The sequence below is a fragment of the Perna viridis genome, chromosome 5 (genome assembly GCF_037379345.1).
Source record: "Perna viridis isolate PV_CMFRI_1.1 ecotype Kerala chromosome 5, ASM3737934v1, whole genome shotgun sequence".
Classification (NCBI taxonomy): domain Eukaryota; kingdom Metazoa; phylum Mollusca; class Bivalvia; order Mytilida; family Mytilidae; genus Perna; species Perna viridis.
The window spans coordinates 42929533-42995584 of NC_142449.1; the positions used below are offsets into that span (position 1 = coordinate 42929533).

The following is a 66052-nucleotide window of genomic DNA, read 5'->3' on the forward strand; positions in this document are numbered from 1 at the left end:
ATTAAAACAGTTAAAATGCCGCATTAAATGTCCTGAATTAAATATAAAATATAAATGAGTACTCAAGGTAACCAAGATTCTAGACGAAGCCAAAAGAACGTAATTCAAGGACAAAGACCAGACATGGAAAACAGACAACTGTAACACAACAAAGAAAAAAATAACCAAAATAATACATACAAAGTAAAAAAAGTAAATGAGAAACTCTTGACTTCACTAATAACGTGGAGCATGGACCAGGTGCACCGGTAGGGTAAGCATCGTCTGCTTTTCTAGAAAGAATAATCAAGGGAACCAAGGTTATAGCGGTAATCAAAAGAATGTAATCCAGGGACAAAGACCAGACATGGAAAACAAACATACACAACAAAGAACATAAAGTAACTAAAATCATACATACAAAGTAAGAAAAGTAAATGAGCAACTCGGACTCCACTAAAAACTGGGAGCATGGACCATGTGCACCGGTAGAAACACAGAAAAAGTCCAATCCAGGATAGACGAAAGAGGAAAGGAAAACTATGACATTTTGAACAAATCGGTTCTCAGGGTGCAGATGGACGCACTGTAATGATCCACAAGTTTATGATGATTACCAGAAAACTTCTATTGTGATGACTTCAATCTTGAAGCAACATAACCCTGTTTCAGAAGCCTAAATGTAAGAAATCTAGTGAAGGTAAAAAGGTTCAGGAAAAATATTAAGGTGACTACCCACTCCCTCTTCTTACAACACTTGTACTTAATTACAATACTATAACCCAAGCCTATGGTAAATGATGGTAAACACAGCTCTATGAATACAATGGTTCCAACTATAACAGATTTAAATACATTCTCTGGAAGAATCTTATACTGTACACAAAGGGAGGAAACCCTAGTCAGAATTAGCGTTTTTTTAATTTCTTTCCAACTGAATTAACTGGAATGCCCCTGATCATGAAATTGACACTAGTAAGGTTAAACTTCCTTATTTCAAATCCATATTTAACTAAACCTTTGGCAAGCTGAGGTACTAAAGCTGGAGTGCCGGATATACATACAGGATAAGGAAATGTTGCAACCTGAACGAAAATAAATTTGCATGCGACATTAGAAACATCTTGTGTAACTTTCAATACGAACTATATAGCAATTGCATAGATTTTAACTAACACACAGATTTTTTTTCATTTAGAAACTGGAACAACCAGTATCTGCATTCTACACCTTTTATCTTTTGCAAAAAAATTTAAACATTGCGTGTACTGATATATCTACATGATAGACATCCGTGTGAGACCTAACAAGAGGCTCCCAGGAGCCTGAATCGCTCACCTTGTTGAATTTTGCCTTTCAAGGGCAATAAATTAAACAAGTTGTCAAACAATTTTGACTCAAGAAAACTTTGATAAGACTTATAAGGATCATTTCAGTAAATGAAAGTCTAAATCTATCATAGTTCTTAAGACATTGGCTGAAAACTATCATTTTCCCCTGTCAAGCGCAATAATAAGAAGGCGTCTGACAAATTTTATGCCTGAAGACTTTTGTAGTCCTAAAATAAGGATCATTTCAGCTATTGAAAGATTTGGCTAAACCTAACCGTTTTGGAGATATATGCGAAAAATTACTGTATGACCCTTATGTTCTATTTTTAGTAACGGCGGCCATGTTTTTCGACGGATCAAAAATCCCCAAACAGTTCTATGCAAGATACCCCAAGAAACATTCATACTAAGTTCGGTTCCAATTGGTCAAGTAGTGTCAGAGAAGAAGATTTTTGAAAGAAATAACATTAAAAATAGCAAAAAAAGTCGAAAAAGGGCAATAACTCCAACGTGGCTGAACAGATTAAAATGAAAATTTAACCGCAGATAGATCTCATTATGCTGAATACTTTTTCCTGATCGGGATTGGGCTTAACCTAACCGTTTTGGAGAAATATGCGAAAAAACTACTGTCTGACCCCTATGTTCTATTTTTAAAAACGGCGGCCATGTTTTTCGAAGGATCAAAAATCCCCAAATCAGTTCTATGCAGGATTCCCCAAGGAACATTCATATTAAGTTTGGTTCCAATTGGTCAAGTAGTTTCGTAGAAGAAGAGTTTTGAAAAATGAAAAATTGTTAACGACGCCGGACGACGACGACGGACGCCAAGTGATGGCAAAAAGGCCAGGTGAGCTAAAAAGGTGGTTCATGACATTAAAATCCTTCAAGTTACTTACATGTACTTCTAACAACATTTTATCATAATAATGCTGTTTCCTGTCATGGATCAGTTAAAAATTTAAACATATCCTGCATGTCAGATATAAACATTCCCAATAAAACAATCAATTCAAATAACACCTTCATTCATTTTAACATGAGCAATTGAATTTACCACTGGTTCTGGAAGATTTTCTAAAACTAGACACTTTTTATCAATTTGAATTTTACTGCCAATTTTACTTGGTTTACTTCCTGTTGCTTGCACAATTATATATTACTATACCACCTTATGCTGCAGATAGGTGCCATAGAACAATCATTTCTAGCTTGATTACGAGATCGAACTGTGTCTCTACTATGTCATACTATACTTATGTAATCTGTGTGATTTTACTTGTACAACATTAAAAGATGACATGATCGGTTAGCATTGAACTTTCTGCAATATAACTGAGAAGGTTGCCAGTTGTTTTATCTTGTTCCTAATCTGGTAGCCTTGTCAATATCATAAGCAACCTGAAGATCGCTAGGACTTTGAACTTGTGGAACGAAAACATTACACTCACGTCTTGGTTACCAGTTGTTTTGATTGACAAATTATTGGGTCACCACAATTACGAATGAGTAATCAAGGGAACTAAGATTTTTGTGGAAGTCACTCAATTTAGAGCATATTGCAACCCTGTATGTGTTTGTACCATTTTACGGATTTTGAAAGAGTCATAAACTATTTGACAATTAGCAACTTTGAAGACTTCAATCTTTGATTAAATCATAAAATATTAATGATGAGAGATTTTGACTGATAAGTTAATATGGAACATGCTTAACACATTTAATTCTTCTTGGCACCATACTGCAAGAACTAAATTCTGTTCATTACAAGGACAAAAAGGAGTCCATCAATTTTCAGTTGATTTAAAGACTAGATCTGAATTTATTTGCAGAAATAATAAAATATTATTAAACTGAATATTTGCAAGAAACATATTTACTTATTATAAAATAGTTATTGAATGATATACATGTATGGACTATATTTTCCTGTAGAGTTCAGAAATAGAAGGGAAGCGGCAACATAAGGTAATTAGATCCTGAAGGATAAAAACAAAATAAAAAATGATTAAATTGGCAAATGATATTGAGCATAAACTAACACGCCTTTTTATTTCGATAAACCTTGTTCATAAAGATGCAAAGTAAGACCTACATATTTTTAACATTTTATAATTAGTACACATATGATAAAATAAAAAAAATATAACATTTTCTAGGCCAAAATTGGAAATATGCTTGCTTCCCCTCCCCGACTGGGCTTTCCAGAGTGTGGGTAGGTACATATTGTAGGTAGGGAATTTTTTTCTAGGTGAGAATTTGTAGGGTAATTTTGCAGTACATGTATGCATTCACACCATTCAAGTTGTTGCTACATTTCAAAGTGTATATGCACTCAAAATAATATATGTAATAGGGTATGTAAGACTCGTCATGTGACTCCATGGTTTCATGAGAATAGGTCCTTGTCTATCATTCAAATGCATGGAGATTCATCATAAACATATCATTTGGTTCAATATTAAAAGCAAAATAACTTTTTACGTAAAAATACTGATAAAAATTGGCAAATATCTAGATATACAGAATAAAATTGTATTAAAACCTATGATTTTTTAATACACTTGTGTATGGAGTGTTCATATCACAACTCATTCGTTATGCCAGAGCTTGTCGAAACTACGCAGACTTTTTGTATCTCGCTAGACCTCTAACAAATAGGCTTCTAGAACAGGGTTATGTTGCTACAAGATTGAAGTCATCACTACAGACGTTTTATGGTCGTCATCATGAAATCGTAGATCGTTATGGTGTATCCATCAGTGCTATGAAAACTGATTTATTCAACGGGTCATAATTTTCCTTTCCTCGTTTGTGTACACCGGACTTGACTTTTTATGAGCAAATCGGCGGATGCTTCTAGAAAAACAAAGGACGCTTACCCTACCGGTGCACCTGGTCCATGCTCCCAGTTTTTAGTGGAGTCCGAGTTGCTCATTTGCTTTTGTTACTTTGTATGTATGATTTTAGTTACTTTATGTTCTTTGTTGTGTATGTCTGTTTTCCATGTCTGGTCTTCGTCCCTGGATTACATTCCTTTGATTACCGCTATAACCTTGGTTCCCTTGAGTACTCTTTCAACAAAAGGTCGGCATTCCAATGGGAATAAATTGTGCTCCTCTACTTGCTGACCTTTTCCTTCACTCTTATGAGGCTGACTTAATAGCTGATCTTATCCAAAAGAAAGAATATCGTTTAGCTAGATCCTTGAATCTCAGTTTCCACTATACAAATCACGTATTATCTTTAAACAATCATAATTTTGGGGATTTGATACATCGCATCTACCCCAAAGAACTGGAGATACAGGATACTACAGACACTGAAGTCAGCCTCATATCTTGACCTACACTAAGAAATGGACGGTAAAGGAAAACTATTGACCAAACTTTCGGACAAACGTGATGACTTTTCATTCAGAATTGTCAAATTTCCTTTCATCCTTTCAGCACCTGCGTATGGAGTGTTCATATCACCATGCATACGTTATGCCAGAGCTTGCCGAAACTATGCAGACTTTTTGTATCACACTAGAATTCTAATAAATAGGCTTCTAGAACAGGGTTATGTTGCTACAAGATTGAAGACATCACTACAGAAGTTTTATGGTCGTCATCATGAACTAGTGGATCGTTATGGTGTATCCATCTGCGCTATGAAAACTGATTTGTTCAACGTGTCGGTTTTCCTTTCCTCTTTCGACTACCCCGGACTTGACTTTTTATGAGTAACTCGGTAAGTGTTCCTAGAAAAGCAGAGGGCGTTTACCCTGTCGGTGGACCTAGTCCATGCTCCCAGTTTTTAGTGGAGTCAGAGTTGCACATTTGCTTTTGTTACTTTGTATGTATGATTTTAGTTACTTGATGTTCTTTGTTGTGTATGTCTGTTTTCAATGTCTAGTCTTCGTCCCTGGATTACATTCTATTGATTACCGCTATAACCTTGGTTCCCTTGATTACTCTTTTAAAGCTGCATTAGCTGTCATTTTCGTAATTTTTTGTTTCTGTTGAAATAAACCGTAACTTTGAATTATTTCTACCAAATTGTAGTTTTCCTGTATATTTTCATTTGATATCCACAAATAAAATGCTTTTAACACATGAAATAGGTGTACCGACGTACTCGAGCCGTAAAAGAAAAAAGTTTGAATATAAAGCAAGAAACCTTTTGAAATTTACGTATTGATATAATGTTGATCAAATATAGTCATTATGTATTTAAAAACTAATCAAGAAATAGATGAAATGAAATGAAAACAAGGCACGTGCTTACCTGTGTTTGTTATTGTTAAGTATTTTTAACCCAGGTAAATGTCATGTCGGCAATCTTCGGAAGTAATGGCGAAAAATAATTAGATCTAAGCTATCGATCTTTTCTGATTAAAAAAATGTTGTTTTCACAATATTCTGTAGGTATTATCGACATTTATTGCTACAATTGCATTACTACAAACGTATTTCATTGAATCAGCAAAATTCAGTAGAATCAAAACTGAACAAATTCGGCAGCTAATGCAGATTTAAGAAAAGCACAAAATATAAGGTTTTGCATTGTGATGCAGCGTTTCAATTTCCCAGAAGTAAACAATAAAATATAGATCGGTCTTTGGATTTCAATACGTTCTACATCAGAAATTCCAGAAGAGAAACTGAAATTAGAACGAGACTTACAAACCCTATTGGAACATTTTTTCTTACAAATGGCCTGACAGTGTGTAAGAGTATTAAAAAAAATATTTGAAGACCTGAACTAAAAGATGCATACTGAGGGTGTGTTTTAAAAAAAAAATGCCTGTTTTTGCATAGACCTCCTGGATTGCTTTGCTATCCACTAATATATAACTAAGCTGATACATCATGAAGACGAGGTGTTTAGAAGACAATTATGTTTTTTGACTTCAATTTTCATATGTTTTTAGATAACGTTTTTTTTAGCTAGTTTTATTTCTTTTCACTTTTAATTTTCATTGATAATTTTACATAGAAATCGAATTGTAACCTTGATCTAGTTAAGATAAGATAGTCGTTGTTTGTCTGGTCATCCAGTACTTGGAACTAATTAATTATTTTGATAGCGGTCAGCTGTTTAACATATTTAATGATCTGTATCAGACAGACAATGAGAAGGTAAAAGTTCAAATTGGTAATTTGGGGAGTTACATTTAGGTTAATTGGGTTTATTTGTTCAGATTCGGCACATAATTATGGTCAGTTAGAAATCAGAGTTCGATCGGTAAACATTGTATTCAAATATGTGAATGTATATATTATGTAAATAAACGTAGGATTAGAAAGATCGTTTTTAATCGAAATCATGGTCGTAGACAAAAGTTATAGTGCTCGTCGTCTAGCTTCCCAATTGCATGGTTGAACAAACAATAGTGAAATCGCTTCCACAGCGCAATCACTCTGCTCCATTTTCTGGTAGCAGAGCGTGGTTAATATGGACAAAACGGACTTATCGAAATCGTATCGAAATTATAATTCATAATCGGAATTAATATTGACATTTAGTGATCGTTAATCGAAAATGAGCAATTGGGAGTTAGATCTTAGAAACGAAAAAATGGAAGAGACAATGATCGAACAACAAAATGAAAAAATCGAGGATATTAAAAAGGACAAGGCAAAAGCTAAATCGGCCTTCACAAAATTGAGACATAACCTTCTCCAGTTAATCGATGAACCGGGCGAAATTCCAGATCGTGATATCATCAAAGAAATAAGACAAAAACTTACAGATGCAGAAGAAAATGCTATGAACATTATGGAATTATTATATGACGAATATAAGAAGAGAAACGAATTATTAAATTTACGGAAAACAGCTAATGAACTAGAACAAATGGAATCAGAATTTTCTGAAGCGATAAATGAATGTCAAAACTTTTTGATAAGTACAAAAGACGGTTCTAGTGTTTCATCGCGTGCATCGAACTATAGAGAAGAAATAGATAGACAAGATGTTCCAGTTACCGACGATACTGGCGATAGACGTGAAATTAAAGATGACATTGGACAATTAGCAGATCGGATTAATCGTGACATACCAGTTGAAGTTCAAAGTGACAATCGTATCGAAATCGGAAATGACATGTGGAAGCAGTTGAAACGAATTGCGATTCCAATATTTTCGGGTGACAAACGAAGTTATGAAGCATGGAGGGCCGCCTTCATGTCGTGTGTGGACAAAGCGCCGGCTACACCTGAATATAAACTTTTACAGTTAAGACAATACTTATCGGGAGAAGCATTAAAAGTGGTTGAAAATCTTGGATATTCGGAATCAGCGTACGTGGCTGCAAAAGACAGATTGGAGCGTAAATATGGAGGTAAACGACGACAGATCGCACGTTATATAGAAGAGTTAGAAACTTTCAAACCAATTCGAGTGGGAAATTCAAGAGACATTGACAAATTCGCAGATTTAATTGACGTAACTGTTGTGAATCTAAGGGATGCCGGTCGTAGTGAAGAACTTGGTAATGGATCGTTATACAATAAATTACAGCAAAAGTTACCCGAGTCTATGCTTGCGCAGTACCATAGATGGGTATTCGAGAAACGGAGACCGGAATCAGTCGAATCGTTGAGGGAGTGGATAATTCAGGAAGCGGAATTCCAAACTATTGCGAGCGAAACTGTCCGAGGATTAGACAACTTGAACAACAATGACGTCAGGCGTCCGAGACCGGGTACAAACAGAACTTTCGTCAGTAACACTGAAAACACAGATAGAAATGCTCGTAGACGACTATGTAAAGTATGTAATGAGCCGCATGGTGTGTGGAACTGCGAAATGTTCAAAAGAATGGATTTGCAAAAAAGGTGGAATGTTGCAAAGGAGCATAAACTTTGCTATCGTTGTTTAGGAGATAATCACCTCGGACAAAGGTGTCCAAGAAGTAGAAGGTGTGGAATCGATGGTTGTAGGGAGCTTCATAATAGAATGTTACATTATGAAAGGATTAACAATTTTAATCAACGCAGGCGAGTGGACAGTAACAATGTGCACAGACATTCAGAAATATTCAAAAGTGTTACAGAGCCGAACACTGAAGGGGAGCGTCAAAACAGAACGATGATCGCTAAAGACCGAGAAAAGGTAAATAATGTAATTTTAAGAATTGTACCAGTAATTGTCAGAACTGGTAATCGAAAGTTGAAAGTGAACGCACTACTCGATGATGCTAGTACAAAGACTTATATTAATTCGGATGTAGCCACAGAGTTAGGTCTCCATGGACAGTTACAAACTATGACAGTAAATGTTTTAAATGATGAATGTGAATCGTTTGAAACAATGCCAGTTGAGTTCGAAATTGAAAGTGTGAATGGCAGAACAAGAAATCGAATCGTAGCTTTCACGACAAACAAGGTGACCGGGAATATGAAACCCATAGATTGGCGACAGCACAGTTCTAAGTGGGAACATTTGAAAGGCATACAGTTTCCGGACATAGGTTCGAAGCCTAAAGTTGATATGTTAATTGGTTTAGATTATGCCGATTTACATTATTCGTACAAGGATATTCGTGGTAAACCAGGCGAGCCGATAGCAAGATTAACTCCCCTTGGATGGACGTGTATTGGGAATCCAGACACTGATGACAATCTGACACATTACAATTACACATACTTCGTCGGAAGTATCAATGAATCAAATGAATACGATTTATTGTTAAAGAAATTCTGGGACATTGAACACGTCAAACCTATCGATAAGAATGAGATGTTAAGTGCCGAAGATAAACAAGCTGTCAAAATCGTTGAACAATCAATGTGTTTCAAAGATGGTCGCTATGAAGTAGCCTTGCCTTGGAAGAGTGACCCTGCTAATTTACCGGACAATTATAATATGGCTTATCGCAGACTTGAGAATACTGAGAAGAGGTTAATTAAGGATGCGACTGTGAAGAACGATTACGTTAAAACTATTGAAAAGTATCTTGACAAAGGTTACGTCCGTAAAGTGCCAGCTGAAGAAGAGGTGCCGAAATCGGGAAAATGGTATTTACCGCACTTTCCAGTTGTAAGACCAGACAAGGAAACTACAAAGACAAGGATCGTATTCGACGCGTCTGCAAAGTGTGAAAATGCATCGTTAAATAGTGTCATTCATCAAGGTCCAAAATTACAGAGGGATTTATTTGATGTTCTATTGCGATTTAGAAAGAATCCAGTTGCGTTAGTTTGTGATATTGCTGAAATGTATCTGAGGATAAATATAGCTCCGGTTGATAGGCCATTTCACAGGTTTTTGTGGCGCTCAATGGAATTAAATCGAGAACCGGATGAATATGAATTCAATAGTGTTGTCTTCGGAGTTAATTCTTCGCCATTTCAGGCCCAATATGTTGTGCAGAAGCATGCCGAGTGCATGAAAGCGTCGCATCCGCGAGCTGCGGAAACAGTACTTCATTCGACTTACATGGATGATAGCATGGATTCAGTAATGAATGAACATGAGGGAATATTATTGTATAATCAATTGTCTGATTTATGGTGGAAAGCTGGAATGTACGCACGCAAATGGTTATCAAATTCAGAGGCAGTGTTAGATTTTATTCCGAAGGAAGATCGCGCGTCCGAAGTTAATCTTGATGATGGTAGTTTGCCTACTGTGAAAACCTTGGGAGTTATGTGGAAAGCGAATGTAGATTTATTCACATTCAAAGCGAATCCTCCAGGCGAGGACTTTGTGTACACAAAGCGAAATTTCTTGAGAAAAGTGGCTATGTTATTCGATCCTCTTGGATTTATTTCGCCGTATATAGTGAGAGCTAAAATGTTGCTTCAAGAAATGTGGTTAACTGGATATAATTGGGATAATTTACTAGATGAAAATTTAATATGTAAAGCAAAATCTTGGTTTAAAGAGCTAAATGATTTGAATCAAATCAAAGTTCAAAGGTGTTTACAAGTTGTGGATCAAAATGAGGAAATTATTCATACTAATATTCATACATTCGTTGATTCGTCTGAAGAAGGATATGGTGCCGTTTCGTATATGAGAATCGAGTATAAGAGTGGATTAATTTCGACAAGGATTATTGCATCGAAATCGAAGTTGCACCAATTATTGCAGTTAGTATTCCGAGATTAGAGTTGATGGCTGCTGTTTTAGGATTAAAACTTGCACTTTCCATTGCGGAGCCGCTTAGAATACCGACGGAACAACTTGTGTTTTGGTCAGATTCTATGGATGTTTTATGGTGGATACGTGGTCGAAGCAGAGACTTCAAGCCGTTTGTCGCGAACCGCATTGGAGAGATACACAGGGCTTCGAGTCCAACACAGTGGCGCTACGTACCAACGAAAGAAAACCCCGCGGATCTGGTATCGAGAGGCAGGACTGTTATTCAGCTGAAATCGGACATTATATGGTGGGAAGGTCCAGACTTTCTATCAAAACAAGAATGTGACTGGCCTGAATGTCGTATTAACAAAGGACTATCGTGCGAAAAAGAAGTTAAAAGCGCTAAATCGGGTGCTAAATTAGAGACTGCCAAGGACAGTGAAATATTTACAATGAAAATTGTGTCTGTATCGGAGAAGGATTGGCGTTTAAATCCAGAACATTATTCGAGCTGGTTGAGACTCGTTCGTGTTTGTTCATGGGTTAACAGATTCGTTGAAAATTGTAGACTTACGCGTGACTTGCGTAGAAAAGGTGGACTTAGTGTAGATGAAATCGAAGAGGCAGAGACTCAAATCGTGCGCGACGCGCAGAGGTGTGAATTTCTAGAGGATTATAATTCAATTATGAAAGAAAAACAGTTACCGTCGGGCAGTAAACTTCTAAGTTTAAAACCGAAAATCGATGAATATGGACTACTTAGATGTGACGGGCGTCTTGAACATGCAGATTTCTTGCCGTATGACACTAGGTATCCTATAATACTTCCGAGGAAAAATCGCGTGACAAGACTAATCGTGAAATACTACCACGACAAAGGTAGACATGTGTGCGGGACAAATCAAACATTATCCATGATGTCATCTAAATATTGGATTATATCCGCCAGAGAGGAAATACGCGAGTGTGAAAATGAGTGTTATACGTGTCGTAAGAGAAAGGCGAAAACAGCAGAGCAAGTAATGGCTCCTTTACCGGACATTCGTTTCAGAACGCCATTACATGCATTTGCGCGTATCGCAGTGGAATATGGTGGTCCATTTATAACAGTGCAGGGTCGAGGAAAGAGACGTGAAAAGAGATATTTGTGTTTATTTACGTGCTTGGCATCGAGAGCCGTGCACTTGGAAGTTGCTTTTGGACTAGATACTGACTCTTTTCTTAATGCGTTTTATAGAATGGCCAGTAGACGTGGAATGCCACAAGAAGTTGTTTCGGACAATGGAACAAACTTTATCGATGCAAACAAGGAATTACAGGAACTAGTTTCACTATTAGATAAAGACAAAATATGTGACAATACGTCGAATAGAGGTGTGAAGTGGCATTTCAATCCTCCTCTCGCGCCTCACTTTGGAGGCGTACATGAAACGATGATAAAAGCCGCAAAGAAAGCAATTTATTCCATATTAGGAAATGCGGACATTACTGACGAAGAGTTGTTAACTGCATTTATTGGTGCCGAAGCAGTCATTAATTCGCGTCCGCTTACATACCAGTCGGCAGATTCCAGAGATGACTTACCGTTAACGCCTAACCATTTCCTACATGGACAAATCGGAGGAGCGTTTGCACCAGAGACCGTTGATACAACTGACTTTAACCCACGTAAACGATGGCGTCGAATCCAGGAATTAGTTAGACATTTCTGGCAAAGATGGATTAAAGAGTGGCTACCAGGACTAAATAGAAGACATAAATGGACTGAAACTGAAAAGGACTTGAAACCCAATGACATTGTGCTTGTAATGAATCCCAATCTTCCACGAGGACATTGGCCGTTAGGCAGAATCATCGAGGTGTACTCAGGAAAGGACAATCATGTTCGAGTCGCCAAAATTAGACTTGGACAAACTGTTTTAGTACGACCAATTACCAAACTGTGCCCGTTGGAAGTTAATTGACTTAAATTTAACGTGCAATAACTATCAAGAAGCAGTGACTTTAATTTTCTCCGTTTACATGGACTATCGCTATAGTTATGAATTATAGACTATCGAATATTTTCATTTATTTCGTTTTATTTTTTTTTTTTGTTGTTGTTGTTGATTGGCTATGCTCAATCAAGAAGGGGAGAATGTTTAGAAGACAATTATGTTTTTTGACTTCAATTTTCATATGTTTTTAGATAACGTTTTTTTAGCTAGTTTTATTTCTTTTCACTTTTAATTTTCATTGATAATTTTACATAGAAATCGAATTGTAACCTTGATCTAGTTAAGATAAGATAGTCGTTGTTTGTCTGGTCATCCAGTACTTGGAACTAATTAATTATTTTGATAGCGGTCAGCTGTTTAACATATTTAATGATCTGTATCAGACAGACAATGAGAAGGTAAAAGTTCAAATTGGTAATTTGGGGAGTTACATTTAGGTTAATTGGGTTTATTTGTTCAGATTCGGCACATAATTATGGTCAGTTAGAAATCAGAGTTCGATCGGTAAACATTGTATTCAAATATGTGAATGTATATATTATGTAAATAAACGTAGGATTAGAAAGATCGTTTTTAATCGAAATCATGGTCGTAGACAAAAGTTATAGTGCTCGTCGTCTAGCTTCCCAATTGCATGGTTGAACAAACAATAGTGAAATCGCTTCCACTGCGCAATCACTCTGCTCCACGAGGTAATTACCGTTGGTTTACATGTAATACTCCATATTGTTTTGTTTCCGTTATAATCAGTAATCTTGGCATTTTGTGTCATATTCAGATAAAATACTGATGTTCAACACCAGGGGACATATACCGCTAACTGAAAAGGACCCGTTCCAATTTCAATACTAATTTATGTAGGCTAGTGAGTAATTTAAATAGCTCTTTAGGTATAAATCTACCCTGCATTTTACCAATGTTCCCTACTTAACTACTTCAGAACGCCTGTGTGATCTTTTGGACACTGCCTTTTAAATTTGAATAGCTGTCAATAGCTGTGTTTGGGTAGCTTGTACTCTATATACAAGTGATTTACTTGTTTCTGATTGGATAACATTGTTCACTTTACTTAAATTAGACCAAGCCTATTTTCAGTTTCAATTACTTAATGCTGAAACTTTTTTTAGACAGACTTTGATGCTCATACATTGTTAAACTAAGATTCGTTCTAGCTGAAGTAGTCTTAAGAGTTTTAAAGTTATGGTAACATTCAATACACTTTTGCAAAATGGTCATGTTTTCAGTTTTCAATATAAATGCATGCACTAGTCCCTCTAAGGACCTTCTCAATGTCAAACAGTTTAAATACGTCTTTTAGAAATGCTGTAAAGTGGTTGTAAATACTAGTATCATTTTTATTTTTTACTTTGGTTTACAGTGAATGTTTATATAAGGTGCCCTAAAATATAAACTTGATAATGTACCAGTATAAAAATTGAACAATGATTTAAATAGCCTCAATGCGTTGTATTTACTTGACCTTTAGAGGTTAAGCTCATCATAATTGACAGCTATTCAAACTTAAAAGACAGTGTCCAAAAGATCACACAGGTGTTCTGCCGTAGTTAAGTAGGACACATTGGTACAATGTAGGGCAGATTTCTACCTAGAGAGCTATAAAAACTACTTGGTACTTGGCAGCCTACCGAGATTTGTATTGAAATTGGAACTGGTTCTTTTCAACTAGCTGTAATACTAAGGTATTATCAGAGAATGTCAAAAATCAATATTCAATGCAAAAAATAAAACAAGAGGCACCCAGGAGTCTGAATCGCTCACCTGGTTCAATTTTGCCTTTCAAAGGCAATAAATTTAACAAGTAGTTGTCCAACAATTTTGACTCAAGACGTCTTTGGTAGGACTTATCATAAGATCTTTTCAACAATTGAAAGTTTTTTTAATCAACATACAATGTAGTTTTCAAGTTTTCAAGATATTGACTGAAAACTGTAAAAAAACTTTTATCCCAGAAGACTTTTGTAGTCCTAATATGGATCATTTCAGATGTATAAAGAATTTGGCGAAACCTAACCGTTTTGGAGATATATGCGAAAAACTACTGTCTGACCCCTGTTCTATTTTTAATAACGGCTGCCATGTTTTTGAAAGATCAAAAATCCCCACATCAGTTCTATGCAGGATACACTAAGAAACATTCATACCACGTTTGATTTCAATTGGTCAAGTAGTGAAAGAGGAGAAGATGTTTGAAAGAAATAACATTAAAAATTGCAAAAATCATTGAAAAGGGGGAATAACTACAACATGACTTAACCGATTAAAACCAAAATACGGCCAAAGATATATCTCACCATGCTGAACATTTTTAATAGGTCAGAATTTGACTGAACTTAACGGTTTTAGAGATATATGCGAAAAACTACTGTCTGACCCCTATGTTCTATTTTTAGTAACGGCGGCCTGTTTTGCAACAAATCAAAAATTCCCACACCGGTTCCATGCAGGATACCCCAAGGAACATTTATATGAAGTTTGGTTCTAATTAGTCAAGTAGTTTCAGAGGAGAAGAGTTTTGTATAATTGTTAACGACGTCGAGGACGGACGCCAAGTGATGGCAATAGCTCGCATGGCCTTTGGCCAGGTGAGCTAAAAAAGAATAAAATGTATAGAATATATTGCAAACAAAATATTATAAATGAAACATATGCCACTAAGGCTACAATGAGCAACAATACTCTCTCTGAGTGACCAGAATGGATGACTAGAATTAAACAAGTATATGTACATTTGTTCATGAATAAGATCCTCAAAGTCAAAATAAAAATTATCAAAGACGTATCACACACTTTGAACAAAACATGTGCTAAAATATCTATTTGACATACTTCATGTAAAGTAACATTTTGTCTCAGTTAACTGTTCACAGAATTTGTTAAAATTTTTAATTTTTGTGTTACCTGAGTTAAGTGATGAATATCAATCAGTGGTGCATGTTGCTCATTCCCTGAATATTGTTCATCATCATGGGAAACAAATTCCTTGTCTTCGAGTTTGAAGCATCAGGAACAGGGAAAACATTGTTTGAATCTACTGTGATGGTTAATTTCACATATTTCATCTTGGGGTTAAATTCTAACGTTGTGTTGAACGGCTTTTTTTTTTACTACTAAAAAGATCTTGGTTTCCTGTTGTTCGTAGTTCAGCATATAAGATGCATTGTTTAGGGCAGAGAGTCTATTTCAGCATTAATCAAGTCATCCCCAATTGTCTAATCTGTTATGTCACTTCTTGTCAATTTCAGGCTGTTCTTTAGAATCTTCTTCTTGATAATATTTTAATAAATTTGCATTGACAACACTGGCAAACACACAATTCCATTAATCGTGTGACCTGTCATTTTTCTTCTGAATCAGGTAAATGCTTCGATCTGTATAAAGATCTGTGCATAAAACTGTTTTGCTGATGAAGATTCTCAAGATCAAAATAGCAAAAAAAAACAAATTTGGAAAGCAACAGCCAATAATTTTTTTTCAGGAAGCAGTGGATTTAGGGAGTTGGTCTTTGGAGGAGAAACAAACAATATTTCATTTATTGGTAAAAATGTGTTTTTTTTTATTCTTGTGAAAATAGTAGCATACACAGTCAATTTCAAGGATAACATGATGGTAAATAAAACTGTAAGCATAACTTTGCATTTCCCATATAATTCATATTTCTTTCCCTAAATGTTAAAACTGAATGTTAATATTTAATACTGATTATAAGAGATATGACCTGTAAATCATTAGTTAAACAGCATCCAACTTCTAACACATAAATATACAAATTTTGTTTCATATCACCCTTTTCACAATTTTCATACATGCCCAAAATTAATTTGCAAATACAATCTAAAAAACTATTTAAAATGAGTATTTATTCCTACACTCTAAGTATGTTATACTCAAAGTAAACCAATTTCAGCTTAATTTCTAAAACACGAGACTTTTTATCAAATTGAATTTGCCTGATAACTTTGAAAGAAAGGTCTGTTAAATGGAACATGCTTAACATATTTAATACGCTCCATTAGGGAACATTAATTGTTGTACTATCAATTTGGTCCTGTATACAAATGGCCATTTATACCTAGTCATATCGAGTGAGGTATATATCCATCCTTTTAACTTACGTGAAAAGAGCCAGAAATTTACCTGGCCCAAAGCATCACGGCTTACTTAACATCTACATGTACAATGGGTCTCAACAGGACTTCTTGTTTCTTAGGTGTGTATCTATTGTTGTTTCATGGAAACTTTCCCTGTTCTCATAAAACATGTTGAGTATTTCTTTTATAGCAATATTTAAAACACGTACAGTAAGACATTTATTAATACCTAAAATTCTAACATTGTATAATCAACACTCCAACTTAAAACATACATTGTACATAATAAACTGATTCATAACATATACCAAACAATTACTGTACATTTCATAACTTGCTAAATACCTTTGCGGTATCAAATTAATTTGGCTTCCTGGGGGCTACTCATACTACACCATGGATTATGACAATTATAGTCCTACTATTATCATTGAACTATACCTAACTACTGAACAACAAAAAAACATATATTTACTATAGGCTTGTGGACGATCCTGACATGCTAAAGTGGAAAGTATGAGAGAAAGGATCTGACTTAAAACCCTAATATGGTGTCTAATTTTTAGGCGGCAGAATCCAGTCTTGAAGCGCAATAGGCGGTAGAAACCAGCCCGATGATATGATGTTGAAATTGATTGTAAGCGGTAGAATCCAGCCTAGAGACTGATTTAATTATTTACGACATACTGAACACAGGCGGCAGAATCCAGCCTGAGGCGGAAGATTCCAGCCTATTGAGATAAAGACAGTCACAGTTAGATATGTTCTGGCTCTTACACCAAAAACAAAAAACCCTATATTACACCTAACTCACATCGTATTCGTAGTTATGCAAAAACCCAATCAATAAACAATGATAACGAAATATTAGTATGATGTATACCTGAATTGAGGGAAAATAATTTCCTGAAATTATACAGGCCCAATGAATGAATACATACATGTACACATTGTATGAGTGAAGCCCCAAGAAGTATACATCATGAAAAGTAATTACATACCCTTAATTAGAAATGCAAATATCAAAAAACGAGATCAATAAAAAAAAAAAACCAAAACAAAACAACATCAATAAAAAACATACCAGATTATTAACATATTAAAACAACTCTGAAGAATGTATAAAGTACATAGATTGAGTTAGGTCTGTCCTTATGAACACATATCGTTCTGAGCTATTTCTAATATCTTATTATTTATTCATGTATATATAGTCCATCTACCTAACGATTTAATATAGTCCCCTACACCTGCTGCTGCAGCCTAAGTTGCAGCCCCTATTCTAAATGAGTGTCCTGAATATAATTTGTCATCGTATCCTAAACGACTTAATAACGCTTCTAAATGTTTTATAAAAACATTGCGAGAGAGGGGGACTAACTTGTACTCATCGTTAACAAATAAAGAGGATGACGATTCTGCACCGCCTCCATAGCGAAGGCGCAAATATTGAATCATTTCTTGAACCGGTTTAAATTTACTATTCTCAAAAATCTTTATTTCAATCCCCTTTTTAAACTGATCACACTTTGTAAATCGCAAAAATAAAGAAAACTGTTCACCCGTTGAATCGATTTGGACATCCCCCATCAATAACACTGTATGTGAATTCCCTGCACTATTATGTGTGAACTCCCCACATCAAAGGAAGCCGAAAAGACTAATTTACAAGCAAATTTTTAAATAGAATCAAGAAAAGGGAAAAAAAACGGATGATAATAACACACAAATTTGTTTTAAAACACCCGTTGTTATCGGCATTCTTTTGAATTACATATAGAACCTCTCGGTGATGGATTTGGCTTCCTCTTTCGATAGATTTGGTTATGAGTACTTCTTGTATACAACTAATATTTTGATTATGTTTGTTTGTTTGTTTGTTTGTTGGAGTTTAACGTACGAGCAGCAATATTTCAGCTATATTCAGACGATGAACATGAAATGGATAATAAAATGAACATGAAATGATGATGAAATGAAAAAAAAAAGGATGGGACACAAGGATAACAGGGTCGACAAATTTTGATTGCCACTAGAAAAAGGGTGGATGGGTAAGGTCAGGCAATTTAGCCTCCTGTGGTGGAGCCCTATGGTTCCTACTCCGGGAGAATACCACAGTAGGGTTTTTGATAACGTGCGAGGAAGTGGCATATTTCCCAACACGGTGCACCACTATGGTTTGCGGTCAAGTTTTCCGTATTATAGCCTGACAACCCCAGCATGTAACACACCAGGGGTACCCCATTCGACCACCTGGGGGCACACAACCCAGTTGCTCTGTGGGCAGAGCACCCGAGCCCCCCGGCTAGGGTTCTGAGCACTATTTAGTCGCCTTTTACGACAAGCTTAGCGTCGTAAAAGGCGACTAAATAGTGCTCAGAACCCTAGCCGGGGGCTAGGGCGCTCTGCCCACAGAGCAACTGGGTTGTGTGCCCCAGGTGGTCGAATGGGGTACCCCTGGTGTGATCTTCCTACATATTTGATTTTAATGCTGCTGATGAGAGGTTACTCCTTGAAACAGGTGTACAACATCGAAATTTACAATATATAAAACTGGTATTTTTTGTTGTTTTTTTTTGTACTACCCTGATTGTTTTGTAATTTCTTAACAAAAGATAAACCAGCTGTGTACACTTGACGTGTACTTTTACTGATCGATGAGTCCCAGAGTTGATCTACTTGTGCTGTTAATCCATCATGATACATTGCGGAGGTAGGCATGGTATCGAATCTGCAGTGGGAGCCAATTTCCTTAATCTTTCCATCTGGTATCGAGAAATATAATCAGCTTTATTGTTATTTTCAACTGGAATATGCTTAGCATGAATTATGTAGTTGTGTTTTGATTAATGGAATGTTAGTTTACGTACGAGTTTCATGATACTGAGCACTTTAGATCTCCCTTTATTGATGATACCCACGGTGGACATATTATCACAATGAATCATAATGCGTAATCGACTCTATTTATGGTCCCACAGCACACATGCCATTACGATAGGGTACAGCTCGAAAAAAGCCATGAAGTTTGTTCTTCCCTTAAAACAGATGAAGGAAACTAACCTTGAAACCACTTGTTCTTAAAATATCCCGCAAAATATGTTTCTGTAGAATCAGTGAACAATTCTATGTCTGCTGCTTGGGTCAAGTAGTCGTTGAGAAAGAAACACCATTCCATTCTTTTAAAATAGACCACATTCTCAGATCTGATTTACAAGCACTATTATATTATAGTATATCATATTATATAGATGAATATGATGTGATAATTTTGACACTGATGTAGATAACTTAATAAGGTACGAGACAAACGATCGCCCTGGGTGAATAACTCTACATGCGAAATTTAAATGGCCCCAGGAGACTCAACAACTCCCGTTTCGTGCATGAACTCTTTTCATTGAAACTTTTTACCATTTCTGTAATACGTTGTATTTTTTCCTTTGGTAAGCGACCTTTCATACGCACAGAATCTAAGATAATCCCGAGATACTCTAAAGCGGTTACTGGACCCTCCGTTTTCTTCTCTGATAGAGGTATGCCCAGCGAATAAAATATTCTTAAAAAAGTAGTCATGATCGCATTACCATCACTCGATGGAGGTACAATCACTAAGAAATCATCTAATAAGTGTAAGATATTATCAATGTTATAATTGTTCTCGGCAAACCAACAAATAAAAACAAAGTCTCATAAACAGAGTCTGATGCCACTTTCAATGAAATTTTTTATAATATCATGATGTTCTAATGTAAAATATGCATTAAAATTGTACTGATAACAAAAACACCGGACATTGATTTTGTGTACGGGAATTTCGGGTTACACATTTAAGACCTCTTAAAAAGAGAAAATCGAGAAAAAAAATGGATTTTTTTCAAAAAACATTTCACAAATGATTAAATCTAGCCTATCTAACATATCATTTTCTAAATATGTACCAACTTTCAGTTGGAAATATCATGTAATAGTGAGCACCGCGAAGCGGTATGAGCTCTACGGTTATTACATATACTATCTAAATTTCCTTTAAGATTCCCCAATATACTAACGAAAAAAAAGTCATGTCCCGGAAGTAACAAAAAGTGTCTCCTTACGGAGAAAATTCATCGCTTTCTTAAACCAAACAAATAAAAATACATTGGTTTAGATTACGTTTCAGAATTCATCTGTTCTGATAGTTTTCAAGTCTTTCTCTATTTTTTACTCATTAAAAGAAGTGAATATGATGTTTTTCAAAAAGTTCGGGAAATACGTGGATGTACGTACGTGTATCTTTGCTGTTCCACTGTCGTTGTTGTCAAGAACCTAACCCGCCTTGGAAAAAATATAACTCTGATTATACTATCCAAATCGAAGCATAGCTTTTCGAAGATAGTAAAGGCAATCATTTTCTTGTTTGGAATTTGCAGCTGTCGTCTGAATTCTGTTTACGTCAAATGATATGTGTAAATTATTCCCATCATCCGTGGAGAACTGTAATATTTACGGTACCTGTGCAGATTGATCTGACGGGCCAAAACTGACAAGGATGTTGTTAGAGATGCCCTTAAGGGATGAAAAATGTAAAGTATTGCGAAGTGCTTTAAGATTATCGACCATTTTGTAGGCGAGAGGAAAGAGGGGTATGGGGATGGAATTTTGGAATAAAAAAAATTCCCCATTTATTAAGAAGGCAGATTTTCAAATAAAAGGATTGATATCGCTTGCTACTGAAATATAACTGAAAATTTTCACACCCCCCCCGACTGTAATGTTCTTTATTATTTTTACGAGTCTCATACCCACGGTACATGTACGGTAAAGCTCACGGTGCTCGCTGATTAAGGCAATGCCTACCCCATATTAATGAAGAAATTGACAAAATAGTATTTGGGTATACATAATTTCATTCAATATCCACAAATAAAGTGTGTTAAATACATGAAATAGGTGTCTATATATTTATTGTCTTGCAAAACCAAAAAAATCGACCTAGATAAATACGTATGCATGTGACTTCTGGTGACTTTAATTCACGCATGTGCTTTAAGGGTCGCTTTTTAAAAAAAAAACAAATCTGATTGCAAAGCGAACGTGGTTAATCAGTGGCAAGGAAGACCGTCGGACTCAAGCCGTAAAAGAACAAAGTTCTAATATAATGCAAGGAATCTTTTGAAATTGTGATATAATGTTGCACAAATATGGTCAGTAACTGTCATTATTTATTTGAAAACTAATCAAGAAATGGATGAAATGAAATGTAAACAAGACACGTGCTTACCTGTGTATTCGTTATTGTTATTTTTTTTAACCAAGGTTAAAGTAGTTTTAACCCGGGTTAATGTCCTGTCGGCAATCTTCGGAAGGAAAGGCGAAAAATAATTAGATCTGAGCTATCGATCTTCTTTGATTGAAAAAGAAAACGTTGTTTTTACAATATTCTGCAGGTATTATCGACATTTACTGCAAACTTATTTCATTTTATCAGCAAAATTCAGTAGAATCAAAACTGAAAAAAAAATAGCAGCTAATGCAGATTTAAGGTTTATTTAGAGCTCTCCATTTAGTTTACTGTTCAAACTGTATAATGTCCAATGTAAAAATCAGTATCTTTTAAAAACCTACCATCATGGAAAACTACTTTACAGCATGAAACACGAACTGCACGAGAAAATATGGAGGGAGTTGAAAATTAAGAAACAGTGTGAAGCTGGAAATGGCTATGGGCAAATCCGGGGGAAATGACATTTTGATCCGCCACTGACTATTCCTTATGAGAGGCATTACATGTTTTGGAAGTTTTATTTTTTTACGAAATTAATTTTTAGATAAGATCAGATAATATTGATTGCACCAACCTGTCACAGAGAAGTTGAATTATAAGAAACTTGTAGGTTTTGTATAAAATATTTAAAGAGAATTCAAGTTAAGGCAATCTATTTGATGACTATGAGACTGGCATATATTCAAAAATATTTAGATCAAATAAAGTTCCATGTGGGTCCTGGTGTGAAAAGAATAGGCCCATAGCAGCACTAAGCTTGTCGTAAAAAGCGACTTACATTAATAGTGATCGGAACACTGGCCGGGAGCTAGGGCACTCTGCCCACAGAGCAACTGCGTTGTGTGCCCAAGATGGTGGAATGGGGTACCACTGGCATGTTACATGCTGGGGTCGTCGGGCCATAATACGGAAAACCTGACAGCAATCAATAATGGTACAATAAGTTGGGAAAGATGTCACGTTTCTCGCACGTTAAAGTACCCTTCTATGGTATTATATCGGAGTAGGAACCATTGGGCTCCGCCATAAGAGGCTAAATTGTCCGACTCTAACCACCTCTCCCTATTTTCAGTGGCAATCAAAATTTGTCGACCCTATTATCCTTGCGTCACATCCCACCACTTCATGTTCCTTCTATCATCCATTTCATGTTCATCGCCTGGATATAGCTGAAATATTGCTGCAAACAACAATCAATCAATCAGATAAAATTAATAGAAAATGTTATAATTGTGCCTTAGAGAAAGTTAATGGGGTTCACTGGTTCATTTCGTTTCAGAAGGTACCCTTTATAAAAATATTAGAAACGATATATACATGTATATTCATAAACCTCCTTTTCACATATAAAAAAAACTTTACAGAGTTGAGTAATAAATCACAGTACCATGGCTTTTTGCGCAATAAAAAATGAAAGAGTAACCAAGGGAACCAAGATTCAAGCGGAAATCAAATTAATGTAATCCAGGGACAAGGAGATGGAGTTTTTTTTTACAAAGTATGAGGAATCTTTACCAAGAATTACATATTTGTAGCTAGGTGTACCGTCTTCTTTGAAGTAACCACTATGTATAATGCTTCTGATTCGAGATTTTAACTGACTAAGGGGAATATACATGTACATAAAGAGTTGAAAAATCATTGGTTTTATGCTATTGTTTTCTGGTAATAATCTTGAATGGAGGGTTTCCAGAAGATCTTTTAAATTTTTCAGGATTGCTATATTGAATTAATACCACTACGGGAGTAACAAGTGTCGTGGTAGGACTGGAGACAACCTTTGACAGCAGTGAGTATAGAAGATTGAAGTTTTGAAAGCGTTTTGGTGGTACATTTTGCAGATCTAACTATGAAGCGTTGTTTGTATGGATTCTTGTGGAGTTTAGGTCCCAGTATACAGACGGTAGATCACTATCATCGTCTTTAGTAGAGTGACCACAAGAGGATAGCACAGATTTTTGGTTTTCCACTATCTCTTCTTTGGAGAGTGTAGTGGCAGTATATGCCTTATTATTGCTATCATTTTCTAGGCCTACCTCAGATAATAAACATTGGATGTGATAAGTTGTGCAGACAAAAAACATGTTGTTTTTGGCTTTGTCTGCTGGTACGACAACATATTTGTCATGTATAGTAGACAAAGTTTTTCTAAACTTCTCAAGTGTAAGGGAAAGTTTGGAGACGAGGAGGCTGTCGAAGACAAAATTTACCAATAGGTGATAAAAAAAATTTTCAGCTTTTTAATTACATACTTTTATATTGTATTAAAGTTTACCCTGTACCAATATTACAGACAATGCCACTATAAATTCTTTTTCCTTGAATTTATGTTTAATTTGTAACTGATTGATAACTTTAAAAGTGGCATAAAAACTCTGCTAGGGGCGCAGACCCTTCGATTGGAATAAAACATAATATATATCAGTTGGTTTTAGTTCATTCAAAACAATAATCTTTATTTAATTTATGGAATTCCCTTTTTGCGTTTACCAGTCCATAATAGACTCAGACAATACCTATGGTAGAGGTGATTCATGGTGTTGAAAACGATCGATATACATTTGCTATAGCTTTACCTAACAATAGTCCTTTCTGTATCCAAATCTGTGTTTTTTTTTGTTTTTGTTTTTGTTTTTGCTTTTTTGTTTTTTGTTTTTTTTTTTGTTGAGAAAATCAGAAATTCATCTCCCACAAAAACCAACCAAATTAAGCCAAATCAAGAACTCATGCAAATTGCCAGTTTCATACGCAACTAATATACTTTTTATTAGGAAAGCGCAACAACCGAATATCAATCTAAGACAGATTATGTGGTTTGTATCTGTTTCTGAAGTAGAAAAAAGGTACATTAACCTCGATCGTTCGGCTTTTAATTCCAATGAAATTGCTTTTTTTTGTCTCTAATCTAAACATTTAACCAGTGGCGGATCCAGGATTTCAGGTGGGAGCAGTTACAAAAAGATCAGGCGAAACGAGGCAAATAAACTGAGGGGCATGTGTAGAATGCATAAAAAAATCAAGGCTTAAGCGAATTTTTTTTTTGTCGGGTGTGGGTACGCCAAATCCGCCCATGCAATCTAAACCGCTGAACCTATATGCACGAAGATCAGTAGATCTGTGGATATAATTATGTCATTTTACTTGCTTCATGACATGGTAAGTTCGATTATTTACTGCCTACTATTCCACGTGGTATTGTTTATATTTATCAGTACAGCATCCACGTGACTTGCATGACCTCAGGGTCACAGACTTCAAAATTTGAAATTGATCGTCAACTTTTTTATGTTTTTAAGCTAATTTAGAGTATATATTCCTGGTTTTGCAATTAGTAGTACCCAGATACACCAAATGAACATGACAGACCATTATCTATTTCCAAAAAAAGTTACAGAAAAGATTATCGTTAGTTTATGCTCTTTGATTTGACCGTGGTCAAAATATTGAAGAATTCAAACGTATATTTATACAACAGCTCCCGGTTTAAGATGTGAATAAATGCCGACATATATCGCGTTTTTTCCAGGGATGAATGATTTTTCCTATGATACGTCTATTTTAATCACCGCGTTTAACCACAATTCAACTATTTTTAGTTTACATGAAAATCCCTACAAGGAAGACAAAATCCTAGATAGATTATGCGAATGGGGTTTGTCAGGTAAGAAGTCACATTATCAGTTTATTTTCAAGTTCATAATTTTTTCCTATACGCTTAAATTTCAAACCTTTTTAATTAATTTATCTTACTTTTTATTCGGATCATGTCCAACTGACAATACTGACTGAATAAATGCATAACAATGAAAACGAAAGTAGTTTTCTGGCCTTGGTAATATTTTGTACATTGGAAAAATTACTGGAATGATTAATTATATTCATCTGTTTGCCAGAAGTTTATACGTTTTTTGGCTGTACCATTCACTGAAGAGCTAGAACAGGTTAAAATAAAAACAACAAACACGCAGTTCGACATATATATATAGAAAGTTATTCATTAGTCGATTTGAACTTACCAGGGACGAAAATAGTTCATTAGACGGAAAAAATTTCAGAACTATAACAAAAAAAAACATCTTAAATTGTACATAGAGCTAAATGTACAGCTATGTACACAAACTACTCCAAACATATTTTTAGTTCAGTGTAGGATAATTGAACTATCAGTTAAATGTTTGTTTACATCGCTTGATAATTCGAGGGTATATAGTCCTCCCCCTTCTACTTTTTTATTAAAAATATATAGTTGTTTCCTCTATAATGAAGGTTTCCCAATAAGTCAGCAAATCGCCTAAAACGCGATATTCAAAATAAGTTAAATAATGTCAAAGTGATGGATAGGGTGCCTCTGTTTTTTTTTTTTTTTTAATGCACTGAATAATATTTTATGACTTGTCCCTTCCTGGTTATCTATTAGATTAATAATTTTTCACTTCAAATTAATAGTTTTGTGCAGTTACTCCAAATTAGAACGCGTATTTTACAAAAAAGATTTTGAAGGACTTATAAAGATGGTATTTATAGAAAGGGATGTCCGACCAAATCTAGTCACACATGAGCAATAATGGCGATAATAAATTGCATGTCAGCTAAGTACAATTTATGGTGTAAATTGTAATTATTATCACTAGTATATTACCCTCTTTTACTTCGCAAACAATGAATTGGGTATTTATGATCACAAGATCGACTATGACGTGTTTTTGATCGCCTATAGATTTAGAAGCATTATATTACACTGTAAATTCGCTAAACCTTTTTTTTTTCGTTTTTGTCATCATCAGTACAGCCAAAACTTACCACAGTTTAACTCGCAGGTTTTCACTAAGTCCATGGATCATTAGTATGGTTTATAGGAGAGAAGTTGATTTGTAATTTTAATTTCTTATTTCCATCTATCCACCTCTAAGCTTATTGTAATGAATTGAGCCTTTTTCCACAGTCAACTGTAAACCATACCATTCCAACTCTTCTCCTAGATGATTTACAACATTTAAAAACACAGGCATCTACAGACAAGAAGAATTATGCCAATTATTATTCTACCCCGCCCTTTTTCTGTTATTTACAATTATCCTTCGTTACGAGTAAAGGGTAATATCTACTACATATTTACTTCATGAAAATACGGTAACTTAATCGGAATTTTTAAACTTTAACCTGATTTGCTGATAGCATTGTTTATTATAGTTTATATAGTTTATTCCTCTGCTGAAAATCCCAAAGCAGATTTAGATTTTTTAGATTTCATCTTCCTCAAAATTTAAAATGTTTACGTATTCGTCATGTATTCTTTATTTCCAGCTTGCTCTATGACAAACATGAATATATAAGAACCGAAAGTATCATGGTCAATTTCCTTATATTCTTACAACGATTCACATTAACAGATAAATAATGAAAAATCTACATCCGCGGGTGCCATTTACTTACAACTCATTTCTCTACAAGCTCGATAATATCCATTTGAAGCAGACTTACAGAGGAAAGCCATACAATCGAACACCTGAGGCAAACTACAATAAACAGAAGATTCACGAATCGCATGAGTCATCATGTGACCCAGAAGAGGGGGAGTACGGCAATAGAAAAAATTACGAAACGTTCGAAGTATCACGTGAAGTTGACCAGATAACACACGATATAAATTACTGCAACGATGGAAGTACCCAGTTGCATGCTTATAGGAATGTTTCAACTGCAAGTACCACAGAATGTGTTTCTGGTGGAATTTCTAGTGATATTAGTTCGCAAAATTCGGTAAACACCAAATTGATTTGGAATGGAAATAACAGCGAAAGTGATGACAGTGTTGGTAGTGACCTATCGATCGACGGGGGATTAAAATTGTCGGTCGACAACTCAGCTATGATTCAAGAGGATGCCGAGAATCCATCAAAAGGTATTTTCCAGGGAAGTTCTATTTCTTTTGACCCTGTAAAAGTTCTCCCGGTGCAAATACGTGAACAAAACAATGATTGTGATGAATCAGACGAGAGAGACAAGAGTTTTGACAGAAAAGAACAAGTTGATCGAAAAGTTGAACACAGTGATAGCGGGAAAAATCTAAGTCACTTTTGTGATCCAGGTATTAATAATGCACTTTCAAGTGGCAAAAATAGCGTCAAAAGTGTTGAACGAGAAACTAACGGAAGTAAGGAAAAGGAAAAATGTTTCTGTCTTGACGATGATGAAGGTGATAGCGACCGGAGGTTAGGGAAACAAAATATGAATTGCAATACATTAGATGACAAAAAGGTTTCGTCATTGTTTTCTAGATGCCAAACAACACATTTTGAATTCGATAAGCCAAATGACGATGAAAAGTTAAAAACAAGATACAGAAGTCTCAACAAATTAGATAATTCTTCAAAGACACATCATTCTAAGATGTTTGTGAAAGTATACGAGAACACTTCCAATCTACAGGATGTCTTCAGTAGCCTCCTCGGTACAACACGATCAAGAAGCTTCTCTGCGGGACAAGAAAAATCAAGGAAAGGTCCTGTTCTTGAGAAAGGAAATGTTTTGACGAATAGTACTAACAGTACTCTCAATGGGCAATCTGAAGTTCATTGGCATGGTAAACAAGTTACGATTTCGAGTGATTATGAATCTTTGGTATCACAACTTAATACAGGGACATCCTTGCAATCCGCCACACTCCGAAAAACTGACACGTCGTTATCAATGGTAAATGGAGAACTACAATATCTAGAAAAGGAATCTGCTCAAAAAACTGATTCAAACAATCAATTAAGCACTAATCCATTTGACAAGAAAGGTATTTTCGAAGATGATAGCTACAAAGATTCTTTAAAAAAACAATCTAATTTATCCCGTACACCCATAACACAAATTGAGGTAAAAACACAAATTTCAAAACGCAATATACATGAAAGACTTGAGGTAGAAAACACCGTTGTTTCTGGCTTGCAGATACATATTGAGGAAATATCAGAACAAAGAAAACACCCCCCTTGTGCGTTTACTTTAGAAACAAGTAGCAGCTCGGTGCAGTCAAGTTCAAACAAAGCTTTGAAAGAGGAAATTGTACCGAGAAGGTCAAAAGAATCAACAGAAGATGAACTATCTATTTCTTTCTTAGAAATAGAAAAAGACTCGGCCGATTTAGAGAAAGAAGATGACATGTGTCGTATATCAGATGATCAATCTTCCATCCCATCCCCAAATCATTTAAATATATACAAATCAAAAGAAAAAATACCAGTAATAGGGTCTTTCTGTAGTGGCGTTACTAATAAGAGTGATCAAATCAACTTGAAAATAAAGCAGCAACTAAATATTGTTGAGGAACTAGAAGAAGAAAAACACGAAGTACAATTACGTAAAACTTCTAAAACAGACATTAATGACAACGGACAAGAATGCATATCTAAAAAATTCCAGATGTCAGAAAAGGCAAAAGCTGATAAAACACACATTATAACAGAAACATTTGATGACAATGGAAAAAATGTGCATGGTAAAAATCAAAAGGTACGTGAAAAACAGAAAGAAATTTTAATGAGAACATCCATGTCAATTGAAGCCGATAGTAACTTTGTTGGAGATAAATTGTCCGAAAACAAAATGGAAAGTGAAGGAATACAACCGTATGAAATGGAAAAGACAAATGCAATCAGTGACTTAAATGAGCAAGACATTAAAGAAACTCAGTCTTACAAGAATGATTGCAAGGTGGATGTTAAAGCAGCAAATTCAACATCACCTCCACCGATCATCGTAAAACGAATGTACAGACCTGAAGGAAAAACGAAAAAGGGGTCAAAAGAAGCTGACGACACTTCATCAGATTTGCCGTTTGATGTTAGAATGTATCCGCAAAAAATAGGAGAAGACTTTGAGGAAGACTATATGTTCTCTCAAAAGATGATGGCTGAAAGGTTGGCGAACCTTCCGATCATTACAGGGCATGACACAAAGTTGATCTGTCCAACATGTGGAGAACAGGTGTTCAACACGGGTAAACCAGAAAGTAAGATATTATTTCTTGTGTTTTATACTTTGTCAATCAAAATAAGCTTATCATCTATATCCCTCTAATCTCTGATTAGTCAGCCGTCTCAATGACAAATGTCTGTACCTCTGTTAGTCTTTCCACGTATTTGTCGTTAACATGTTGCGCTGTAACTTGAGAACGCCTTGTTAAATTAAATGCAAACCTACATGATTATTGGTTTTGTTGGTCTAATGATCTGAGTAAATTTTGGAAATAAGATTCGATTTTTGGTTTTAGTGTTACTGGACTAAATTCAAAAGAGGGGTTCACAATTTTACATGTTGCGCCATATTTAAAGAAATGCTGGGAATTCATGAACCACATAAAACACCAAAATTCGTACTACATGAATAATTTCACCACAATGTCATGAAATCCCATAAAATGCATAATACTGCTTCTTTAAATAAGATAATCAAATGAATTTGTCATGTGTACTATAGATACGTATTTGACATTGTGAGCACATTATCGATGTAGATATTATTTTCCTTGAAACTAATTAAAATCGAGAGTTAACTGATTTCCGCAAAAAGACATATCACCTGTTTACTGATTGATTAAGCGTTGCGGCGTCATTTCCATTTTGAATAAAGCGTTAGTGACAATTTAAGTATTGTGGAGACATATGCAAAGATGTGAAATAGCAATAATACCGAAGCTCAGGGGATTCATATCAGATGTTTGAGCTGTGTAATTTCGTGTTCTAGTAAGTCATAATAATACACAACAAATGGACATTCATTTTTTTTTATTAAGCCTCCTGTATAGATCCATTGCACAAAATGTTGCTGAAAATACCATCATTACAAACAGTTGCAGAACAATACGGCCTTGTGGTTCACAGCATTGCAGGGGATGGGAACTGCATGTTTTCTGCAGTTATAGATCAACTTCGAATTGCTGGAGATTTTTCATTCACAACACATACACTTCGTTCAGCTGCAGTTGAGTAAGTTTTTTTTTATCAACAATTGAGGTAATTAAATGAATTGGAATCATTTTTTTTTCAATTTAATTGCGATCCCACTCTGTGAACCGACGTAGATCAATATGGTTCATATTTCAATAAATGTTTCATTAAGTGTCAGTCCCAGTAAGAATTGGGCAGAAGATTAATCATGGTATAAAAAAACAATCATTTTGATAGTGTAATTTGACAATTTGCACTATCAGAATCAAGAAAAAAAGACAAGATTTTCCATATCAAGCTGGTACATTGAGTTACAGTTTTATTGAAATGCACTTAAAATGAACATTTCAATGGCAGATAACTCTGTCAAAAACCTCATTTTTCTAAGATTCTATTGAAAAATTCCTGAGGAAAGCCAATAATGCTTACATCAAATACAGGAAGCATCCTTGAGTGCATGGTATTTTATTGTAAGATCGGTGGGGTTTTGACATGCATGTTTCTGATTTTTCCTATTTTGCCTGACTCTTACAAATACTTATACTTAATTACTTTAATTTTAAAATTTATTTTCTGGTCTGAAGTTAAACATGAATCATTTAAGGGTGGTCAAACTTGTTTCCTTAATTTCATTTGTATTACACTAGACAAATAAGACAGATAAGGCAGCCTAGACTTTATTTATTTTTCTATTTTAACTTAAACAATACTAGGTTGATTAAAATCCCGACTTAAAACATTATACATCGTTGTTTTTTTCCAAAAAAGATGGTACACCTATATACAAATATATAGTAGAGATTCCTCATACGTTGTAAGAAATAATTCCAAATCATCTTCCAAATATACAGAAGAAGATATTTACAAAATGCTGGAATTTTTAATCGACAACATATTTGTCCAGTATGGTGGATGTGTTTTCAACAAACGGGTCGGCATTCAATGGGAACAAACTGTGCTCCTTTACTTGCTGACCTATTCTGTCACTCTTATGAGGCTGACTTTATAGCTGATCTGGTCCGAAAGAAAAAATATCGTTTGGCTAGGTCCTTTAATCTTAGTTTCCGCTATATAGATGACGTATTATCTTTAAACAATCCTAATTTCGGGGATTTGATACATCGCATCCACCCCAAAGAACTTGAGATAAAGGATACTACAGACACTGTGATGTCAGGCTCATATCTTGACCTACACTTAGAAATCGATGGTAGAAGAAAACTATTGACAAAACTTTACGACAAACGTGATGACTTTTCATTCAGAATTGTCAGCTTTCCTTTCATTTGTGGTAACATCCCTTCAGCACATGCGTATGGAGTGTTCATATCACAACTCATACGTTATGCCAGAGCTTGCCGAAACTACGCCGACTTTTTGAATCGAGCTAGAACCTTAACAAATAGGCTTCTGGAACAGGGTTATGTTGCTACAAGATTGAAGTCATCACTACAAAAGTTTTATGGTCGTCATCATAAACTCATGGATCGTTATGGTGTATCCATCTGCACCATGAAAACTGATTTATTCAATGGGTCATAGTTTTCCTTTCCTCGTTTGTCTATCCCGGACTTGACTTTTTATGAGCAACTCGGTGGGTATTTCTAGAAAAGCAGAGGACGCTTACCCTACCGGTGCACCTGGTCTATGCTCCCATTTTTTAGTGGAGTCCAAGTTGCTCATTTGCTTTTGTTACTTTGTATGTATGATTTTAGTTACTTTATGTTCTTTGTTGTGTATGTCTGTTTTCCATGTCTATCCTTGTTCCTGGATTGCATTCTCTTGATTACCGCTATAACCTTGGGTCCCTTGATTACTCTTTGAAAGATATCTAATCTGTCATTTATTGTAGGATTTAGGTCAATTTATTTTGTTGAATTTATTTCAACAGTTTTGGTTATTAGGGTTCATGGACACCCGTTGTGACGCATCTCTACATGCTGGTCTGGCATCGAAAAATTTGCCTCGTATCATTACCATAGTATCGAAATTGATAAAATGAGAGCGTTAAATTAAGTTATATGAAAATGCAACGATTTGGTTAAACCATTCTGCTATCCCTTTTCAGTCACAAAACCGACTTTCTCTGTAGGGCTCAGAGAGTTCTGAGAGAAAAATACATGTTGCCCAAAGATTAAAATCATCATTTTAAAGGTTCTTTAATGTAACCATTATTTGATTGACCGTTTAAATTGTTCGTTTTCAATATGACCAACAACCTGTCATAGATGGATTGTTGTTCTCTTTCACCTGACTTTGACCGTGAAAGAACAGCATGGCAGGTGTCTCACCAGGACAGATATTGCTCATCCTTCCTGGGCACCTGAGTGCGTATTTTTTTTTTTTTTTTGCTGTTCGTTTACCCGTTTGCAGTATTTTTTTGTTTTGTTTTTGTTTTTGTTTCTGTTTTGCCCTACTTGAAGCTGCATTAGTTGTTATTTTCGTAATTTTTTTATCTGTTGATATATGTCTTCACTTTAAATTATTTCTGCTGAATTGTTCTTTTCCTGTATAATTTCATTTGATATCCACAAATAATGCATTAAATGCATAAAAGTGTCTATATATTCATTGTCTTGCAAGACAAAAAATCGACCTAGATAAATGTGTATGAATGCGACTTCTGGTGACCTTAATCCGCGCAAGTGCTGTAAGGGTGGCTTCTTTAAAAACAAATCTGATTGCAAAACGAAAGTGCTTATTCAATGGCAAGTAAGAACGGAATTCGAAAGTTAGAATATAACGCAAGGATCCTTTGAAATTTACGTATTGTAATATAATGTGACTCAAATATGATCATTATTTATTTGAAAACTAATCAAGAAATAGACTAAATGAAATGAAAAAAAGACACGTGCTTACCTGTGTATCCGTTTCTGTTATTTTTTAGCAAGGTTAAAGTGTTTGTAACCCAGGTGAGTGTCCTTGTCGGCAATCTTCGGAAGTAATGGCGAAAAATAATTCGATCAGCTCTATCGATCTTCTCTGATTAAAAAACGTTATTTTCACAATATTATGTAGTTATCGACATTTATTGCTTCAATTGCATTACTACAAAATTATTTCATGGAATCAGCAAAATATGATCCCGATGGACGCCTGGATATAACAAGTACTATCTTAAAAAAAAAGATAACCGACGCAGTAAAATTTTGTTCTTTTTTACTTCTTTTCTACATTTCTTTCAAGAAAATAACACATGGCACGCAATTTTTAAGGTTCCGATAAAGTTTTTTTTTCGAATGCAATTCCAAATTTTCGATACAGATTTTTCGAACACCACTAAGTTATCAGTATTAGGCCAATTGGGAGAAAGAACTGCGATCAGGTGACTTGCGTTGCTATAGTAGAGCATCCTTTAGGTCAAAGGTAAAAAGCGAAGCTATACCGACTGCGTCGGAAAAGTGTTCGTTCTTGGTATGAGTTCCAATTAATTATTGAATCACCATGGCTTGGCAAATAACATATTGTTTAAAAGAGTAATCGAGGTAAGCAAGATTCAAGCGGAAATCAAAAGAATGTAATTCAGTGACAAAGACCAGACATGAAAAACAACAAAGAACATAAAATAATACATACAAAGTAACAAAGATAAATGAGCAACTCGGACCCCACTAACGGGAAAGTATAGACCAGGTGTACCAGATAAGCTTCCTCTACTTTTCTAGAAACACACACCGAGTTGCTCATAAAAAGTCCGGGAAAATGAAAGAGGAAAAAGAAACTATGACACGTTGAACAAGTTAATTTTCATATAACGATCCACGAGTTCATGAAGACGACTATAAAACTTGTGTAATGTTGACTTCAATCTTGTAGCAACATTATCCTGTTCTAGAAGCCTAGTAGTAAGAAGTCTAGCGCGATACAAAAAGTTTGCGTAGTTACGACAAGTATTATAAATTTATTCATTATATTAACATAAAATAAGAGTAATTGTTAGTAATGATACCTACAACATTTTTAACGAATAAAACAAATTTGTAAGTATGTTTAATTAATGGTGAAACAGTTTGATAACAAAAAGAAACGAATTTATATGTAATATAAAGTATATCATTTCGGACTATTCTGGTAAATAACTTTTGGTAATTTCAGATACCTACACAGAAACCCCACTCAAGAAGATGGGTCTCATCTGATGTGCTTCCTGTCAAATGAATCCTGGGAAGACTATCTCAAGCGCATGGGCAAAGAGGGCGAATGGGGAGACCATATTGCTTTAATAGCTATAACAGAAGTGATAGGCAGAACTGTTACAGTACTGAACTCATCCGAAACTGCAACACATTTGCACCCACACAAAAGTTTGGAACCCGAAGAAATGGCTATCAACGAAAACGTGTATTTAGGTTACGTTGGCGGGTCACACTATGTCAGCTTAAGACCGAAGGATTGGCAAACAACGTGGTCTATTAGTATGAATTTTTCATATCGTGATAAAGTGTTTGTACTTATAAAATAAACTTTAAAAAAACTATGATGAAATATTTCTGTTCTAGACTTTAAATTTCAAAAATTCCGACCGGACTGAAAGGGATTTTGTCTGAAGTTTCCTTCAGTCAAACTCATCTCGCCATTACTACTATCTAAAATTAATATTCGTTAATTAATTTGCCAAAATAAGTCTTATTGCCATTTTATTGCATTTATTAAATACATTAACAGTACTCGTAATTACAAATATGAATTCCGATCTTTCTGTAGATGCAAAAATGAGACGAATTAAACGACTTCTTTCAATTGAGGAAAGGCATTCAATTGGGGTTATCATAACCGACGAAAAAACAACCAATCAGACTGGATGTAACAGTGGGGAAATGAAGTACGATTTGACGAAGCCCAACCATGATGGTAAGCCAGATATATTCAAGTAGGCCTCAGATTAACATACAACACAGATATTTGTAAGAAACCATAACATATAAATTAAGAATATTTCTGTACAGACCTCTAAATTGCTTCCTGATGTGAACATTACGTATATACACTGAAAACTTTAGCAAATTTTCACAATGCATAAGCACAACTCATCAAAAATCCGTCAAGCTGTTTCTTGACAGAGTTAAATACTGAGTAAAGCAGTTTTAAATAGCAAATATACCTAAGTTTCAAATTCATTTAAAACTCAATTCCCAATTTAAATGAAAATTTTCTAATAATAGGTAATGTAAATTTTAGTCTTGCCCCGAATAGGAACACCATAAAAGTCAGTTGACGGTCTACTTAAAGAAATGTCTTTAAAATTCTGTGAAGAATATTTGTTTTGGAAATGATTGTGATTATTAGAAATTATACAAGAAATATTCAATGAATATGCCATTTCATTTCAAATAAAATCTCATTTTATTTGATTACAGAAGTACTAAACTCGTTGAATACGAACATATTCTGCGTTGACCCAGTCAGTAGAATACCCGTCATGCATCTGTCTTATATAATTCAGGAATTACTAAAAGACAATTACTTTTTCATGTACAGTCGACCATATCAGGGATCAGTCACTCATTCTTGGTTAATATCGCGAAACAACGGGACAATTCGGCTAAACCTTTCCGTTGGTCTTTCTAATTTTACACAATCATTATCAAAGTTTACCTATACTGATGATTATGCGACTTCTGATCTTGAGTTTCTTGGTGTATACTTAGAGACAGAAGGCAAATACACTATTTTGAACGATACAATGGTATCATCAATCTTTGGAAAAGAAGAAGAAAACTTGACATATACTATTGACACAGATGAAACGCATCCCGGGTATTTACGTTTGCGCTCTGAAAAACCAGTATATATGTCAGGAACAGGGTCTCCTCCTGACTACTTAACAAGAAAGGTCCACAATAAGTATTATATCGAAAAATTACCCTTCATAATAAAAAGTCAAGATGAATATGAATTTGTGCCAGCCTTAATTTGTTCCGAATGGCCCTTCGAGGCTTTCAGATGGGTCAACAGAGAACGGGCGTCAGGATGGCCGAGTAGAGAATTGATAACAAAAATAACCAAGAAAGGTTGCTTTCTTGCACACCGGGCTCATCCGAATAGTTTTGACAAAGAGTTGGAATTCCAATTCGTTTTCACAGATGCAGAGGAAATGTTAGCTGCCGAATTAACGGGCGACATGAAGTATTGTTTTTTCGTTTTTCAGACTTTGGTAAGATTTCAAACTCGTAAAATACATATAACTTTGCCACCGTATTTCCTTGTTACGACTTTTTTATACGCTTGTGAATCGGTGCCTGGAGAAATATGGAGAAATAGTTGTGGAGGTTGTGTTCTTTATATGACAGAGTTACTATTGCATTGGTTGAGAGCAAAATTTCTTCCGCACTACTTCATCCCAAAAAACAACCTCATTGACACTTGGAAGAGTATCAAATTAAGGTTAATATGCGAAGAGTTGGAGTCCCTTCGTCTCTTCCCGTGTATGGTTCTTCACTTCGTCGGCGAAGCTCATGGTCTTACGCATTCTTGGTTAATCGATTCAGTAATGGCGTCGAGTAAGCGTTTCAAAACTGATGGTGATAGGCAATGGACAGTAGAAAATGTGTTCAACCCAACCACATTCGCTCTTGTCAAATCTTACCTTAAGAAAAAAAGAAACTATAAATTTGTTCTGAATGAGTTAAATAATGCATTTGAGAAAAACCTTGTTTGGACTGGAGAATGCCTTGTTTTTAAAGAATTTCTCGATCACTTTCTTTTGACTGTTGATAATGAGAAAACAAGGGAGTTATTTATGATATTTGTTAACAGGGAAATTGGAATTTCTAGGGCTAAGCAAGGAATAGGCGAAATCTCTCTAGAAGAATTTCTTCAAAAAAGGTATACCGGGAAGTATGGAAATAGGCGTTTCGTTTACGAGGATACTGATTCAGAAATATGGGAAGACATCGATGTGTTTATTGAGTCACTTGCTCTGGACTACCACGAATACGAAGAAACAAGTGCAATTGTACTTTGTCTCATCGAAAAGTCGAAGAATGACATAAAGCGTGGAGTTGTAGAGGTTGGGGAAATAGACGATGTGGAAGTACGAATTCAGATTGAAAAATCAAATGAACGAAAAAGACAAGAGAATTTTAAAAGACGAAGAAACTACTACTTGCTTTTGTTTATATGCTATTGTCATTTGGGCAAAAAAGAAAAAATTAAAGAGTTCCTTTATGAACTGGAAGAAGCTGTTAACGAGATGCCAACAAAACCAAGTCTTAGTGTCTTATCTAATATATTTAAGGCTATGAACTTTGGGTCGAAGGCACTAGAAATTCGCGAAAGAGTAAAAACTGTGCGGAACAGTGATACGTACGAGGACAGTGGTTATATAGATTTGTTGAACACAATATTAGGTACTAAATCCAGACCATGCATATGTGGAAAGTGCTATTCTCGAAATTCCGCACAGGATATGTTTGAAGTCGACTAAATACGTGATATACTAGTACTTGCAAACGACTAGACTTTTGTAAAGACGAAGTAGTAACTATTGACAATGTTAAAACAATTAGTGTTTGGGATGTCTAAACCAGTTTATAAAATGTCTTTTCTTGTCATGTGAGGTGTGCATAGTTCGATATTTTGTAGCCATTTCTTTATATACACACATCCATGTACTTTTGTATCAAAGTTTCGATTTCATAGTCTTGCATTCCAAGCATTTAAAACAAAATAATGAATTTAAAATAATTGTTTGCAAGTTTTACCCATGGGATAAGGCATAGGTCGAATTGTATAGAGTTATTTGAAAATCTTGTTTTTTTAACCAATCACTGATTTAACAGGTCGAATTATTATCAGAAATGGTAAATTAAATGCGAATTTAAGCCGGACAATCACTGCATTATTCAAATATAATCAATTGGTAAAAGAACTTTTAGACAAACAAATAACAGTTATATGGGATTTTTTTTACAAAGAAGCGGAAGTGAGATTTGAGGAAATCTGTTAGTCCTGTGAAATGCACCAAAAAGAGAAGTATTAGTTATCGTTTCTGGGTAATAATGAAAAAAACATTAAGAGCAGATAAGATGTCGGATATACTAGTTCGTAGCGTTTTTAAATCTATACAAAGACTAGAAAACTATAGTTTGCGATGGGGTCCAACGTTCCGGTTTTACCCTGAAATTGTCATTTATTATACGGACTCTCCTTTTGACAACTGCCTAGATTTAATCAGTAACTTTGTTATTACCTTTCATTAACTGAAAACGTGAAAACGTCATTTCAGGTTTGCATGTGTATATTTTCAGAACGTAATTTGTAGGTTATGATTTGTTGACTTTTTTAACATTGATCATTTGATTATTTCGTACATTGTGGTGTGCATTTTATACAAATTGTCTTCTGTCGTACATCTTTTGAAGCTACATTTTAAGATTTTCCAATATTTCTACTTGGAGTATTTTTGATACGGTCGCAGAAAAAGTATACAAAAAGGGTCTCTTTTGTTCTACTTTTGTACTTTTTGTACAACAACATATGACAATGACGTATATAACTGCAGAAATTAATAGTAATATCGGTCCTTTATTTATTTGCAAAAAAACAGTATGCAAAATCTTAAAACAGTAAGTCGATCAAACGGTGTGTGGGGGCTATTAACTGATAAATGGAATGGACAATAATTGTTCATATTATATAGAGTTATATCACAATCTCGCTTTGTAACAGAAACTGCATCCCATTGATTTTTTCCCCGTGGTTTACTTGGGTTTTATGTGTATATACGGATATGTATATGTATACAAAAAGGGTCCTTTTTGTATCTGACCATAAAAAGTTTCGCCCTACCTGTAATTATTTAATTTTTTTTTAGCGAAGAGCAGCGAAGAACATATTTATTGAATTTAATAAAAAAAAAATGATACATTTAATAGTAATAAAGAGCCGCTTAAATTGTCGGTGTAATTGGAGACTTTTGTGGGTCTTACCATTAGGATCATTTTTCTATCTATTAAGGATTTCATGATATTAGTTAAGTAATAAAATGTTGTTGTGTATTTGCTGGTCAGATGTTTCCAAATCCCAGAGATTGGTACCACACCAATACTTGAAGTAGTTAACTACAAAATTCAGCAACTTAGCAAAAACTTAGATCGCTTAAGAACACAATATCGTTTAATTCACATTTCGCTTTTTATGAACAACTCGGCGGGTGTTTCTCGAAAAGCAGAGGACATTTACCCTACCGTTGCACCTGGCCCATGCTCTCAGTTTTTAGTGGAGCCCGAGTTGCTTATTTACTTTTGTTGCTATGTAAGTATTATTTTGTTTATTTTATTTCCTTTGTTGTGTCTGTTTTCCATGTCTGGTTGTTGTCCCTGTATTACGTTAGTTTGATTTCCGCTGGAAAATTAGTTCCCTTGATTACTTTTTCTATGTGGAGATGTGTTGATCCAAGTTTATTCCTTTGTTTAATTCAACAAAATATTCCAAATTGTTTAAACTGTGTCACACACCAGTTTATCATGAAATGTATTTTTTTCTGTTTCTTTGTGTCTTGTTAAATTTAATTTTACACTAGTAAACTTGCTTGCCTGTACTTTATTATTATTTCGGGAGAATGCTTTATTGTACGTGTGTCTTATTCGTTTTGTTTATTTAATTATTACAAATTAAATCGGTTTTACGAAGAAAAGTGGGCATAATATGGGATAATTTATCATGATCTGCCTTTTAAGAGAATTATACACTTTCAATCCAGTAAGGTTTTCATGATATTAAGGATTCTCACATTGTTATTTTGAAGCTCGGATTCTGGATTTACTTAATTTCAATTGTATTTAGATCATTTTGTTTCGTTTGTTTGTTGTTAATTTTTTTCTGTACTGGTTTGACTATTCTGACTCATGACAATTTTATGCTGACCGTTTGTGTTGAAATTTCCGGAAATAATAAACCATGATAGACGCAGGAGGCTACGAACATTGGTCACCCCACCTTACATATCGAAAATGCCTATACCAATACCAAGTCAGAACCATTGCGGTGGTGTCCAACGTTACGGTTTTATCCAGATATCGCCATTTATTGTACGGACTTTCCTTTTGAATTTTGTCTAGAATTCATCAATAATTTTGTTATGACCTTTCATTATCTGAAAACGTGAAAAAACATCATTATAGGCTTGCATATTCGACCCAGCTTGTGCAGGCATTATACAAGGACCATTTCTACAATGGGGTTTTCTTTCCATCTATTATGGTTTCCAAGATTTTGTTCAAAAAAACACGCGCCATTTTTAGTCTTTATTATTCCTAGAATGGAGAATCATATGAGCTAGACTCAGTTTCAACTATTGTAGACAATTCGAAAATATGAAATGGTAGCAAATTACATTCAAAAATAAATAGTAATAATAAACTCCCATTAAAAGTGCACATACAACTGATCAATCTTTAAGATGGTAGAAATAATAAAAAAAAACAAAAAAAAATAAGAAAACTATAAATTATGATATAGTTGAGAAGATTACACAATTACTACAGTTACATACAAGATTGTCAAGCGATAACAGTCATATTGAGGAAAGATAGCACATTACTTATATCCAAATATAGTAGGATAACATGCTGCCAATTTTTTTGAGAATTTAATGCACCGGAATATAATATGGCTATATTATATATCGATGGAAAGCGTATTTCAAGCTCTATCGAAACACATCGACTGTGGTCACGTCGCTAAAAAAAAATGGGGTCAAAGGTCGATCATGATTTTTAAGAAAAAATGTTGCATCATATTTGTATGGCTTACTTCCCTTTACTGGTGAGAAAAATTTTTCATTAACTCTAAAGAACACTACTTAACCTGTCTAAATTTCTTGTTGTCCTGGCTACAACATAAACTATCAGTTTGTTTAGAAACGGTTACCATGTATTATTTTTTTAAAAAAGATAATACCAATAATGTATTAAATGCAGTTCGAAAAAAATAGCAGAAACAATACTTCGTTATTGGCCAAAGTTAATTTTATTGCACATAACGAAACAGTGCATTACTGTATCCTAATTGATTTGGTCTTGGCTTGTTTTTTTTTACTTCATATCGCCGATATTCGTCTTGAACTTGCCAGTGCAAGCTAAAAGAAAGAAACAAACATACTTCCATTAAGTATATATACCTGAACCAGGTTTTTGGAAGGTCATGAAATGCGACAAAAACTGGACCTCAAAGACAATTTTGATCTTTTGTATCAAGAAGTTTTTTTTCGGCTTGAAAATCTTATTAGCAGTTTACTTGAAACACTTTTCTTTAATATTACCCTGGAGTCGAAAGAATAGGTTCTTAACGGAGTTAAGCTGTCGTAAATTAAAAGCAAGTATAAGTATTGAACATTCTGGCAGGTAAACCCGTATCCTTCACATAGACCTATTATGAACATATAGTTTGTGTCTGGATATTGGGGTAGCTTTTGATTTTAAGCCTGGCAGGCTATGAAGATATTTCAATTTCATTGCACCGACCATTTGGGGATAGCATTGATGATAGCGACTTGTTCTACCCCTTTGTTTACCAACCTACCGTATTTCATATTGGTATAGTTTTCCGTTGAAATGAACTAAAAAAAGATAGGGGACTTCGTAAGTTTGGCTCTGTGTGTTCAGTTTATGTTCCCTTTGAGTCTAAAAGTAAAGCAAAATGCAAAATGAAGCATCAAGTGAAACAACATAATTACGATTTCAGCTTGACATAGGTACGAAAATCATTAATATGGTTCTTGATTGCTTTGTAAAGCGTTCATTTGTGGAGGTATATTACGACCGGTTACTGCACAGTGGCTTTCTCCGATTATCAAATATGCAGCACCACTAGTATAGATAACCTATATATACTAGTGGGGCTGTATATTTGATAGTGGGAGCAATCCCCAGTGGTTACTGCATGTATGAGTGGCAGAATATTTTTGAATTGCCAAGACTCCTTGTTTCTTTGTTTATAGATTTTATAATGAGATGAGATTCGGAATCATGGTACATTATATAGTTATAATTGAAAATATAACATTTGTAGTAAATGATATCACTTTAGTCCTAATTTAATTATGTGGAGTTCCTGTCCTTGCATGTCAAAGTTGAAATGTTTTATCGGATATATACAATTAATGCAATCACAATCTTTCATTGTGCCTTCTTATAAGAAAGAAAGAAACATTCCCATTTGTTAAGTATATCTACTCCTTTTCAAATATTTTGGCACTTATAATCTCTTTAGCTAAACTACTGATCCAACCCTGTCTTTTTATATGCTTTAATGTTTTATGGACTAAGATTTCTTTCTACCCAATAATAATCACCCCTCAAATCTACTAGTCTTAGCACTAATGTTGGCAGTTTGAAACACTATTATAATCCGGAATTAAAACGTATCATATTCAGATTTGGTCCGAGTCTTATAAATGTCACTTGAAAAAATGAAGCGGATATCCAAATAACAACACAAATACAAAATTCGTTCGAAGATTTCTTGCAAACTAACCAGAACTACATGTAATCCAGCAGAATATACAGTACACAACATATCATTTGCAAAACGCAACAACACAAGTGTGTAATTTTGACTAAGCGTACTAGTTATTGACAGGCAGCAATATACGGTAGATTATACACGGAATACGTGAAATTCCGCATTCATGAGGAAGCTTGTACCACCGATATTGACCTGTTTGTTTACTTATTTAAAATACTTCTTATGCACAGACCATTTTTATATTGACGGGTGCCTGGGATATTTTTGAAAAAAAATATTAATTTCACTTTGAAGAAAAATTTTAAAAAACCCATTTTTTTCTGTGGCAAGAAAAAAAATAAATGAAGTTTCACAATGGTAAAAAAATAAATAATGTAAAAAAAGTTTAGGAAGAAAAAAATTAGAAAAAAGAAAATGAGAGGATAAGAATCTCATGGGCATATTGTGAATGTATCATAAACTTCCAATCAACATGTTTAATTATATATGAAGAAGTATGTAACAAATGTCTTTAATATGAACATTTCACGCTTATAGTCGCAAATATCATGTTATAATGAGCAACTAAATGGATATCAATATCCAGATACGTATGTTTTATATTAATCCAGTATGTTGAACTACATGTATTAAGAATGATAAAAGTACCTCTATCATAACCAATTTAGAATTTATCTCCAACAGAGAAAAGATAAGAATACCAGGCTGTCCAATCATTTCCCATTGTGGTTCCCCAACGCTTTACTTGTGTTGACTTCTTGACTAATTTTTGCTACCTATAGTTAGACACAAAGGAACTTATGTACGAGACAGTTCGGAACTTTTACAGTTTCTAAATAAGGACATATTTCCTTATACCTGACAATCTTGTATACTAGCATGTTCAGTTATGAACTAATCAAGGCCGCTGAAAACATCTACTTTGAAGTGAAAAAAAGACTATGCTATACTTTTGAACAAGGAGAACTTACTTCTAATATTAGAATAGGTTCTATTAGAATTAGTTCTTAATATGATGTGCAATGGGACAGTCTGAAGCCCTGACATATGCGACATACAAGCATAAGAACTTATTTACTTAATGGTTGAAAAGTTCCCAAACAAGCACAAAATAATTAGTTCCGAGATGATGGCTTTATTGTCTTTAATGGGTCTTTTTATCAGCTTCAAGTGTTATTTAACATTGCTAATAAGAACCTGAACTACTCAAATTTAATTATCTGTTCTTTAAGTCCTCAGTAAATTTCTTAGAGAAAGTGCAAATCCAAATCGAACAGAGTTGAAACTATACAACACTTAAGACTAAATGGTAGTCAAATGTGTCTAATATATAATCTCAACAATTTTATTCATTTAAAAGTTACTCGACTGCAAAATATACAGCTTGTTCTGCCCATTGGCAGAGCGTGTGCTCTCAGACTTAAAGTCAATAAAAAATTATAAACAGTTATTAACATTTGTAACAGAATACTATCCAACATTACACACAATCTTGTATTTGTTACGAAAGCACTGGTCTTATATAATTAGTGACCCTGAATGATCTCAACTATTTGAACGACCACTGAAGCAGACTCTGGTCAAACCTTAATAATGCACGTCTTTCATGAACAGTTAAACTATAAATATTTTTTCATATCACTTTTTATCTGTTTAGGATAAAATCATTACCTGTATATACTGTTCTTTAAATATGCATCTTTTATATAACACATTTAATTAGGAAACTAATTAATATTTTCATTATTTGATCGGAAGCCAGTGCAACATTCGTGAAGTATTCTTGTGATATGTGTATATATATTACAAAATACATTTGATTTTACTTAACTGTAATTTTTCATCCGCAGATGAAACTTTTCTTCCTTAAGACTGCGTCACGCATTGCGAGCTGGAACGTGCGGGCATTATACAAACCGGAAAAGTTGTCCACGCTGCAAGAGAAATGGATAGCTAAAACCTTGGGACGAAGTTAGATGGAATAATCTTGAGCGGTCATACTATCTACAAGGCAAACTCTACTGCACTCTACACCAACAAACGAGGATGGTAACCATCAACATGGAATAGGAATGTTACTCAACAATAAGGCCAAATCATCACTTATCGAATGGAATCCTGTGAGTGAAAGAATTGTCGTGGCAAGATTTATGTCAAAATATAAAAAGTAACCGTCATTCAATGCTACACTTATACCAACGCAGCAGGGAAAGAAGATAATATAAAGATGAGTTTTACAACCAGCTCCAAGCTACCCTAGGTAGAACACCACGGGACATTTTGATTGTAATGGGTGACGTTAATGCCAAAGTCGGAAAAAGATAACACAGGGATAGAACTCATCTTGGGAAGGAAGAAATTGGTAACAATCAATTCAAAGAAAATGGAGAACTCTTTGCAGATTTATGCCCCCACTACGATTTGGTCATAGGAAGTACAACATACCCTCACAAGGATATAAACAACCTGGGTATCTCCAGACATGAAAACTAGAAACCAGATAGAGCACATTACAGTCGCCAGGAGATGGAGAGAGCATTACAGATGTTAGAGCTAATTGAGATGCTGATATAACATCCGATCATCAACTTGTGGTGGCTAAATTTAAGATCAAGATAGCCAGGGCAGATAGACAACACCAGATTAGAATCAGAAAGTAAAGCATAAGGAAGAGGCGCAGTAAACAAACAATTGGAGAGAGAGTAAAATCCAAATATAACACCACATGCCAAGAAAAACTTAGATTTTCAAAGAAGGAATGCAAGATATGGTAACTGACGATACAATCGAGACAACTAAGAAGCGTAGGTGTGCTAAAATACAACTTGACCATGTCAAAACAGAGTTGAAGAAAAAATAGTTGATGAGGTAACACATAAGCATCAGGAATGTAAATGGAAAGACCAAACAGGATAAAAGAACCTACATCAATGAGCTCGCTTCAAAAGCAAAGAACGCAATGGCCAGAAATGACACCAAGACTGCGTACAACATCACATGCCAACTGGCAACTAGGAAGACCAACACATCCAAACCAGTGATAGACAAAGATCGCAATGGTGTAACCAACCTAGATCGACCACTTTTAAATTGAAAAAGATATACCAGAAGCTCCTGATTTACCTCCCGGAGAAGACCTTGATGATGATATTTGCCCAGTCACGAAGGGTGAAATCATAAAAGCTCTATGGAGAATCAGGACTGGAAAAGCCCCATGACCGGACCAAACTCCACCTGAGTTCTTGAAGAACAACCCAGAATACACCTACAGCATCTTGTTGGGGTTTAACGCCCGAGCAGCAATATTTCAGCTATATCCAGGCTGTAAACATGAGATAGACAATAAAAAAATGAAATGATGATGAAATGAAAAATGGAACGGGGCACAAGGATAACGGGGTCGACAATTTTTTTATTGGCACTTACCAAAGAAGGGTTCTTTAACGTGCAAGGAAGTGTCATCTTTCCCAACACGTTACACCACTATGATTTTCCGTATTATGGCCTGACAACCCCAGCATGTTAAATGCCAGGGTTACCCCATTCCATCACCTGGGGCAAACAACCCAGTTGCTCTGTGGGCAGAACGCCCTTAGCCCCCCCCCCCCCACCAGAGTTCTGAGCACTATTTAGTTGCCTTTTACGACAAGCTTAGCGCTGCTACGGGCCTATTCTTTTGACACCCGCCCGAAGCCCTAAAGCATCTTGCATGAGCTGTTTGACAACATCTGGAAAACAGTGAAAATCCCTGAGGAGTGGAGTTTTGGTTACATCATTAAGCTTACAAAGAAGGGCGACCTGAGCAACTGCCAAAACTGGAGAGGAATTAAGCTATACTTCCGAGGAAAGTCCTATCAAGAGTCATTCTGGAAAGAATCAGGGCAGCAATAGATACAAACCTCCGTGATGAGCAAGAAGGATTACGATGCGGTTAATCATGTAATGACCAAATTTCCACGTTACGGGTCATCATTGAGCAATCCACAGAATAGAGATCATCCCTCTACCTCAACGTCGTGGACTTCAAAGAGACCTCAGACATAGTTGACAGAAATACACTTTATATGTACTATGACACTATGGAATCCCTGTCAAATAGTAAAGATTATCCAAGGACTCTACAAAACCACCAAATGCCACAATTCCACACTCTCACCATCCTCCAGTGTACATAAAGGAGTACGCCAAGGTTGTCTCCTGTCACCCCTATCTCCTCAGTAGCCATAGACTGGATTATGAGAACACTGTTGTCACTATCTAGAGGAATCCAATGGTGACTCACTACAAAGATAGAAGACCTTGACTGCAGATGATGAGAGCCTTCTATCCCACCAATTCCATCACATACAACTGAAGACATCGGCCTCGTACGAAACAGCCACATCAACTGGTCTAGAGAGAAACACCAATAAAAGCAAGTCATTCAGAGTTAACATACATAACCCGGTAGCCACCATGCTCAATGGTGATTCCATTGAAGACGTTAGCAACTTCACTTACCTTGGCAGTGTCGAAACAGACAAAGAAAACCGAATATGACCAACAGGTCTTCGTAAGCAAATGCCTCAGACAGATTCTACAAATCAGATGGCCTGAAAATTACCAGAGCTATGGAAACCTACCAACCAAACACCAAAAACTCTCGAGAGTGGAATCCGCAAGGCAAAAGAAGGGGTAGACGGGTAGGTTGGCCAAGCATAAATGATTGTGACGTGGGCTGCTTCCATGCATGATTTTTTTTTGGCCTATCATAGGGGAAGCTTCCCGGCCTGCACGAGTCCCAGACTTTCTCATGCTATCGCAGGTGAAGCTTCCTGGACTGCACGAATCCCAGACTTTCTCTTGCTTTGTTACGGGTTATAAAAAAAGAAGCAGCTCCTTGTCCAATTCCTGGCTACAGACAAGGCATTGTCTTGTTTAGGCCAAGTAAATTTTATCCAAACCTCACCAACAATATGCAAATCTACTAATTTATTTTATTTAGTCTCAACAAGAAAAAAAAATCTGATTGAACTGAATCTTTACTTTCATATACCCTCCATTGATATCTATATAATATTTTCCATTTATTGTTTATCGTAAAGTGGACTGGCAAAAAAATCTGCCATATTCCTGAAAAAAATTAGAATTCATTTGCTATTGAAAAGAAAAAAAATAATTTTAAGAACAGTAAGAAAAAACATCCAGCTACATTGAAAATCCCAGCCCCCCCCCCCCTTCACCTCAGTATAAAAATTGGCGGTGCTTTATCATTACACAAGACTGAGAGTTAATTCAGAAGGTACCTGGTTACAAAATCTATATATTTAAACCCATTGTGGTCGATAAACATATACAGATTTTATACAATTGATGAAAATTGTCTTAAAATTAGCACAAAAATACGGTCTACAAAAAACTACGTCAATATTTTCTGCATGACAATACTTAATTTAAAATTCAGCTTCGTGTTATCCTTAATGCTTACTTTGAAAGACACTTAGATCTTAAAGACATTTTTTAGCGTTTTCATAAGCAAAGTTGACTTTTTTTTTATCAGCTAGCCTGTATTTGTGAAGGAAACAGGGCGCCCTCACAAAACGCAAAATTTTACAAATTATGACCACAATAAGTTTGTACGACAATTCTATTTAGAAAATAAAATGATTTTCCTAAAAAATGATACCTAATACAGGCGTATTATAGTTAATTTCGTTACTTGGAGACTTTTTGTCAAGGAAGTCTATGTATAGACCGAACTTGACTTAAAGATCGTCGGCAATCAAATTACGTAACCAGGGTAGACAAAAAACTACCAAAATAACACTCCGCGTGTTATTCTCCATGCAATTACTTAAAGATAGCGCTCCGCCGCCGATCATACTCCATGTCAAATATGTGATGTTTACTTTACGTAAGACATGGGCGTGTAACGATATTGAAGCTTTTTAATGTGTTGAACAGCAATATTTCTATGATAATATTATATCTCTGCTATCCTACTAAAACGGTGTAATTAGGTAAAACGGGTGACCACGTGTTTAATCATGTAACAGTTAGCTAGGTCACATGATACATGTACAGGTATTTAGTTGGACTTTTTTTGAAGCAATATTTGGGTGGATTTTGAAAGTTTTTTAATAAATAGACATAGAATTCCAGCATTAACCAAAAAATCCTTTTTTTTTGTGAAAGGAATGAAAAAATGCACCCTTTCAGTTTCAATCTTTTTTGGTTAATGTTGGAACTCACTATGAAATAAGTTGCAAAAGATTGAAAAAATGCCATTTTATTTACTGAATAGCCTTCAAGACGGTTTTTGTGCAATCGTTTCTCAATCGTTAATTTTAAAATTACAAACTTAATGCATAAAATTGACAATTTACTATATGAGTTATATGATAATTTAGTTTTCTTCCGAATTTTTGAATTTTGTTTACCAATTATTTCAGTAGGCAGAATAAGGCCTTATGGGCTCTCATCCTTTGTTGACCCCATTGTCCTTGTGTCCCATCCGATTTTTCATTTCATCATCATTTCATGTTCATTTTATCATCCATTTCATGTTCATCGCCTGAATATAGCTGAAATATTGCTGCTCGGGCGTTAAACCACAACAATCAATCATCTATCAACCTTTATTAGCAGATTTTCTAGTATTGAAATATTATCATGTGTTCGACTTCCCTATTAAGTCTAAGAAAAGTAAGTCAGTTGCGTTCATTAGATGTTCAGATGTACTTCTTGTTTAGTAAGTACTACTTACGAGTCAGTCTGTAAGAATCACGCAGTGGGTGAAATATGAGTCAAACTACGAGTTTCATACCATGTGTTGTAGTTACCTCTAAAAGATCGGCGGGAAAATGATGGACTGGTCAGTCTTTTTCTAATAAATCAAGTAATTCTCCGAGTCACTTAAATTAATTCGTATACGCAATGGGGGTGCACGTGTACCGTTAATTCAATTATGAAATCAACTAATCAATTACCGGTAAATCACGGTCACAGGTGGCTGCACATCCGCTGAAATGGACACACACCTGTCAATTAATTTCGAATAAACAATTAGGAGACAGGTAGACAGGATGTTTATACACTAATAAAACCACGCAGACTGTAATTTATAAGGGTTGACAATTTTTTTTAATGTCCGATATTGGAAAATAGTCGTCGGTCATTTGCAAAATTTGTCGGTCAATGACCGGCATTTTTTACCGTTTCCGGACCCTTGGTTATGACAAAAGCTACCATTTAAAAAATAATTTGGATATTTGCACCATCAGAATCAAAGAAAGAACGGCAAGATTTTACATATCATGGTGGTAAATTGAAATGCACTGAAAATGAACATTTCAATGACAGACAACTCTGTCAAAACCTTTATTTTTCTAACATTCACTTGCGAAAAATCTGGAAAGGTCAATTGATGCAAAGATCAAATAATTTTTTTTTTCAAATTGAAAACGCATCCTTGAGTGAAATTGTATTGTTATATCGGTGGAGTTTTGATATGCATCTTTCTGATTTCTCCCATCTTGCCTGGTTTTTACAAACACTTACACTTAATAGTCAGAATTGGTTTTCAGTACTTCTAGTACAGTAAATAATACTACTTAATATTTTGATTGGTTGATTGGTTAAACGCTTGAGTTCAAGGCAATATCTAGATGCTCATCAGCAATCTTATTTCAAATAGTACAACTTAATGTGGGTCAATATGTTCTTCTAAATATTAAGCCTTCACAATGCACGTATACAATACAATGTACTACTTATTTGTCTGACACTCTTATCTTAATTTGCCCCTGTATTACGGGATATAAGATAAGGTTTCGTCAGTTTGCCGAAAGTTCCCACACATGTTGGTATTACTTTGTATTTCTGCCATTTTGGCAGTAGGTAAGTATAACATATATTGAATGATCATGTAACAGGTTTTTCTCTTATTTTGATTGTTAGATTCCAAGAAAAACATAAGATCACCGTTGTATTGCTAAATAATATTTTAATAATTCTTAAGGTATATAAATTTAGTTGTAAATTTCTAATGATTTTTAACCCTTAATGATATAAGTGTACACGTCAGACATTTTCCCGTAGGATAAACGTGGCAGACATTGACAATATAATAGCTGTGCTCGATAACAGAATGGGCATAAACTACTATAGTTATTTTTTAACTTAAATAAGCACCTTAAATGTATTCTGACAAAGACAGTTCAAAATATAAACTTTACATACATAAGGGGCGGTTTCAGGCTTTCCTGGCTTGTGACTGGTTTCCTTTCTATGGGGAATGATTAATAGGAGGGAGAGCAGTGTTTACCAGAAAATGAGGGTCGATATATGGATAAAGGGGAATAGTTTATGGGGATGGGGAATGATGTATTGGAGGAAGGGAAATAACAGATGTGGAATGGAGTATGGAAGGATGGGGAACTATGAATGGATGTTAGGAAGTGGTGAATGGATGATGGAAAATGGGAGGATGGGGATTTGTGTATGGAAGGACAGGAAATGGTGTATTTGAGAATGGAGAATGGTGTATGGAAGGATGGTGACTGATGTATGGAAAATAGGTACTGTTTTATGGATAATGTAGATTGTTGTATTGAGGTGATGGTAGGGTACGTAGGAGGACAGGGAATGATGTATGATGATGGGACGTGCAGTGTGAATGATAAATTGTTGTATGTAGACGGGGAAAGTGGGAATTTGAGAATGGGAAATCGTGTATTAGGATGGGGACTGTTGTACGGATGATTAAGTCTGTCGTATGGGGTGAGGATCGGAGGTACATGTATGTGAGAATATGGAATAATGTATGCGATGATTGGGAACGGTACGTAGGAGAATGAGCGGTGTATTGGAGGATGGGATTAATGTATAGAGGATAAAGAAAGTAAATGTGACGTGGAACAAATTCAGACTTTTGTTGTCTTATTTTATAGAGCATTCTTCTGTGGATTCTTGTAAGATTTTTTATGTGTTATTGATGAGAAACGTTTCCTACAACGGTTTCTTACAAGTTGATGTGCAAAATTGCATTAAGCAAATGAAGATATAACCAAATAAGAGTTTTTCCGCTACACATTCACTACATACAATTTTGTACCTGAATAATTTAAACATTTACAAACAACAATGTAAGTAAATATGTATAATTAAAGCTTGAGACAGAAAAAAATACATGGCCGATATGAATTTTATCGATAACTAAACGGTCCCACTTGTTTTACCCCTGTTTTCTCTCCGTTAATTCCAATGTTAGAAAAAAGTAGCACTGTGTTTTCCATTTTTTTTGTTGCATAACTTGTGCATGCTTTCACATCCTTTATATGGACATGTCGTATACTATGGTGGTCGTTCGATAATTTGCTAAAACCAGCGGCTTTTCACTCGGCCTGGTTCCGTGTGTGTCAAACAACGTGTTATTGAAAGACTCATGAGCACAGATACACGGAATTAAGTATAAATGGTAAGATAAGTAAGTCGGGCGTTTTATCCGGTCTTCGTATAGGATTTGTGAAACAATAATCATAGTCATCTATGAATCCCACCTTTAAGGAATAATATTACGTTCCGAAGTGCATAATATTCTAGTTGAGTTTTCGCTCTGCTATCATTCACAGGACAATGCCAGGACCCAAAAGTTGTTGCTTTTACAAAAGGATTAGTTGCGCATGCCCATTATACAGCCGGAGAAATCATTATGTACAACAAAGAAATAACAAATATAAACAGCCAGTTTACCAGTGACGGAAAATTTCAGGCTCCCGTCGATGGGATCTATTCTTTCCATTTTTACGCCCTTAGTCGTAGTGACTCTGAAGTTTGGATAGAATTCTATAAAAATGAGGATTATTTAGCGTCAACCTACGCCTACACCGCTAGTGATTGGGCAGATGCAGGCAATACCTTGATACTTGAGCTACAAGCAGGGGACACAGTCTATGTCAAGGCTGTAGATGACTACGACAATTCTTTATATGGGGCTGCTAATGAAATTTATACCACGTTCACGGGTGAACTTCTGTTTTCGGAAAAATCAGGTAATCTGATATATTTTCTTCGGAAAAATATATCTTTTGTAAATAAGAATTGGCATGTTGTGCCGTCAGTAAGAATGGCATCGGTAGTTTTGTCTTCTGAAAAAAAAAGGTAGATTTTCTCTTATGAATTGTTAATTGATTTTGCCAATATAAATTTGTCAAAATTGAAAGTATTTCGTATAATTTAATTGCCAATTGTTTACGAGTCAAAATTAATAACAGATACTGATTTAAAGTATTCAGTATGAGATTATTTGAAGTACGAATATTTGAAATACGGAGTTCAGATATACAAAATAATTTAAACTGAGAAACTTTAACCCAAAGGCTTTGGGTTTACCAAGTTACAATTGTAGGAAAACTCAAATAAAATGTACACATTGCGTGACTTATATTCAGAAGAACATATTTTTTCGGCTCAACAAATTAACTGCTTCAAATTGCAGGTACATCAAATCCAATAGCATTCACTGTCGGTCTTGACAAAAATGTTACCATGCCTAGTGGAACTAATGTCATGTATGATAAAGTTATCACCAACGCTGGAAACGGCTTTGATATAAGTTCCGGGGATTTTGTGGCACCGCAAACTGGCACTTACATGATCCATTATCATGCACTTTCAGAATTAGGAGAGGTAAATTGACCAATGCAAACAACCATTTCATAAAGGAAATATGTCCTATCCAAAAAGACTAACATCACAGACTTGTGCAGTGAAAAAGAAAAAAACATTACTTATTTTACAACGGAATACTTGCGAGCTTCCTGATCTTAAAAAAAATATTTAGTTCAATTACCAAGCTTGTTTTTTTTCACGGTTTTCTCGGAGTTTAGTTAAAGCGGACGTTTTTATTATTATTATTATTTTTTTGGAAATCTTAGAGTGCTATAATATAACTACAATAAATGTTATCTTTTGTTAAAATGTACTAGACAAATGACAACACGTATATGATTGAACAAATTAGACGTCAGTTTTGCGTTTTTTCTGTACAGATTAGGTCGGTTTTTGTTTTTCATGAATAGTTTCACTTTATTTATTTTGGGGCCTTTAACAGCTTGCTTTATGGCATGGGGTTTTCCCATCATTGAAGATCATGTGGTGACCTGTAGAAATTAAGTGTTCGTTGCTATGCTTTAGGTGGATGATTTTATTATTGGCAATCATACCATATCTCCTTTGTTTTATATTGAGAAATAATAATTAAAAAAAACAAACAAGGAAACAGTTAACATTAAGATAAAACATTCTGAAGGCAATTTCCAAACCAACGTTACTGAAAAAAACCTATTTATACTAAGCTCTTGTTTCATGTATTCCAATATACTTCAAGGAAATGTTTTTGGACCTGTATAAGAATGACCAGTACATCAACTCAGCATATGGCCAGGCCCCTCATACCTGGGCTGATGCCGGAAACAGCGCCATATTAGATTTGCAGGCTGGCGATCGGGTCCGAGTTAAAAGCAGACAGGGAGAAACTGTAGTACTATATGGCCTTCCAGATGAAATTTATTGCACATTCTCTGGTGTACTACTAACTTCACAGAATGCACCTGATTCAGGTTAGAACGTGGATTTAAATATTTTCACTTTTTAGGCCGACAATTATTCAAATCAATTTGAAATTTCATTACAGCCTGTGTTGCAGACCAGAAACTTTAAATTACCAGTAGACACTCCATGAGCAGACCTAACCATCTGTTTTAGATCCGAATCCCAACCGCAGACCAAATAACCACTTTCTTATTTAAGTATTACTTCGCTAATTTATACAGCACTGTCTTGGGTGTTAATGTTCACCAAGCATTCGCACAATCTATTTAACATTGTGGTGTACAGAACTAATTAGCATAAAGAGACGGGGTTTGGTACTGGGTAAGCCAGAGGTTTAAAAGCTTTTAAATATAGAATATATCTCTGAGCATGAGCTTAACTAGGTGAAGATATTTTTATTTCAAGCATACACACAATAACAGGCGTTTTAAAATGACAACTTTTTTGAAGGTATGACAGGGACGGAGTTATATAAGAGGATGCGTCCAATCGAGAAATTGATAAAAAGGGCTGGTTAAGGCTATCATTTTTTTCCCTTTTGTCACAGTTCTACATAGATTTAAAAAAAAACCCAAAAAACAAAAGAGTGGTTTCTCATCCACAGAACCCTTTAAAAACATATCTAATTTGTAGGATTGTCGGTTAAAGAGACCAATCAAATTTGCTAATTGCCGATAGATTTTGATTTGACGTAACTTCTTTTTAATATTGGAAATGTTTATTGCATTTATTCCACAACTAAAGGAATTATTTATTTAATTTTTAAGTCATATTTCAAAGAACAGCAGCGTAGTAAGTGCAATTTTTTACTATTACGCATAAATGAAAAAAGCCTTCAACTTAACCCTCAGCTGCAAATATCTGTATTAGGTGTACACATACACTCACCCGTCAATCCTTTTAGAATTTTGATATACAAGTTTTAGAGCTGATAATAACTGTTCTTTATTTCGATATTACATTTAATGCAATAACCCTTTCCCAATCACCTTTCATTTACCTAAGATACTGGAACAAATGGATCACACCGTATTCAGCATGATTTTTAATACCCGGTTCAATATAATTCTGAGACCCCCATATCAGCAAAGAATGATCCATGCATGGGGTGGTGTTCTACAGCCATTTCCCCGTAAAGAAACCCTCCCCGTAAAATTGTTATATAAAGTGGTCCTCCTTGACAAAATTGTTAAAGAAATACTTGTACTATATTAGTCATTTCCAACATTGACAAAAGGAACGGAATGGCTAAATAGTAGTACTTCCCCAAAACTATTTTTTAAAATTAAAATAAAGGTAGGTTTTAAACAGTTAAACAGTGTTATAAGAGACAAAACCTATAATCTAATTATTTGGAGTTTCAAAATAAATATTTAGTGATCCTTCGAGGAGCACACTTGTTCATGAAATATATATTAGATATTTGCTACACCAAGAAACATGTCTATTGACAAGACAACTATCACATGAATAAGTCTGACTGTATCTCACGTATCAACACCAAATTTCCCATCAATATAATTCAATCCCTAACTTTGGATGTTAATACATGTAGTTTAAATGAAATGGGTCATAAGAAGTCAAAGAAAGGATAAAAGTAACTATTATTAAGCTGAGGATTTCTTCAAGTTCCATATTCCATAATATAATTATCCTTATTTTTTTTCAGGTGCAAACGCAGGAAACATTCAGGCTTTTTCTGCAGCCTTAACCGCCAACAAAAACAGTGGTGCCGCCAATTCCAAGATCGTGTGGGATAAAGTTTACTCCAACCATGGTGGAGGATTTGACCAATCGACTGGAGTTTTTACTGCCAAAGTTGCAGGTGTTTACGTATTCAACTTCCATTCTCTGGCACAGCAAGACGAAGAAGTCTGGCTTGAACTGTACCACAATATGCAGTATGTCAATTCTCTGTATGGGCACGCTCCCCATGGCTGGGCCGGGGGAAGTAACACTGCTGCTCTAATGCTGAACGTTGGTGATACAGTGTATGTCAACATGAAAGACACTAATACAATGATATATGGAGCTACGGACGAAATCTATTCCACATTTTCGGGATATCTTTTAACACCCATGCATGGAGGTGGTGCTATTGTTGGATAAATTTAATAGTTCAGAGTTGATCGTTTTTTTAATCTGCGTCTGCATACCTATAGGGTAAAACCTTGACCTTCATTAGGTTAAAGAGCAATATCGTTACTTTAGAGAAATATTAATACTTACATGTAGTAATGCAAGCAGCAGTTTTTTTTTTTTGGTTTTTTTTTGTTTTTTTGTTGTTTTTTTTTTGCATATGACAAATGTTCAACGTTATACAAATAATGCCGTATTAGAATCTTCAGTATGGCCTGGATATATGTTTTTTTAAGTAACAATATGTCATTATTGAACTCAGCCTATATCTCTATTACTGATCCATGTTTAACCGCATCATTCAGGGGCGTGTCCAGGATATTTGAAAGGGGGGGCGTAGAATAAAAAATTTTTGGACCTTTTTTGGCTTAAAAACATAAAATAATAGAGAATTGCACTAATGTAACGGTTCCTGACTTGGAGCATGTATATTTTATAGTTAAAGTGTCAGGGTGTGACATTTTTTATGCCGAGTTAGTGTCACACAAAACAACCAAAATTCATGTATTATACTGATTTACTTACCGTTTTTGGTTGTTTAAAAAAGGTGTCCAAGACACCTTGACACGATTTTAAGGTCTTTTGACGTTTTGTTTTTGACATCGACATCTTTGCGAATTCTTTATCACATCAACAACAATGGATACTAATCGCAGAGTCGAACACGCCGGACTCCGAGAAACGAAATTTTACGGTTGATGATGACCCATCAAATTGGGGAATCAGTATAAAAAGAAATCAGAGTATGTGTTTAATTAATGAATATGATAAATTGCCATCATTCAATACAATACTAGCAGATTATAACGATAGTTTTTTTTTTTTTTTTTTTTTTTTTTTAAAGGGGGGCGTACGCCCATTACGCACTTACCTGGACCCGCCCCTGCAATGAACAGTAAAACAAGTACTATCTTTAAAAAAAGATACACAACGCAGTAAAATTTTGTTCTTTTTACTAATATTTTTCTACATTTCATTCAAGAAAATAACACATGGCACGCAATTTCGATACTGTTTTTTTCGAACGCCACTAAGTTATTAGTATTTGGCCAATCGGGAAACAGAATTGTGACCAGCTGACTTGGGTTTCCATGGAAGAGCGTCTTTTAGGTCCAAGGGTAAAAAGTGAAAGTATACCGACTGCGTCGGGAAAAAACAGTACTGTTAAAAGGGAGGGAGAGTAAACATCTGGGATTACCTATCAAACATTCTGATCTATTAATGAAAAACGATTCTTTAAACATTTAAAACACATTTCACATTTTTTACATCACACAAATTCTGGAACCATCACCGAAAAATAATAACTATATTATGAAAAAAAATCCTATTATTTCCACCACAAAATGTTCATCTAGTATGACTTTCTTATGTAGGAGTGCCCAGGTAAATGTAAACAAAACAAAAAAACAAAAAACAAAAAAAAAAGAAAGAAACCAAGTGTGTTTGTGTATAGTATGCTTGACATTTGCTCTTTAGTTATATGAAAAAGGACAACATATAGGATTTGTAAGTCTCGTCATGTGACTCTCTGTGGTTTCACGAGTATGGGCCCTAGTCTACCATTCAAATGCATAAAGATTTGTCATTTTCAGAGCATTGGGTTCAGTATATAATAAATGCAAAACATATTTTCGTGTAAAAATACCAATAAAAATGACAAATATCTATTTCCACATGATAAAAATGTCAAGAAAAGGCGTAAAATGGAAGATTTTGCATTGTAATAAGTAACCAATAAAATACAGACCGGTTTTCGAATTTCAATACATTCTACACCAGAAATTCCGGTAAGGAAAATGAAACTAGAACGAGACTTACAGACCCTATTCATGTAGAAAAATACAAACATATCATTGTATTGCATTTGTCGATATGCTGTACAAATGTTAATGATAATAATGTAAACATATTGGAAGATCTTAATTCATTTTTACAAGAAGTACGAAAAACCAAAACTGTCGACATAGGAAGCCAAATCCACCACCAAGAGGTTCTACCATATGCAATACAAGGAATGAAGCCTCTGTGTTTTAGGTATTTTGAAATTTGTAATACTGCAAATTTTGACAAATATAATAACTACAATCTGATAAAATTTGGGATCAGAAAAGTCAGACAACTGGGTTGGTGAATATCCTCATACCAACCCAACCCCCAACCCCCCCAAAAAAAACCAAAAAAAAAAAAAAACCGTAACTCACACATAACAAATCAAGTAAATGAGAAAACCAATGCCACTAATAATTTGGTGCATACACCAAGTTTATGAGGTATAATAACAGAATACCCTAGAAGTGACGTGGTGTATGGGAGCATGGTGAACGGCACATTTGATCTCGTAACTTTGAGTTGTTTTTATTCTACTAAAGGCACACAATGTTGACCAATTAGCAACTACACTGTGGACAACATATGTTGACCTTCACCCTGAACATCGCACCTCTGGGCAATGTTGCATGCACCATTGCAGCATTCAAACAGTGTGTGTTTTTTTTTGTCAAATGCATGTACCATAAGCATCCAGTAAGGAAGCAGTCATTAGAAAACCAGACACATGACACAAACTAAAACACTTCGAGAAAATACATTAACGTTCTGGATTACCTACATGTATAGCGAAACGCCTGGAAATTGGTCGGGGAGGGGCGATAAAGGGGGTAATAAAGGGAGCCACGTTTCTAGGGGAAATCAAAGAATACAGTTAAGGAATAAAGACGCAATAGGGAAAAGCAAACACACACAAAGTCTTTACAAAAAACTTTAAATTTCATTTAGACCAATATTCGTACTATGGGACGGTAAATGGAAGAACAAAATATTCTAGAAGTGCAATGGCGTTTTTGGAATATGGGTAACGATGTAGTGGGGTTCATTACTTTGTTTGGTTTCAATAAAATGTCAAACTTGAAGAATCTATACAATGTTGAATTATATTTATTGAAATTGATTGATGTTGAATCAACCACTGCATGACACTTTGGCACGACTGTCTACTAATATAAATATACTGATACACGCTTTAAAAATGTTCTTGCTTGAGTCCTCTGCCCGTTCAATTATTTCAATGAAATGTAAATACAAGAATTGAGAAATGTATATGTAAAAGGCAATACGATATTGGTCTATTAGGAACGGCATATTTGAGACTATTACTTTGTCTAAGTAGTTTTCTTTTTAATAAAATGTTACATTCGATGGATTACCACACGGTTGACTCAGGTAGAGTTGTATCACCCTCTACACGACTCTTTGAATACACAGAAAATCAATATAAGGATTACGAAACACAATTTTATAAATTGTTATTTTCTCTTTAATTCTAGAAGTATGTTTACACTAAGTTAAATAAAGTGTACTGAAATATTTCTTTTATTTCTACAGCAGTTTACATTGGACAATTGTGCAACCAAATGTGGTTTCTATCCAACAGCTGTGCCACACGTTGCCATTAAGGAAGTAACCTTTTAAGAATGTCAAAACATTGGTAGACTAGATTCATGACACAAATTTAGGTTAGCGCGAAATTATAACGAAAACAAATGCATTACATTTAAGTTAAATGCATAGGAAAAACATTTGGCAGGGACGTAAAAAGAGTCTTTGTCTAAAACGCTATATTCCTGGAGACCAGAGTCCGATCTTTGAGGAACGGTAAATGGAAACGAGAACAGTATATTCTAGAAGGGCAGTGTTTTCTGATAATATAAGTAACGGTATATTGAAAATAGTTACTTTGAATCATTTTTATTCACGGAAGTTTCAATTACACTAAATTGAATTATATGGAGTTAAAGGGTAATAAAGAGAACCAAGATTCGAGCGGAAGTCAAAAGAATTAATACACGACAGGGAAAAAGACAGACACCACAACGAACATGAAATAAGTACAATAATAGGTACAAATACAAAGTAACAAAAGTAAATGAGCAACCTGGACTCCATTAAATTTTGAGAGATGGACCGAGCAGGTACATCGGTAGGGTTGGCTTCCACTGTTTTTCTAGAAACACCCGCTGAGTTGCTAATAAAATGTCGCGTCCAAGGTTGACGAAAGAGAAAAGAAACTATAATACGCTGCACAAATCGGTTCTCATGGGCAGATGGATACACCAGAATAATCCACGTAATGTATTTATTTAAAACTTCACTGTGTTATTTGTTATGTATCTTTCTATATCGTATTTTATTTATTTTTGTTGCAACATTATGACCGTGCATTTGCATATCAACTCATCATAGTTCAAAAGTCTACCAGTAATACATGGTTTTTAAATCATGTTATACATTTTCATTGAGTTTTGGTTTTAGTACTTAAGGCATTTCTTTAAAATTCATATAATTATTATAAACGAATTTTTTGTCCGACAAAATGCATAAAATGTAATTATGAGGTCTATGGAACGCCAAAATCTACCGTAACAATTTAAATTATATTGGTAAATTTTTATAAAAAATATTTACCGAAACTGACAAACTCTAGGCAATAGTCAAAAAGGAAAGTAAAAACAGGGAAGTCCACATAACGAATGGCAATATCATTATGGCAAACCCTGGGCAGTTGGAAACAACCACTATGGTCCTGACTTGGTACAATGGAAATTGTGGATTGAACCTGATTTTATAGCGCTTCCATTACGGTAACATGACGTGCGAAAAACTTTCAATTAGTAAATAAGACATACAGAAGGGTGCCAAAATTATTTGGGTTAATTTTTCGTCTGTTTCAATGCAAAATCACATTTTGTTTTAACAAAGTTAACTTTTGGGAAAAGATGTACCCGGTTCTGCTACTTCGTATTCACTTTCAGACAGATATGATAACCTTTCGTCTCGTATAAAACAATCTTTAGATTTTCATTTCAACAGAACCAATCTAGTTTCACACTTCTTTATAAGATCTACGAGATTTCGCACTCGACGAAGGAGGTGTCGATGAAATACAAATTGTCTAGCATTGTATCTGACGTTCAGTTTCCTCTTTTTTAAACCTGTAAATCTGAACCTATTAACGATGAAGTAATTTTTTCCATGTACAATTTTCCAGCAAAGGAATAGATGCTATTATCATCGGCAATATGATTCATCATACAGAGGTATTTTCAAAAATTCTAGCAGATTTCAAAAATTAATCTGTACCTAATGTCTCTGAGAGCTATTCTAAGACAATAAGTAGTGGAATTTTCGACCATAAAAAGACATTACAGAATCTAAACAGTGAGTAATACTTGAAGTCCCTTCTGACTGTGCTTCCTCTCGCTTTAAATTACGCTCTACTGGTGATTTGAATATCATAGAGTATGAACTCCTACGCATGGTAGTTTCTCATGGTCCAAAATTAAGAGAACCACAGCGCCTCAATTGGAAATATAATTTCAAAACCATAATGGATGCTATGAACGGTTATACCAGATCATGGATAGATGGAGAAAAGGACTACGAACCAGAAGTCGAGTCCTTGTCAGATTGGAGACTTACCACCTGATCGTTAGTATGAAATCGTATTGAAAAGTGTGTCAGTAAACGACCCAAGTCCGTATTCAACGAACATTAGGTTACTAGGTTAATCCTCTTCGTCTCCGGTGAGACATAAGGCTGCAATTGCTTCCCGCCACCTGGGTCTGTATATGGCTATCTTCTGGTCTTCTCACCACGTATATCCACCCTGTTTTAGCTCATCCTCCACTGTTCTTCACCAAGTTTTTTTTGGCCTACCAGGCTTCCGCCTTCTAGGTGGGGTCCATCTGAGGGCAACTTAAGGTAACCGTTGCTGGTCCATACGAAAAACATGCCCTAGCCATCTCAACCTTCTTTCTTTGATCTCAATGTTGATGTTCTTGCAATTTGTTTTTTTTTTATCAGTTTGATATTTGAGATTTTGTTCGGCCAAAAGATTTTGCATATCTTCCGTAGGCATCCATAGTAAAAACTCTCAATTTTCTTCAGGTCTCTTTGGATGATTCTTCAGTACTCAGGGCCATATAGTAAAATTGATTTCACATTACTGTTGAAGAGTTTGATCTTAGTTTTCAACGAGTATAAGTTGGATCTCCAGATAGGACGCAGGATGGAAAATGCTGTCCGTGCTTTCCTTAGTCTAGCTTTGATGACCTTTTGAGCAGCGTTGTCAGTGCTGATTAAGTAGGTAAAATTTTCTACAAACTCTATTGAGGTATTTCCGATATTGATCTTTGATGAAGAGTTAGCGTTGATTTTCATTGCTGTTGTTTTCGTGATACTGATGTCAAGGTCTGTTTGGCAGGAAAATTTGTTTAGGTTGCATATTTTTAAAGTTTGTGGAGAGAAAGGCTAGGTCATCAGCGAAATCGAGGTCTTCAATGTGTGACATCAGGTCCCATTGTATCCCTCTCGGTCTGTCTGTTGTTTTTCTCATTACCCAGTCAATGGTCAAGAGAAAGAGAATAGGTGAGATGATGCAACCCTGTCTTATTCCTGACTCGACCTGGAACCAATCAGATGTGCTGTTATTTAGGTTGACACTGCACTCATAGCGGTCGTAGAACTTTCTGATGATGGTAATTATCTTTGGTGGTAATCCATAATGTTACAATATCTTCCATAGCGTATCTCTATTTATACTATCGAAGGCCTCTGTGAAGTCAATAAAGTTGATGTAGAAAGGACTATTCCACTCAATGCATTGTTTAATGATGTTTCTTAGAGTGAAGATCTGGTCTACACATCCTCTCCCTCTTCGAAATCTGGCTTGTTCTTCTTGGAGCTTTTGGTTCTATTCTAGATAGCAGTATTTTACAGAAGACTTTACTGGGGTTGACAATAAGGTGATACCTCGCCAGTTGTCATATGCTTGCAGATCCCCCTTCGTTGGTAATTTTACAATTAGACCTTTAGCCCAATCACTGGGGATGGTGTCAGTGTTCCATATTTTCCTGAATAGATTTGTCAGAACCTTAGTTTATGTTGTAATGTCTGTTTTTAGTAGTTCTGATTGGATATGGAACTTTCCCATTCTTAAGCGATGATATGGCATTTCTGACTTCGACTTCGCTCGGTGGATCTAGGTCGATATATAACATATTTTCTGATGGTTCAATGTTGACATTTTCTTGAGGTGCTGGGTGGTTTAGTACCTTCTTGAAATGTTGGACCCATCTGTCAGCTTGATCTTGTTCGCTGGTAAGTATTGTCCCCTGCTTGCTTTTAACATTCGAGATGCCTGTACTGTTATTTTTACAGAGGGTTTTGGTTATCTTGTATACTTTTCCCATCTCCCCTATATTTTCAGCAGCTTCAGCTTCCTCTGCTTGTTGGTCGAGGAAGTTTTTCTTGTCTTGTGTGGCGCCCTTTTTCACATCTTTATCAGCCTCTTTGTATTCTTTCTGTAGCTTTTCTACCAGCCTGTTTGATTTAGCACCTACCATCTTTCCTTTGATAGTTTTTGTCTTATCAATCTTTACCAGAGTTCCAGTTGTTATCCACTCTTTCGATCTTTTCTTTTTAAAGCCAAGAACCTTTTCTGCTGTTTTGATATTGTCCCATTCTGTTGGTTTCATTTTCTGCATCAGCCGATAGCTCATGAAATCTATTCCTTAGTTCTATTTGGAACTTCTTTGCAGTATCATCTGGTCTTAGCTTATGAATGTCGATTTTCTTTGTTTGTTGGCTTATCTGATTCTTTCTTAACTTACGTTTCAAAGCTGCTGCAACAAGGTAGTGGTCAGAGTTGATGTCAACTCCTCGATAAACATTTACATCTTTCAGGGATCTCCTCCATTTGCCGTTGATTATAACATAGTTGATCTGGTTGACTGTTCTGCCATCTGGTGGTTTCCAAATAAGTTTATGGATATCCTTATGTGGGAAGATGGTGTTTTCTACAATCAAGTTCTTGTTTTGGCAAGTATTGATATTGACGAGTCTCTCCCCATTGTCGTTAATGGTTCCACATCCATGTCTTCCTATAGTTTTCTCATATGTGGTGTTGTCACTACCCACTTTAGCATTGAAATCGCCTATAACCAGAAGGACATCATGTTGAGATACTTTAGATATTGTTGATTGGAACTGTTCGTACCATTTACCTTTTACTTCCTCGTCCGCATCATTTTGTTGGTGCGTAACACTGTAAGATTGTAAGTTTACTGTATTTGGAATTAAATCTGGCAAGCAATAATCTGTCGCTGATTGGTTCCCATTCAATCAATGTGTTTGTTTTCTCCTTGGCAATGAGCAAAGCCACTCCATACATGTGTCTATCTTGCTATCCTGGGTATAAGATGACTGTTCCACGAACTTGAGACACTCGAATTACCACTGTCACTGCATGACAAACATGTTATCGTTCCTGTGGACAAAGATTCAAACAACTTAGTAATTGTTCGTAAAGCCCATTACCTCAATTGCCTTATCGAGAAATTGGGCATTGATAGTAACACTTCAGGTAATGCCACATACACTCTCTACTTTTGACAAAGATGAATTCCTAAACAACCATAAGTCCTTCATGTCTTTTCTCAACATTGGAACAAAATGTGAGGACTTGCCTAACTTGTATTGGATTCCCAAACGATATAAGAATCCGTACAAAGAGAGTTATATAACAGGATCTTCATCTTGCTCCGCGAAAGAGATGTCAGTTCAGTTTACAAAGACATTGTCTGTGAAATATGGACAACAAAGTAGGTGCAATACAACTACTCTCGTATTGGCATTAATTACATGTAGATCCTTAACATGATTTACCTGAAAATCTAAAATCCCGGAGTTTTTCGGAAATTTGTTCTCTTCAAACTTTTGACTTTCCAACGTTGCCACATGATAAATTGAAATCTCGTTTAAAATGAACTTATTCGTAAATCTTTTGCTGATTCGATTGATTATGTTGTTCTAGGTTACAAATCCACATACCCTTCTGAAACATCTCAGTAGGGTAAATTGTGATACAGAGAAAAGCAGGTTTGTAGCATGCTTGATTTCCTCATTGATAATACATTTGTTACATCTGGAAGATAAATTTTCAAAATTATTGTGCTCCTCTCCTAGCCGAATTGTTTTTTTTTTGTATTCGTACGAGACCGATTTTCTTCAGAATCTCGAAAAATAGTAAAATATAAAAGACGCAAAATACTTTAATTTCACATACCGATATATTGATAATGTATTGTCCATTATT

At 35.2% G+C, this 66052-nt stretch overlaps 5 protein-coding genes and 1 long non-coding RNA gene across 6 annotated transcripts; 4 read left to right on the plus strand and 2 right to left on the minus strand.

Moving 5' to 3' along the window:
- The first annotated feature begins 6839 nt into the window (after nt 1-6839).
- LOC148617805 (uncharacterized) lies at nt 6840-10415 on the plus strand. The gene has a single exon (XM_088585129.1). The coding sequence runs from the start codon at nt 6840-6842 to the stop codon at nt 10413-10415; it is 3576 nt and encodes a 1191-aa protein (XP_088441255.1).
- A 5-nt stretch (nt 10416-10420) lies between these two features.
- Nucleotides 10421-12352, plus strand: LOC148617806 (uncharacterized). Its single transcript, XM_088585130.1, has one exon. The coding sequence runs from the start codon at nt 10421-10423 to the stop codon at nt 12350-12352; it is 1932 nt and encodes a 643-aa protein (XP_088441256.1).
- Nucleotides 12353-25360: 13008 nt separating this feature from the next.
- On the plus strand, nt 25361-40240 carry LOC148617807 (uncharacterized). The gene is made up of 6 exons (XM_088585384.1): nt 25361-25421; nt 27065-29759; nt 30543-30735; nt 34795-35114; nt 35404-35550; nt 36057-40240. Exons 2-6 carry the CDS (start codon nt 27158-27160, stop codon nt 38123-38125), a joined length of 5331 nt encoding a protein of 1776 aa, XP_088441510.1. The 5' UTR covers nt 25361-25421; nt 27065-27157; the 3' UTR covers nt 38126-40240.
- A 1058-nt stretch (nt 40241-41298) lies between these two features.
- LOC148617808 (uncharacterized) lies at nt 41299-43282 on the minus strand. The gene is made up of 3 exons (XR_015922536.1): nt 43177-43282; nt 42223-42323; nt 41299-41779 (listed from the first exon to the last, which is right to left on the minus strand). It is a non-coding gene; the product is annotated as an uncharacterized LOC148617808 (long non-coding RNA).
- Nucleotides 43283-50891: 7609 nt separating this feature from the next.
- On the plus strand, nt 50892-56883 carry LOC148617809 (complement C1q tumor necrosis factor-related protein 4-like). Its single transcript, XM_088585385.1, has 5 exons — nt 50892-51045; nt 52779-53198; nt 53645-53835; nt 54536-54767; nt 56429-56883. Exons 1-5 carry the CDS (start codon nt 51006-51008, stop codon nt 56866-56868), a joined length of 1323 nt encoding a protein of 440 aa, XP_088441511.1. The 5' UTR covers nt 50892-51005; the 3' UTR covers nt 56869-56883.
- Nucleotides 56884-64377: 7494 nt separating this feature from the next.
- LOC148617810 (protein CFDP2-like) lies at nt 64378-66048 on the minus strand. The gene is made up of 2 exons (XM_088585131.1): nt 66023-66048; nt 64378-65002 (listed from the first exon to the last, which is right to left on the minus strand). The coding sequence occupies exons 1-2, from the start codon at nt 66046-66048 to the stop codon at nt 64378-64380; spliced, it is 651 nt and encodes a 216-aa protein (XP_088441257.1).
- Between the last annotated feature and the right edge of the window lie 4 nt (nt 66049-66052).

What these genes read in the sequence shown, in the direction of transcription:
- LOC148617805 (XM_088585129.1), top strand. Translation starts at nt 6,840, where the DNA reads ATGAGCAATTGGGAGTTAGATCTTAGAAACGAAAAAATGGAAGAGACA.
- LOC148617806 (XM_088585130.1), top strand. Translation starts at nt 10,421, where the DNA reads ATGGCTGCTGTTTTAGGATTAAAACTTGCACTTTCCATTGCGGAGCCG.
- LOC148617807 (XM_088585384.1), top strand. Translation starts at nt 27,158, where the DNA reads ATGAAAAATCTACATCCGCGGGTGCCATTTACTTACAACTCATTTCTC. An exon ending in CAACACGGGTAAACCAGAAA is followed by an intron (nt 29,760 to 30,542) that starts GTAAGATATTAT and finishes TTTTTTATTAAG; the next exon opens with CCTCCTGTATAGATCCATTG. An exon ending in GACGAAGCCCAACCATGATG is followed by an intron (nt 35,551 to 36,056) that starts GTAAGCCAGATA and finishes ATTTGATTACAG; the next exon opens with AAGTACTAAACTCGTTGAAT.
- LOC148617809 (XM_088585385.1), top strand. Translation starts at nt 51,006, where the DNA reads ATGTTGGTATTACTTTGTATTTCTGCCATTTTGGCAGTAG. An exon ending in TTCTGCCATTTTGGCAGTAG is followed by an intron (nt 51,046 to 52,778) that starts GTAAGTATAACA and finishes TATCATTCACAG; the next exon opens with GACAATGCCAGGACCCAAAA. An exon ending in TCTGTTTTCGGAAAAATCAG is followed by an intron (nt 53,199 to 53,644) that starts GTAATCTGATAT and finishes TTCAAATTGCAG; the next exon opens with GTACATCAAATCCAATAGCA.
- LOC148617810 (XM_088585131.1), bottom strand. Translation starts at nt 66,048, where the DNA reads ATGGACAATACATTATCAATATATCG. An exon ending in AATACATTATCAATATATCG is followed by an intron (nt 65,003 to 66,022) that starts GTATGTGAAATT and finishes ACAATCTTACAG; the next exon opens with TGTTACGCACCAACAAAATG.